Genomic DNA, 72,089 nt, shown 5'->3' on the forward strand with positions numbered 1-72,089 from the left:
TTAATCACAATACGTCTATCATTAATTCTCCAAATTTTAGAAACCCTAGACCTATTCCAATTATCAGACATGTTAGGCAGCTTTCCCTTATCAAAAAGTGGATATGAACTCTTTATACTAGTCCAAATAATCCTTAAACAGAATGTTAGTAACTGAAACCCAAAGCTGGATATGAACCATTAGGTACCCCACATTTCTAACTGACTAGGTAATAATTGGTAGCAGATACTTCATTCTTCCCCTGGTCTATATAAGAAGTATAGAGGGTAGAATCACTAACTTTGAGTTGTAGAAATTACTTCTTCCTCTCCCTATGGGAGAGCGGATAGTGTGCTATCTGTCATTAACAAAGGCCAAATCAGGCCAAGGGACAGCTTTAAGAAAATCAGAGAAACTAGGGGTGCTTGCAAGAAGATGAGATGCCTCTCACTTCCTGGATGAGCCTGCAATCTCATCCTGATAAAGCCACGAGACAGGAGAATGGTGCAAGAGTCCTTGGGAAGCATAAGAAATTACAGAAACATATCCTTTTGTGGTACAGATATTTCTAAATGTAGGAGCCCTGCTGGAGTTGCCTACCACAGCAGGACCAAAAGAGGGTATGTCAAGGTATGCCTTGGAAGACTATGAGAGGCACCCTCTCAGTCATGGACCTGGGAGGACTTAGAAGAGAACCTTAGCACAAAGGGTAAAAGTTGTAGGGCTATCTAGAGGAAATAAGATGTCTTTTTACCTAGAGAACTGAAGAAAGACACAACTGCTCTTTTCTGAGGTAACCTTCAGTGATAGAAGGGGCCAGGATGAAGTTGAACAGTACCTCAAGAAAGCCACACACTTCACATATAAGAAGGCCACACAGCAGCAGAAGCTATCAAACTGGACAAACGGATCACCAGCCACAAAAAGTGAACAATAAATTATGTAAGAAGAGCTCTGTGTCCACTATCCCCCCTTCCCTTTCCCCGACACAAAAATAATTGGTTTGAGAAAAGGATTGAGGTAAAATGTATTTCAGAACCAGTTGACACTGAGCCCCACACCACTCCCTACCACCCAGCCAGGGTCACGGCTCCAGTCTGGCATTTGCAGCAGAAGGTAGGAACAGCTTCTGGACTTTAACACTAAATTGAACAAAATTTGGATAAATGTAAATGGCTGCAAATTAATAAAATCTGCTAAAGATATTGCTATAGGACAGGATGGGGGACCGAGAGAGTATGGTTAAAAGCAGGGATTGAGGGATGTCCGGGTGGCTCAGTCGGTTAAGCGTCTGCCTTCGGCTCAGGTCATGATCCCGGGGTCCTGGGATCGAGCCCCGCATTGGGCTCCCTGCTCAGTGGGGAGTCTGCTTCTCCCTCTGCCTGCCTTTCCCACTGCTTGTGCACTCACTGTCTTTCTCTCTGACAAATAAATAAATAAAATCTTTTTTTTTTTAAAAAAGCAGTGCTTGGAAAAAAAAAAGCTGTTTTGTGTTTATATTTCTTTAGAATCTTCCAACCATTGGCAAGATAGTTATGGTTCTATCTTGAAACCTTTGTCATGGAAAATAAAATGTTTGGTCTTGAATTATTATTTGAGTACTTTTCTTATCCTTTATGAATGGAAGCCCTTGTCAGTATCTATATTTGATCATATTTCTATTTTTTAATGTAATTAAAAGAGCTTTGTGATAACAGCTGTTCTCACATAAGGGTATGGCATACATGTTTTGGAATCATAAAGATCTAGGTTCAAACCCTGTTTTTGCCATTTATTAAACATGCCCAACTTATGTAACACAGCCTATATATATTATCAGTCTCATAGTTGTGTGAGGGTTAAATAAGACACTATGTGTAAAGTCCCTAGCATAATGCCAGTCACACAGTAGGTACTTAGACAATATTAGCTTCCTTTCATCCCTTCTCTTCCCTGTGCAATGAAAAATACTGATTTACCTAACTAATTTATTTGTTCTGGCATTCAGAGGTGGGTTACAGTGAAGTTAATGGAGCTTATGCTTCAGGGCCTCTCACTTACACTGGCTTTATAAAATAATCTTTCTCACCCATCATTTTGTATTTTGATGCCCCAATTGTATTAACTTCGGGCCCATAAAACCTGGATCTGCCTCTGATGGTATTTAAAGCTTTTTTTCTGGAGCACCTGGGTGGCTCAGTTGTTAAGCGTCTGCCTTCGGCTCAGGTCATGATCCCAGGGTCCTGAGATTGCGCCTCACATCGGGTTCCCTGCTCAGCAGGAAGCCTGCTTCTCCCTCTCCCACTTCCCCTGCTTGGGTTCCCTCTCTTGCTGTGTCTCTCTCTGTCAAATAAATAAATAAAATCTTTAAAAAAAAACATTTTTTTTCTTTGGTCAAGCCTTGATAACACAGGAAAACCTAAAAAAGCTTCAGTAGGAACAAACCAAAAGAATATGCAAACTAAATAGAAACTCACTATCCATTAAATTAATAATGTCTATTGCTAAGTTGAACCCAATATTGCTATTGAACCCTAAGTACTAGTGTCATCTAAAATACTATAAATGCAATTTAAAAATATAGAACATGACAGGTTGCAACTTAAGTCCAATCAGATAATGAACAAATGTCAAAACTAGAAGAACCCAAGTGATCAAAATAGGCCAGGAATATGAAATCCTTCTTTATGGCTTTCTGCAAGTAGAGAACAAATGCAGCTTCTAGTCATACTGGTTTCATGTTTCACTTATACATGACTCAGGGAAATGTGACCTTGAAAAAGCTGCTGTCTCTTTGCAAGGCCTCAATTTTCCCATCAGTAAAATGAGATTGTACTAGGTGATCTGTAAGGGACCTTTTGGTTCCAGCATTCCATGTATGAGTCATTTGATCAATATTCTATGATCCTATGAATTTGTTAGCAATGAAATTCCTCATTATTTCATCACATGGCTTGAATCAATTTGGATACCTCCCCTTCCCCCTTGCTATCCACTACTACAAGTGTCAGTGAGCAGTGAAATAGACTGAATAAAGGAGAAAATGAGACAATGGGCATCAATGTCCACCAAGGAAAGAATGAAGTCAACTGTGGTTATTTTTCTAACAGCTTTATTAATTTAAATGTTTAGTTCGCCCACTGTTTCTAGTTTAGACTAAAGATCCAAACCTCCCTTTTGGCCATGGTAAATTTAAGAAGGCTCTCCAAGTGGAGATGGCATGTAGGCAGCTGAGAATATAAGTTGGGAACTTAGGAAGAATTTAAGTTAAAAATATAAATCAGCAAATCATAGCAATACAGACAGAATGCAATCATAAGACTGAAAAATGAGTGTAGTAAAGGCGAGAAAAGGGCCAAGGATAAAGCCTAAGACACTCCAAACTGTAAACCTCGGAACGAGGAAGAAGAGCATCTGAGGGAGACCAAGAAACAGCGGTCAGTGAGAAGAACGGGATGTCACAGAAGGCAAGAGGAGATGAGTCGTATAGTGGGCTTGGCCAGATCTGTGGAATAACTGAGCATTAATCATTGCACTTGGCACCACGGAAGTTGTTGATGATCTGGACCAGAGCACTTTTAGGGGAGTGGAAGGGACACAAGCCTAAATGTGTGGAAGTTAAAAGAGATAATGGTGAATATGGAGGTGAATACAAACATGTAAATTTTGATGTGATGGAAAGACGGAACTTAGAAGCAAGGGATGAAGATAGAGTTGAATTTTAAAATGGGAGATGTTAGAGCATATTTATTTGCTGCTGAGAACAATCCAGCAGAGAATGAGAAACTGATGATGCAGGAGAGAGGAGTTGATTGAGGGTCTACCATTCTTGAACATGCAAAAAGGGATGGGATACAGGGTGTAAGTGGGAAGAATACCTTTAATAGGAATGATGTTCTTTCTATTGTACTTAAAAGGTGGAGACTATGTGTATACAAACGAGCTGTCTGGGTGATTAAGTGGTGAGAAGACACAGGAGTTCCCTTCTGAATGCTTTTATTTATTCAGCTGATACTAAAATAAACTTAATAGTTATGAATGGCCAAAATCCTAATGTTTATTAGGCAAACTAGAAATGGTTATAAGAGTAAATTTCAGGCCTGCTATAGCCAGAGGACACGGAATTGTATTTGTATGAGGTACTATAGTGTGTATGCCTCTTTCCACTGAAGGATACTTTTGTAAATCAGATACCAATCTAGATGTTAGGTTACCCACAAAAATGAAGGGAATATAACCAACCCCCCACTCTCGCATCAACTGTCTCAGGAGGGAAATCACTAGCTGTAGAGGGAAAGGTTCAGAGAAGCAGAAATCTGCAGACCCATACAAATAGAGAAATAAGCCATTTCCTGGGTAATGAGAAGTCATCTTGCAGATCCAATTTAGAGGAAAACAGCCTTCTTTAGAATCAATTGAGGAAGAGTTGTTATTTAAAAATCTGAACTTTAAACAATTCCAGATGCAAAAGAGACATAGACTCCTCTGCAATTAGTAATTAAGATCCTACTACAAGAAAGACATCATTCCAGGATAGCCAGTGAGACCCCGAAGTGTGGATCTAAAAGGATGCAAAGAAGTACCTGGATGAAGAGTATGAGAAAAATTTCAAGAGCAAAGAAGGGAGCCATATCTTCTTCAGGGTTTCACCACTTCGTGTTGAATGGGAATTATAAACTAATACCTGAACACTGCTTTATTCTCAATCATTTTATTATCATTATAAATTGCAAATTAAAGAGCCCCTTCAAAAATTCCTGTTTTATATATAATTGTGTGTGTATGTTTGTATATATATATATACACATACTTGTTAGATATACATATATGTGTGTGTGTGTGTGTATATATATATCTGGACTAGTTATATGTAACTAGCAATAATCCAGGCTTGGGGACTGGATTGTCATAGTCATGTAAGCAGTGACTCTTATGGAATGATGATATAATGATGTTAACTCTTTTATGGGTTTGCTATACATTGAACACATATCAGCAATTTAAAGTTTGTTTCTGGGTCAATTTCCGCATCTGGAAAAGGAGGAAGTTTGAGTAAGTGAACTTTATGGTCTGTACCACATGTAACAAACTATCATTCTAGGCACTAATAAGTATTTTACAATATTTATCAACACTGGTTACCTTATAGCTTAAACCACGTGTTCTTCAAGAATTTACAATCATCATTTATCAATCTTCATTCCTAATTTAATCCATTCTGCTCATATTACCATTGTATGTGATCTTTGGTAATGTGAAGGTTAAAATGAAGGTAGACTCAGTTTGTTTGCTATTTTTTTTAATAAAAAGAACTTCAAGCACTTAACCTCTCAGATGTCCTTAGCACTGCTCCATGAAGTATATATGGCAGGATGTATAATGAATTGATCACAGGATAGTAATAGCCAAACATTAATTCCTTCGTTTTGAGCCAAAAATGCTCTTTACATGTTTTTCTAATATGATGACTCAACTAAGTCTAGCCTGTGCAACCAGATCCCATGTATTGAACACAAGAACTTCTGCTATGAGGCCAGAATTGCTTTAGGAGTTGAGCAAGGTAGCCTTTTAAAATTCACTAGTCTGGGGATGTGATTTTTAGCAAGTGCAGACTAAATATTGAAGTGGTAAAATTGTTCTTCCCAAACAAAAATTGAGAGTCTTTTAAAATAACTGCCGTGGCACTAAAACAGACACACAGAATGGGATCATAAAATCTGTTTCCAAATGGTACTTATTTCTTCTTGCAAAAAATATATGCTAGGGTATAGGCATATAGGTTACCATAATAAAAAGAACATATGTTTTTGAAACCTCATTAGCCATTTGCTAGCTGGCAGTATGTGGGTAAATTACTAGGATTCAATTTCCTTATCTGTAAAAATGAGATTTTGTTATAAGGTTAAATGAGATTTAATATATAAAGGTCCTAGCACAGAGCCTGCCATTAAACACTTAATGAATAGCTTTTGTCACCATTTTAGTATGTTACCTACTTATGTCACCATAATGGTATGCTAACAGCTTCTTATCTCTGGCTGTCTATGTGATATGTGTATGTGGGAACATGCCTATTCATGTGTGCATGTATACGCATAAGGAAAGGTCCATTTGAAATATAGTGAATTTTTAACAAGTCCTTTAGAGGAACCATATTGTCTGTGTTAAAATCATAAAGAGACTGCAGAGGAGAACACTGAAACATGGCAGGAAAGCAGTTAGCCTCCCCATGAGAATTCAAATGGACACTCTGACTCCCACATTTAAAGAGCCATCTCAGAAGGGTATAACTTACACAGTGAAATTCTGGTTGGCTTCATAAAATCCATCATTTCCCTCTGGCTTTGATAATTATGTTAAATACAAACTGTGAGTAGGTAAGGTAAGGCCTTATTATTTCTTATTTTATACTGCCCCCTGGAGTCAAAGTGACTACAACAACAGTGAGTGGACCCTTTTTCTACTGAAATAATTTTATGGGGATTATTTGGGGGTGAGAATGAACATTGAATACTCTGTTTTTTACCTTTTGGTCAGAAATACATATAGATCACATGCATAACTTACATGTGTTGACTACGATAAATACAGGCCAGCCTCAACGGAAGTAACAAAATAAGGAGAAATCCTAAGCTCCAGAATGGTGAGAATTTAAAACTCTTTAGTAAAATGGTTTCTGAAAATTTTGCACAGTCTCCAACTTGTGATCACAGTGATGTAAAATAATGGTGCAGCATTTAACTTAAAATATAATAACAGATACAGGGAAAGAAAAAGTGAAGTATCTTCAAAGAGAAATTACGCTGTGAAAATCATTTAAAAATAGGCAAGATCCACTATGTAATGTTGGCATTAAGTTAAGAAAAATATAAAATTAAGCAAATTGATAATCAACTACATATAAACAAGTCTTCAATGACTTTTTAGGTCAGAAAATAAAATTAACTACGATATAATAAGACATTCATTTGAAAGACATTTCTTCGAAATAATCCCTTCAACAGTCTCTCAATTATGTCCTCAGTGTTAATCACTTCATTTGAAACTCTTCTGAGACTTCTAAATTTTCGTTCACTTTAATGTTTTTTTCTGTATACAAGGGTTCTCAAGTAAATGGATTCAAATTACATTTAAATAAAATGTATGTACAATTAATTACAATCATTGTTACTACACTAAAGGAGAAGTCTTGTCTGTATTAACCTTCTTAAATGGGTCTGTCAGAATACTCACTATAGTAAGAACTCATTCCAGGTCAACTCTTATTAATCAAGTAGTAAGAAAGTAAGAGTCTACAAATATCTTTTCAGCTTCTCTACTGCTCTGTTAGCAGTGTATAATATTGAAAGATAAACTTTTCCATATCAAATATTTTAATTCAATTTGACTGTTTTCTTTATATTCCTCTAAAATTCATAATGAATATGTACCAAGAAATTCAGCAAATATTTTTCTAGTCACTAGGCATCCAGAAATAATATACAGGCCCTGTTCCCAAGAATGAAAAACATACTAGAGAAAATGTGTTTACCTCATTCCCCAACCTTTCTCCCTTGCCAGAAACCCAGAGTACAATATATTCAAAGGCACAATTATGTATAATACAAATAAACAGGCTAAAGGAAAGAACTATCACCTCTTTTGTCAGAGTGAGATTTCATAGAAATCACCTGACTTTGGACTGAAGTGGAGGCCTCTGTGACTGGGTGAAGGCAATTGTTTAAAAAAAAAAAAAAAGCTTCCCCTTAAAGAGAAACCAAAATCTAAAACACATAGAGCTCTATATTACTAAGAACAATCAACAAAATCAATCATGAATAGGAATTGACTCCAGATGAAATTAGTTGTAGAGCACAGTCAGTCGAGTGGTCCTCATGCTAAATGTGGCTCAATGCCTGTTTTTGTAAATCAAGTCTTATTGGAACACAGCCATGCCCATTCATGTATGTATGGTCTCTGGCCGCCTTCACACTACCTAGGCAGAGTTCTGTAGTTGTCACAGAGTCTGGCCCACAAATCCTACAGTATTTAATGTCTGGCCTTTTACAGAAAAGGTCTACTGATCATTGAATTAGAGAAAGATGTTAAAGGAAGTACTTCAGGGACACCTGGCTGGCTCAGTCGGTCTGCCTTCGGCTCAGGTCATGATCCCAGCCAGGGTCTTGGGATCGAGCCCTGCATCAGGCTCCCTGTTTGGCGGGGAGTCTGCTTCTCCCTCTCCCGATCGTGCTCTCTCTCTCTCTCTCTCTCAAATAAATAAATAAGTAAATAAATAAATAAATATTTAAAAAGAAGTACTTTAGGGTGCTCAAAGAGATAAATAAAGCAATTACCTGCATTAAAAAAGAAATTACTGACAATGGGATAAATGGAGAAGAGCAAACATGAAAAAATGAAACATTTAAAATCTTGTAAAATAAATAGAAAAATGGGCAAAGAGAGAACATGCACACAATGAAACCCAAAGAGTCAATAAATATTAAAAATATGTTAAACCTCATTAGTAATCACAGAAATGTAAAGTAAAATGAGATATTATTCAATACCTGTCAGAATGGCAAACAGATGAAATTCTGAAAATAGTAATTGTTAGTGAGGAGGTGAAGAGACAAACAAAACATGGTTCATTAGTTACAATTACTTTGCAGAGAAAACTAGCACTGTGCCTAGGAAAGCTGAAAATGTGCATACTCTACAATGTAGCAATTCAACTTCTAAATATGTACCTCAGAGAAACCGACACATATATTCAAGGAAACCTGCACATTATTTATAGCAGAATTGTTTTTAGTAGTAAAATACTGGAAACAAACATAAAATCTGTCTCAGTTAGCTATACCTACCCCCAAATTCAGGGGCTCAAAACAATTCTCATTTATTCTTTCTCACTTGTATGCAGGCTGCCTAAGGAGTTCCTAATGATCTCAGCAGGGCTGATCTGGTTTTGGTTCCAGGCCACAAATTTGGTACAGATTTGCTCTATGTGCTTCTTTTTTATCCTGGACAAGTGGACTAGCTGGGGCTTTTTTTTTTTTGCCACGATGCTGGCAGAAGTGCAAGAGGGCAGGCTCAAATGTAGAAACACATTTCAAGCCCCGTCTTGTGTCATGCCTGCTAATATTCCTTGGGTCAGTGCAAGTCATATGGCCAAGCCTAACATTAATTGGGCAGGAAAATACATTCTGCCTTTAATGGAAGAAATTTAAACATCACAATGAAAATGTGTGGATATAGGGAGGGGTAAAGAACTGGGAACAAGATTGCCATCTACCACAGGGTCATAAATAAGAGAACAGGTGCAGTATATGTTCACTGGAATACTTTCTAATATAATAAATATGAACAAATTCTAGCTGTACTTATCAACAAGACTACATCTCAAAAATTATTAAGAGTAAAAAACAAAACTATAAAAAGTTAGCAAAAAACTTCTATGTATTATCTATGCATATATATACAAATATATATGTATATATATATATACATATATATATAAATTGTAGAAACATGCATGTAACTGATAAACATTGAATTCAGGATAGTTGTTACCTTTGGGAAGACAGAAGAGGAGAGACTGGGTAGGAGTACCTGACGAGGAGATTTAAACTGTATTCTGTAATTTTTTTAATAAAAAGTTCTGAAGCAAATATGCAAGTGTTAACAATGACGCATGAAAAGCAGTAGAGTGTAAGCGGTTAAGAGGAAGACTGCCTACTATTTGGGTGATCCTGAATAAATTACATAAACTCTTGGAGACTGTTTTTATCTGCAAAATGGATTAAATGAGTTGATAAATGTAAAGGATACAGAACAGCACCTGGTACAAAGGAAACATATAAAGTATCAGCTATAATATTCTCCTCCACACTTTTCTCCATCTTTGATATATTTCATAATTTTTAAAGTATTTATAAGGGGGAGGAAGGAGATGGTAGATAAGGCTAAGAATTTAGGAGTTTAAGTCACATAGTTCAAACCTCACACTGGAGAGAGATTCTTCTACCCTATTTGATCTCATTCTAAGCTGAGAGGACCTTTCAAAAATAGTGGATTTGATGCTTCCTATTCCCCCATTGGACACTGTAGCTCAATCATAAGATTTCTGCAAGAACCCAGGGTTTTCAGGGAAGGATACAAAAGTAAGATATATTTCCTGATAACTCTGGGATCTAGCAGGGTTACCAAGTACATAGAGATTACTCAACACATAGTCTTGGAATTGAAGCACTCCACTTGCACTACTACACTGAAATGGAAGCAACACATGATAGCTCTCAGAAGTTCCTCCCTTGTGGGGTTTACACCCGCAGTGAATCCTTGTGAGGAAAACAACTCTGTGTAAGCACAGAATAACCAGAGAATATATTTTAAGTGGCAATTAATTCAACTTCCTTCATAGTTCCTCACTCTTCATATACATAGGACTTTTCTCTCTGCAGCAAAGTAGAAGGGGGTGGGTAGAAGAACCATCCTAACTTTGCCCATTACTTTCCTACCTCCAACTCCCACTTTACTCTTGCCACTACTGAAAGCCTGGGCTATGGCATCCCAACACCAGGAGAAAAGCCAATGAACCTGACGGACAGCTCTGGCATGCCCACTGATGCCCTATCACCATATTCCAACATATTGGCCTCAGTGTCCCATACTATACCACAGATGTGAACATCTCCAGGTTTCTTTTCTTTTCTTTTAAAGATTTTATGTATTTATTTGACAGAGAGAGACTCAGGGAGAGAGGGAACACAAGCAGGGGGAGTGGGAGAGAGAGGGGCAGACTTCCTGCTGAGCAGGGAGCCCGATGTGGGGCTCCATCCCAGGACCCTGGGATCATGACATGAGCCGAAAGCAGATGCTTAATGACTGAGACAGCCAGGTGCCCCTATCTCCAGGTTTCTAATTACAACGTAAAGTCAGCTAATGCTGCTAGCCCTCATGTCTCTATTATCTTTGGTCATCTCTTTACCGTAATTGATCATCATCATCATAATAACTTTTATTTAGCACTTACTATGTGCTAAGCAGCAAACATGCATTAATTCACTACTCTTTATAATAATCCATGACCTGCATATAACTCCATTTTACAAGCAAGGAACTCGAGTTAATAACTTGTTCACAATTACAGAGCTTTTAACTGCTGGAGCTAGGATTGAAGCCAAGTCAATGTGATACCAGAGTCCACACATGTCCCTATTACTCTTTTCTCCAAACCACTCTGGACTTCTCTCAATAATACAAGAACACATCTCCCCCCATCAAAAACAAAAACAAAAACAAAAACAAAAACAAACAAAACAAAATCTTTTTTTTCTTTTTTTTCTTTTCTACATAGTTTTACACTCATGTTAAAAGAAAAAGTGAAGTTTTCCTTCTTTGAAACTCATGCACCTCACTAAACCATGCTCTAACCCCACTGATTACCATTTTCTATAGGCGCTCAGTAATAATCAGTGGGCATTTGGGAATATTTGTAATCCAATTCCATCCACCATCCTAGGGCAATTCACTGTTTGTGTGGACTTACCATGCTGTCACTGATCCTCTTAATTCCTTCATCTTTTAAACTTCACTGACACTCACTGCTACACAGCCACAGCCATCTGCATCTAGGGCCTCACTGGAGGTGAGAAACACTCTGGAATAGATTCATCTGCCAAAAGAATGCAAATAAATCACTAGTATTCTTCCCAGGTCTCATACCCAACCTGACTCTGACCATCTCTCTTCTTTAGCTTCACTGAGACCATTATTGTCTCCCTTGATTTTACCTTTTTTTTTTTTTTTTTTTTTTACAATGATCACCTTGCATCTGTACCATGCATGTCTCTATACAGTGCCTGGTTCCCATGGTTTATCACCTGGACTCCTAAGCTCCTCTCTCTCTTGCACTGTTTATTCCTATCCACTGTCATGAACCCAGGCAGTTGCACACAAGTGGAAATGATCAAACAATGGTACAGACTGATATTCAGTCTTAACAAGGCCCTCAGTACTGCTTTTGAGTATCCTCCTCCTTTGTCAGCATGTTCTCAATATTCACAACTCTCAAATTCCATGCTCATTTCAAGCTGTTGACTTTGTTTCTAGTTTATCATCAAGAAACCTGAGACCATGGGCGCCTGGGTGGCTCAGTTGGTTAAGCGACTGCCTTCGGCTCAGGTCATGATCCTGGAGTCCCGGGATCGAGTCCCGCATCGGGCTCCCTGCTCAGTGGGGGGTCTGCTTCTCCCTCGGACCCTCTTTCCTCTCGTGCTCTCTCTCTATCTCATGCTTTCTCTCAAATAAAAAAAAAAAAACCAACCTGAGACCATCCAATGTGTTCTCCCTTCCCTTCCTGTACACTATTCCATTATTTGTAGACATCTCTATTCCCACATCGTTCCTCCAGTCTCCCTGCTCTTTCTCATGGCCAATTCCTCCCCTGTGCCTTCAATTTCATGCCCTTCAGCAAGACCAGGACTAGGATAAAGCAAGAAGGTACTCAGGACAGATATTTAGGGAGTGCTTACTTTTGTGGTACCAACCTTGTACTTGCACAACCCTGAGAATGAGTGCCTCCTTAAACTCTGTGCCCTGGACCCTTCACACGCCTCACCCTAGTCCAGTCCCTGCCCACCCACTTCTCCCAGAACCTTCATTCATCATTCATGCCCACTTTTTTCTACATAGTCTTTCCACTCACCCTACACAATGTTCAAATCATGTTCTGTTTCTTCATGTTGTAAATTTCACAAAAGCCTTCTCCCTTCTGTGGAGACTATAAGTAGTCTGTAATCTTTTGTAACTAGGCAGGTAAATATGACTAATTCTGGTATTCAATAACAGGAAGTGAATTTGGCTTTCATGCCCAAGCGACATTCTCCAATAACAACTTTGTCATTAATAAAGATGATACATGAATCACCTTTATGACCATCATGTATCATCTTTATGTCCCCCTGAACTTACTCAAAACCTAAACAGTGAAAAGGGCTGCTATTTATTGGGTGCTTCTTAAAGACCCCAGGGGCTACATTCCCTCTTAAACATGCTATTCCTGCTGCCTAGAATTTTTCTATGGCCCAACCCAAACCAATCAATTCCTATTCATCCTTCAGCTCTTAGTTATGGTCTGAGGGAAGCCTTCTCCCAAACTAACCAGAAACTAGAACAAATATGCCTATTATGAGCTCTCCTAGTACTAGGTACCTCTCCTCTACATCAATTACCATGGTTGTAATTTTGTATTAACTTGAGCAATTATCTGATTGTCTCTTAATAGAATGTAAATGCTAAGAGAGCAAGAATGATCCCCCAATTTTCCATATGTCACATGTACCTAGAACAAAGCCAGGCACATTCATAGTAGGTTATCAATGCATAATTGCTAAATGATTGAATGATGAACTTTAGATATTACCTCATCTAGGAAGCCTTCCCTAACAGGCCTAGGTTGAGTCTTTTTTTATTAAAGATTTTATTTATTTATTTGAGAGAGAGTGAGAAAGAGCATGAGCAGGGGCAGAGGAAGAGGGAGAAGCAGGCTCCCCACTGAGTAGGGAGCCCCATGCGGGACTCGGTCCCAGGACTCTGGGATCATGACCTGAACCGAAGGCAGATGCTTAACCAACTGAGCCACCCAGGCACACCGCCCCCGCACCCCCCGGTTGAGTCTTAGGCCTCTATTTCCCCATAGCAGCAGTGTAGTCCACTTTCATTTCCCTGAACACGATGCACTATGATTGTTTATGACTTCATCTCCATGACTATATTCTGACCTTTCTGAAGTCAATTATGTCATTACATTCACCTTTGAATCTAGCACAGCCCCTTCCCAGGATAGGGGAGCAAGAAATTTTTACTGAATGAATGAAATTATGTAGGCTTTATTCTATAACAAAAGTAGTAATCTTCAAAAGTTAGATAACAGTTAGAGTTGGTGAATATAGGTCAGTAGGTCTGGGTGCATAGCTGTGGAGTTAGCAAAGCTAATCCTGGGAAAAGTCTCTGACGTTTAGAGTTGATGACATGGCAGATAAAAGTATATGATGGGAAAACAAGTCTTCTCTCTTGTTTAAATAACCAGTTTGTGGTGTCCTTTTTTTTTTTTTTTTTTTACCAAGGTAGTTATGCAGCTTTAACACACTTTCCAAGTGCCTAAGTCAACCTTAGGTACCGAAAGAATGAAACCACTGCCAAAAATAATGCAAACAAAATTTAATATATTAGAATTAAATCAAAACAAGTTAAATTAAATCAAGTTAAAAAATGGAACATATCAATATGACCATCATTCCTCCTAAAAAATAAGATTTCCAAATGCCTTCATCAGAAGGATGGGGACAAATACTTCTTTTCCAAGTCTCCAAGTGTTATAAACATATCCAGAGAAAGACTCAATACTAATAACAGAACACTGAAAACTTATAGATGTATATAGCACTTTATAAAACTGTTGCATATTTATCCTATCATTTATGTTACAAAAAACCCAGAGAAGAATCACTATTATTCACATTTTATAACCAAGAAAACTAAGGTAAATAATGCTGAAGTGATTTAAGACAACATGGTTACTAAGTCTGAGATTCAAGATTTGTTATATTATATCATGCTGCTTCCCTAGCAAAGAGAGTAACTCAATGTATCTGTATCTCTGTCCTGAAATTTGAAGGTCACCATGTTAACTCCAATAGCTAAAACATTTTAATACTACATTTCTATTAGTATGATTCAATATTTTAGAGAAAATGGTTAGACTTGGCTTTCGTATGTCTGGTGACACTCTGGAAAAGTTTGTACTATGATGAACAGCAGGGATTTTGTTGAAGGCTTTTTATGGCCAAATAATTTTCTTTCAGTCTTGGATGTCTTGATCCTTGTTATTACAGTTGCCTAAGAAAATCTACTCCGTAATAAAACTTTCTTTTCAACTCCAAACACGAAATTTGCTTATTTTTAAAACCTTAAAAAATCTGATATCTGATCTTTTATTTTAAATGCTTAGGAATCAATAAACTATCCTTGGCAAACAATCCTTAAAAATACCTGCTGGGATACTGTTTCATAGCTTATCATTTTGACTTTTAGATAAAATAAGATGGTGCTAACTGCTCTTTTCTTTATAAGAATGTCTATTTGTGGGGTGTCTGGGTGGCTCAGTCGGTTGAGCGTCTCTTGGTTTGGGCTGGTCATGATTTCAGGGTCCTGAGATCAGCCCTGCGTCTGGCTCCGCACACAGCCAGGAATCTGCTAGAGATTCTCTCCCTCTGCCTCTCCCCGCCCCTTTACACTTGTGTTTTCTCTTTCTCTAAAAATGAATAAAGAAATATTTTTTAAAATGAATGCCTATTTGTTAGTGGTTTTTTTAAATTTTTTATTGTTATGTTAATCACCATATATTACATCATTAGTTTTTGGTGCAGTGTTCCATGATTCATTGTTTGTTCATAACACCCAGTGCTCCATGCAGAACGTGCCCTCCTCAATACCCATCACCAGGATAACCCATCCCCCTCCCCCCTCCCCTCTAGAACCCTCAGTTTGTTTTTCAGAGTCCATCATCTCTCATGGTTCGTCTACCTATTTGTTAGTGTTAAGAAAGACTTTGACATGGCTTATTTCAAAACGCAAACATGTTCTATCAAATCTAGTCATTTGTGAATTAAGGTAGATGGTAGAACAAGTAAGGAGCGAGAAACCCTTGTTCCCATCAGTAAATAAAATAGGCAGCTGCCACGCCATGCAGTTTATTTGAAAGGAAAAACGTCCATCCCAAATATCTCCATTGGGTTTGTTATGCTACTTTTTTATAGTTATGTGTCTTTGTATATATTATATACAATATGTATGCATATTCGAAAACCGTAGCTAGCACATCAAAACTGTGATTTCATGGTATTACTGCCTAGAACAAAATAAAGGTAAATGGAGATGTTAGTCATGAGTTGATTCAAAGGAAAATGTTAAGTAAATGATATTATAGGTGATACAACAGGTATGGGTAAAACCGTGAAGGTGGTAAACAAATGCCTGGCATTAGGGGAAAACCTGGTTTAGAAGCTATGTAGTGTAGTAGTCCCTTTTGTAAACCTAACTACATTCTACAGCAATGAGGGTGATGACTACTATAAAGTTTTTAGCATCTCCTGTCACTTCTAGAGGGAGTTGGCATAGGGCAGGAACTGCTGGGCTGGTAGAAAGGAAAGGGCAGGGGAGGGAAGAGAAAGGGAGGTCTGAAGCACAGGGCTCTGCTCAAGGTTTAGAATGAAGGATGAGGGCACCTGGGAGAAAGAAGTGGGCTGTTAGAAGTGGTAGAGGCTCTACATGACAGGATTTTCCAGCCCCAGTTGGAAAGGATGAGGCTGTGTACAGCGTATTTTTTATCACTCAGATTGTCCACTGACCCAAGGTCCTTGAAATGATTTGTGTATCTGAAATCTATCTTGTCTTGGGATGAATTCTTTCCAAGAAGACTCCACAGCCCCTCGTGAAGAATGGGCCCCGGGAGGTTTTGCCTGATAGGCCCTCCAAATGTGCTCAGATGTGTCTAAATCCTATGCTAAACACAATGTACACTGCCAAACAGAAGTGCTACACAGAATGCACTAATAATACAACTTAATGTAGCAAACACTATGCATACCTGTTTTAAGTAATGGAATTAATGGAGTGGGGAGGGCTTAAAAGAGATAGAAATGAAATAAAAACCAGAGTGCACTGTCTCTTATTTACGTGTAAACTTTCTCTTGGGAGTGTATTTTTGGAACACTTGTGGGGGCCAAAAAGTTAAAGGCAAAAAAAAAGTAAAATGACAATATAGCAGTATATGTACATGGAGATTACAAAAACAGGCATATACAATTGCAGGATTATTTTAATGAGCAATGATTTTCACTGACATTGTGACTGAAACAAAAACAAAAATGTTAAATCTCATTTCCAATACAGGTGCTATACAATGTTTTGATAAATTTCTTGAATATTTTCAGTATTTTACAGGGCTATATGCTTTGATAGGTGATGGGAAAACATCAGTTACCTAGCCTCCTCCTGCAAAATTATTTGCATACAAAGCTACCTTTCCTGTTTTCCTTCTAAGCACAAGGTTTGCTCTTCCTGTGGTCAAAATCCTACCCCCATGACTTCTTCACAGACTTTTCATCATTAATTGCTCAACCTTCTAATATCACTTGAACACCTTTATTTTTACTAATGTCCTCCTATCAATATTTAAGCAGGTTCATTTAAAAATAAACAGCATTAGGGGCAACGGGGTGGTGCAGTAAGTTAAGCAACTGACTCTTGATTTTGGCTCAGGTCATGATCTCAGAGTTATGATACTGAGCCGTGCATCAGGCTCTGAGCTCAGCAAGGAGTCTGCTTCTCTCCCTCCCCCTCTGCTTCCCCACTGTGCTCTCTCTCTCTAGCAAATAAATAAATAAAATCCTTTTTAAAAAGATAAAATAAACAGCATTATTTGGTTCTATGTTGCCCTACACCTACCATTCTCTTATTACTCCCCTTCACAGAAAGTTATTTTGAGAATTGTCTACACTTACATTCTTCAATGTGGAAGGCTTTCTAGGTTCCTAGTTAACAGATGGCCTCGTTTCCCTAGGAGAGTCCCATTTATGCCTGCAACTCAGTGTTATAATCAATAGTGTTCCCTTGCACCCTCAGAAATGAAATGGTTTGGGGGCCACCTGGGTGGCTCAGGCGGTTAAGCATCCGATTTGTGATTTTGGCTCAGGTCATGATCTCATGGGTCCTGGGATCGAGCCCCACAACAGGCTCTGCACTCAGCAGGGAGTCTGCTTGAGATTCTCTCCCTCTGGTCCTCCCCCTACTCATGCTCTCTCTCGAATAAATCTTTAAAAAAATAAATGAAATGGTTTGGATGGTAAAATTATATAGTCATCCTATAAATGCAATAAACTGTTAAAAATAGCTTGGAAAAAAAGAAAATATCAAATTCCCATAGTAGCAGATGCATACATACAGTCCCTAGCAGTAACATAAACCATTTTTTACAGTCATTTTCAAAATTCTACCAGGAGACATAAAGATGACAAAAGTTATACAATTAGAAGACTATCTAAAGATGGCAAAAGAAAAAAATATATAAGTTGAATGAAGCTACAACTATAGTCCAAATGGGATTTTTCAGAAAATTATACATATGTTTACATAGAAGGGAATGTCAAATAAATGTCTGAAGAAAGAATAATCCTGAGAGAAAAACTAGATATAAGGGAAATTAAAGCATGTTACTAAACTAAAATAATAGAAATCATGTGATAAGCAGTGTGCCAAAAAAATTCACCAGGGGTGGGATAAAATATATTAAAAAGTATATTTCCATTTGATCTCAAGATATAAATTAATATAAATGTTAATATATGAATTGACAGTAATACAAGTATGTAATAAAACTAATACACATATATCAATGGAACATGCACAAATACTTTGTACTGGTAGGCAAGTGATCAAAAAAGTTTGGAGGCCTCTCTACTACATAATTCAGAAAAAGATCTTGCCATATAAAAAATGTAATACATGATGAACACTATCATAAAGCACTGGGGAAAAAATAAATGATGCTGGTACTATTTTTTAGTTTAGGGAAATGAATTTATATATTCATCTTATTTCATGCATCAAAATAAATTCCAGCTGGGTTTGAAAAATAAAAGTAAAATTAATCAACAAAATTCTAGAACACAGAGATTAATATTTTTTCAAGTATGGGCAGGGGGACTTCCTTAGCTTCATGATACAAAGAAATCACAAAGCAATGTTGATATAAATGACTGAAATAAATCTCAAAATTTCCAAATTTCAAATTATAAATAGAAAAGTTAAAAGGCCAACAATAAATTGAGAAATGTAATAAAGATGGCAATTTATTCTAAAAACTCAACATAAATGTTTAAGAAAGATGTTAAAACCCTTTATGTACAATTGAGCAATTGACATAACACAGAGAATTCACAAATGATGAAAAACAAATTGTTAATAAGTTTGGAGGAAAAAGGTTCAATATTAGTAGAAATCAAAGAAATAAAAATGTAAAAACTAAAGTCATATTTTTCTCATCAAAGTAACAATATATGGTTCTACTTCATATGTACTAAAACAGTCAATTTTTAAAATGATATATGGAATAATGTACTTCTCATCCAGTATGCGTATAAATCTGGCTCAAGAAAGTAATTGTGAGTTTGGGAAAATCTTGATATGGGTAGATATTTTATTATATCATAATTTACATGGTAGAAAACAGTCACACAATACTTTATTATTCCAACTATAAGACATTCTGGAAAAGGCAAAATTATGGAGGCAATAAAAAGATCAGTGGTTGACAAGGTTGGGAGGGAGGGATGAACAGACTGAACACAGAGTGATAATGATGTGTCAATGTAGGGTCATCAGCTGTAACCAATGTACCACTCAGATGAATGATGTTTAGAATGGGGGAGGCTATGCATGTGTTGGGGCAGGGTATTATGTGAAATCTCTCTACCTTTCCTCTCAACTTTGCTGTGAACATAAAACTGCTCTAAAAAATGAAGACTTTAAAAAACAATTACACAAACCCAAAACTTGAAAAAATAGGGGAATGAGATCTCATTTATCATTGAGGTATCAGGCAATGATTAAAAACATGATTCAAAATTATTTTATAATCAGATGGGGAAAGTAATTTTATAGTGTCAAAGTAAAAACAATCAAGGGGTGCCTGGGTGGCTCAGTTGGTTAAGTGACCTCTCTTAGTTTCGGCTCAAGTTGTGAGATCAAGCCCCACCTCTGGCTCAGAGCTCAGCACGGAGTCTGCTTGAGATTCTTTCTCCCTCTCCCTCCTCCTCTGCCCCTCCCTGCTGCTCCCACAAGCTCCCATGTGCATGTGCACACACACTCCCTCTCTAAAATAAATAAATAAATAAATAAATAAATAAATAAACAAACAAACAAAATCTCTAAAGTAAAAACAATCAAGAGTATAAAATTATGTATTCACTGTGATCTCAACCACATAAATAATTTTCCACATAGGAACAATCCTGGGCTAAGGAAATATTAGGCTTTGAATGTGTCGTGCTGTACCAAAGAAGTGCATATTTCTATCTTCGTTACCCAAATAACTAGTTTGGATGATGCTTTTCTCAGAATATACAAGTATATTTGGTAGTAAGAATATTAAATCAAAATCTCCATTAGCAAAGTAAAGCAGAAAACAGACTGTGGTATGCAGATAATCATGGACAATATCCTACGTTGAACTGATTTTCTTGGTAGCTGAAAAAGTACCTTTGATATTTGCCTCAGATTTCTATCTACTTGTTTCAGTTGGACAACAGCTATTAGTTTGTTACGCTGTTTAATATAATGCCATGCCCACAGTAAATGCTCAAAATATACCTATTAATGAAGGTAAATTGAGGCACTAGAGCTATAAGTGGTAAAAGTTATAAAACCAACCCAAATTTTTTTGGATGCCACTTGGAAAGTATTATACTTTTGAAACAACTTTTAAATTATTCAAAACATTTTTGAAAATGAGAACACTGTTTTACAAAAGTAAAGAACAAGGCAAATGGTAGTCAAATTTATGGACCATTAAAGGGGAAAGAATTAAGCAGTGGGGAAAGGACCCTTCTGAAATATGCCTTATTATTTATAGACTGCAGTGGAGAGGAAACTGTAGGCAAAGAGAAGCATTAGTTTATATCTCTAAGTTTAATGTGGCAATGGTCATGTGCCCAAATTCCATTAGCATTTGGCACAAAAGCCAGATAAGTAAGTGAAAAGTCACCCGGCAGAGACAAAAATGACACAGACTCCTTAGTGAAGGAAGATTCCTTTGTATACCATGTACTTTAACAGGAAGAAAAATACACAGACTGGAAGAAGGGTGACAGTTGCGGATAAAATTGTTATGAGGATGAGCTATAGGAGACAAGGACTTGGTGGTCAGCATTTGGATCACAGAGCATCACACTAGTAAACAGAGTCCTGCAAAGAGCAGTAAGTGTAGCCCCTAATTTATAAATCCCAGGCTTCACTTCTAATTCCTTTTTAAATCTATTTTATTTATTTATTTTTTGTTGGATCTCAACCCGTTAAAGATTAAGAATAGGAAAAGGAGACATCACAGATGCTTTAAATTCCATCCTCAGTCATTGTTTTCTAACCTGCCTGTTTCTGTAAATAAAGATTTATTGGAACACAGCTGCACCTATTCATTTACTTATTGACTATGGCTGCAACAGACTGTAGAGCTCAGAAATCCTAAAATATCTGATATCTGCCCTCTTAGAGAAAAAGCATGCAGAACGCTTATTTAGACAAATATATGATTCTAATAATTACATAGCCACCAGGAAAAATATGAAAATTTTCTCAGGCAAAAATAAACACAGAAGCCAGGAATCTTGCAAGCCAAGCATCTACCTACTCTGATGGCTTAGAGCACATGGAACCAGGTGGGTGTCCCAGGACCTTTCAAAAGGCAGGAGGCAAAAAGGGGTCCTCCCACAAAATGGAAGGACTTCCTTCCATTGGCTGGAATTTTTCACAAATTGCTACTTTTCCAGTTACTTTATAGGAAACGTGATGATAGAAAGGACTCACCAGCAGCCTCAGTATCAAAAATGTCATAAATACATGCTTGGGATCCCAGAATAAGGAAGTATATGCTTTAGGACATCAAACCCTTAAGTTTAAGTGACAATTTACAGAAGTCTGTGATTTACATTGGTATTTACTTAGTTTGCATAAGTGTATTGTGTCTAATGGTGTCAGAGCCAAAATATGGTATTTGAAATGCTTTGTGGAGAACCCACTGCATTATTTCTTAGCATCTATTCTTTTTTGGGAAATAAAACAGTAAAAAAAAAAAGAAAGAAAGAAAACGAGTCCAGGGACTTGTCAGGTTGCATTCTTAAACACATCCTTCAAAGGATTTGTATTATGATGCTGTAACTGCTTGAAGTTGTCACAGCTTTGAAAAACTTTCTCCTTTTCTTTGTAATTAAATCCTTTCTATTTTGAGTAAAAAACATTGAACTGGACTACTTAAAATATTGCATTTTCTCCACAGACCTAAGGAAATTCAATATGTGTAAAGACATTTTTTTAACTTCACTCAAAAAATTACATTCAGATGTTTGTGGCTTTAATATCTAAGCAATAAAAATAATACCTCAATGTTATGGAGAAAAGAATGGACACATTTGCCTTTGGCTAAACTAGTAAATTCTGTATGCATAAGGGTTAAGGAGTCACCTGTCCTAAGATTCAGTTACATGATTACTTATTATTACTCTGATGGTCCTAAGCAAGTTGTTTTTATCATTCCTCACTTCTTTTTTTTTAAAGATTGATTTATTTCTTATTTGAGAAAGAGACAGAAAGAGAGAGAGAGAGAATGCACGCACATGAGTGGGGAAAGGGGCAAAGGGAGAGGGAGAGAATCCCAAGCAGACTCCCCACTGAGCACGGTGCCCCACACAGGGCACTATCCCACAATCCTGAGATCATGACCTTTGCCGAAACCAAGAGTTGGATGCTCAACTGACTGAGCCACCCAGGTGCCCCAATTCCTCACTTCTTCTATCCTAAAATTGGAAGGGTTAATCTTGCTTTCCCTGTACTTCTTACTGGGCACATAATGGTTAAATGCATAGCAAATTTTTTCATTCTGTTTCCTAGAGAAAATCAGAGGATTAGAACCCAGCCTAATTAATGTCTACTGCAAAATGCTTTGCGACATTTGTTTTTCTCATGAAAAATTATTGTTGGATTTTTCCATAACCTAGTCACTGAAAATGATAAAGCTTCTTTCAAATAGGTTGGTATAACCCGGGTATTCTTATTTCACAATTTTTAAGTTTCATAGTATGTTATGATATAATTTAAAAAAGGCATATTTCTTGACTCCCACCCCATCCCCAATTTACCAGTGGGGTATAGATTCTTACAAATTTTTTAAAAAATTAATTTTCATACTTATGAACTCTTTAGAACTTGTAAATTATTCTGATTTTACATTTGGAAAATATTCAAGGTGATAATTTTTGCCTGTTTAAATATGCAAAATAATTTTTCATGTATTTGGAATCTATTCCCTCCAATTAAACTGATTTAACTAATATCGCATTGGTTTACACTTTTTAAAAAGTTAAGGCAATTTCTGAAAAAGATCTATTGCTTTGGGTTTCTATAGACTTAAATCCTCTAAGTTTTGTTGCTCTAAGTCTATCTTAAAAATTATTATTATTTGGGCAGTCTCTCCTTTGCTGTCCTGCTCATTGCTCCCTTGCAGTGTATTCAATAAAATAAACTTCTATTTCCTTTGTTCTGTCTTGGGTGAATTCTTTCACCACCCGCACCGTGGAATTGCATCACCCCACATCTGGTGGCTCTCACGGGCAACCTCTGCCAGATCAAGACCTTCTCCAGATTCTCCAGAAACTTCTCGGACTTTCCCTCAGTGGACCAGCTCTAGTACTCCTTGGGGAACCGACAGAGGTTACTCCTCAGTGAGGATCCAAAGCGCCAGAGGGAGCCAGCCAGACCGCCCTTCCCTGAAAGGTGAAGTATTTCTCCTCTTGCCCTTCAGAGGGATCCTTCCCTCCCTCTCCTTTCTCTTTCCAGCCCTTCGGCAGTCTAACCCTAGTACTCCTCAGACAACTGAAGATCACTGGCCAGGGCCACTCCCTGGTGTGGTCTGAGGGCAATCAGGTTGGAGCCCCCCCTTCTATCCCACTCCATCCCCCCGGGGGAGCTCGCCGTTCCCAACGTGTGGGGCAATTGGCAGTGGATGCTAGTCCAGGGTGAGTCTGCACACGTTAGAGACTAAGTTGGGACCGTTTCTTGACACTAGCTGACTCTCTACCACCTTACTTCTTTCACCCCTCCCCCTTTTTTCTCTGTTCCTGTGGATCCAGCTGCCTTCTTGATCTACAGGCAAAATACATTCCTACACATCTGAGTGGCTTCCTCCCCCTGGGACGTGCAACACAAGGATGGTTTTTCTGGAAACAAACCTGGTCATGGTTATCCTGGCTTCTTCCTTTCTTAGGACCCCTGGCCTCAATATTCATCCTCCTAATTACTGGCCCCCCTCTCTTAAATCTCTTTGTTAAATTTGTCTCTTCTAGAATCCAACAATTCCATGTACGAATGCTGATTCAACAAGGATTCCAGCCCATACCATCAGAGGATCCCCTCTCTCTAAATCTCATAGACCAGGCCACCAAGGAATTTCATTCAAATCGCCTATCAGCATGTTAATCTAATACCATGCACTGGTCTATAACTGCACAGAACCCCTGATAGACCAACAAGTGTAGGTAGGGACAGAGCGCCGCCCCCCACCCTGTCTAGCATGAAGCAGCTACTGAAGATGAGATTTCCACCCAAACGCCAAAGACTTGTCATTGTCAATCTGTCAGTGGGGAATGCAGAGGCTGCTTTTAGGCCACAGGCTTGAGCAACGGAAACCTGAGTAAGGTGAAAGGGCCCACAGTGACCAACTGGCTGAATGCAAACAGGCGATGTGGCAATCCACCTCAAAAATAGCCACAGGCCATAGCTGACCAAGGGCTATTTACAACTGGGCACAGGTACCAGAAAAAGGAAAATTCCACATGTTCCCATACCTTCTCACTCCTCCCCTTAACTATAGCCCCCTACCACTGCCTCCTGGCAGAGAGTCTCTCCTTTGCTGTCCTCCTGCCCACCACTCCCTTGCACTGTATTCAATAAATTTCTATTTCCCCTAAAACAAATTATTGTTGTTTAATTTTATGATGATCTTTACTGGATTACTGGTTATTAGTAGTGAAAGAAGAACATGCAGAATAAGAGGGTGAGGAAGAGAAAACACTTATGAGAACAAAAGGACTCAGAATAGAAAAGAAATAGTAAGAAACATTAAAATTAGCAAGCTTAAAACAAGAAAACTGAAGCAAGACAATACTGCAAATGGGTGAAACCTATCTATTTAAACAAAAATAACTATAGTAAACTAACAAAAAAACTACCTAAAAAAAAACTAAGCTAAAGGATTAAAAATGAGAGAATAGACAAAATAATACTAGATACAATACCATCAGCAAAAGAAAATACTTCCAGTAAATCTTTCAGAGTCTTTCAGGGACTTGTTATGATGATAAAAAGGAAAAATCCATGATGAGTAACTAATCACTTGTTAACACTGTAAGAAAAATGAAAATAAACCAATTTTGTTATCCTAAAGAAAATGAATCACCAATCCGAAGAGATATATGCGCTCTTATGTTTACTGCAGCATTATTTAAAATAGCCAACATATGGAAGCAACCAAGTGTCCACTGATAGATAAATGGTTAAAAAGATGTGGTATATATATATATAATGGAAAATTAGCCATAAAAATGAAATCTGGTCATATGAAACAACATGGATGGATCTAGAGGGTATTATGCTAAGTGAAATAAGTCAGACAGAAAAAGACAAATACCATGATTTCATTTATATGTGGAATCTAAAAAACAAAACAAATAAACAAACAGACTCATAAATACAGAGAACAAACTGGTGGTTGCCTGAGGGGAAGGTGGTGGGGGATGTGCACAGTAGATAAAGGGGATTAAGAAATACAAACTTCCAGTTATAAAATAAGTCATGGGGATGAAAACTACAGCATAGGGAATATATCCAATAATATTGTAATAACTTTCTGTAGTGACAGATGGTAAGTACACTTACCACGGTGAGCATTTTGCAATATATACAGACATCGAATCACTATGTTGTATACCTAAAACTAATACTGCATGTCAACTACACTTCAATAAAAAAAAAAAGAAATGAAAAAAATGCCAATCACATCACCTTTCTCTATATATTACGTATATACAGGTCACGTGCATATGTGTGTATGTATATATAAACACATATAGATGAAAGCAAGTATGGAAATTTAAGTGAGATACATTTTCATCCTTCAATTTAATAAAAACATAAACAATAATATTCAATTTTGGTGAGGGTTCAGTGAGACGGACAACTTTATATCCTACTGGTAGGGATATAAAACAGTACAAACTTTCTGGAAAATATCTTCTGAAGATGTATCATGTGTCATAAAAATATAATGAGATGTGATTAACTACACATTAACTTGAATGAATATTTTAAGAAGTTAAAATGATGTTTACAAAGGACATTTTATTAAAAAATGTATATTCAGCAATTGTTTACTAACTGCCTACAAGTACAATGATAAATGTATTTAGGAAAATAACCTGGAATAAAATAACTGAAAGAGTCAATAGTGGTACTGAAAATATTGGTGTTTTTTCTTCATTGTGCTTTTCTATATTTTTAAATTTTTCTCTAATGAACATGGATTTTAGAATCAAAATGTACTGACTTCCTCAAAAACACGATAGTCAAAAGAGTTTTTCGACTAGTGATCCTTAAATTATACACAGTCTAAATAAGCTTATGTAGGGTGGGAGAGTATAAACATTTTTAAATATATAGTAGCCAATTTTTCAGACTGGATCTCTCAGAAAAAATTTTAGAAATCTCTAAAGAATTCTCAAAGTTGTGCAGAAAAACATTTGTTTTAAAGAGAGTAGTAAAATTAAAAATTATAGCAAAATATTCTGCAAACATACAGAATGGACTTTTGGGACCCAGTGGGGGTGAGGGGGAGAATGAGCTTTGGGCTCTTACAGAGAAAACCTTTTGACCTCTTCAGGACTGAGTGAACCTGTTTTGCAAGGGATTTCTGTAGTACACCAAACATTCCACAAGGGGGCAGAAGAACAATAGTTTTTTTCAAAAATCTCATCCTATTAACTTTTTTTTTTTTTTAGGATTTTATTTATTTATTTGACAGAAAGAGAGAGAGAGAGACAGAGTGCACAAGTAGGCAGAGCGGCAGGCAGAGGGAGAGGGAGAAGCAGACGCCCCACTGAGCAGGGAGCCCGATGTATGTGGGGCTCTATCCCAGGACCCTGGGATCATGCCCTGAGCTGAAGGCAGATGTCTAACCTAAGCCATCCAGGTGCCCTCATCCTAGAAATATTGCTCTGAAGCTTAATTTTAACAATCACAGAATTACTACCATCAGTAGTCTTAAGCTGTAATGTCATGTGTTCATCCAACTTTTTAATATTTCATTCTAAAACGTTATGCTAAGTGAAATAAGTCAAGCAGAGAAAGTCAATTACCATATGGTTTCACTTATTTGTGGAACATAAAGAATAGCATGGAGGACATTAGGAGAAGGAAGGGAAAAATGAGGGGGGTGGAATTGGAGGGAGAGATGAACCATGAGAGACTATGGACTCCGAGAAACAAACTGAGGGTGTTAGAAGGGGAGGGGGGTGGGGGGATGGGCTAGACTGGTGATGGGTATTAAAGAGGGCACGTACTGCATGGAGCACTTGGTGTTATGCACAAACAATGAATCATGGATCACTACATCAAAAACTAATGATGTACTCTATGGTGACTAACATAATAAAATAAAATAAAATTTTTTAAAAATTTAAAAAAAGAAAAACACTAGCATCTAAGGTAAATTGAAAATGAAAAAAAATGTTTATCCTATACTATTGGTAAAAATGAAAAACAATAAATGACACAGTAGAGAGGTAGGATCAGCTATACATCTACAGTACATGCTTTTTCTTTGACTTTTGAAAGCCATGGCTTCGATATGCCTGTGGGGTTTTTTGTTTGTTTTATTTATCCATTAATTTAATATGCTCAGGGATGGGTCCTTAATGACCATCCCTCAGAAAGGTGCCATAAGAGTAGATGAAATCAGCTGGAATCACACAAACCTAACATGTCTGACCTCTGAGGAGCCTTCAGAGATCACCTGATCTAAATCTTCCACGCTACTGATGGAGAAATTGAGGTCCTGAAAATAACATGCCCAAAGGCACATGTTATGTTAAAGTCAGAGACAAGACTAGAAAGCCTATCTCCTGACAACCAGATCAGTGTGGTGACAATCAGAAAACTCTTAAGGTTGGATGGTTTGAAGACGTCCTCTAGAAGGGGTAATAATTCTGACCTCTCTCTGGGCCAGATCTCAGAGGTCCAACTCTGGTTGCAGTGTCAGTGTCATGTCAGGCATGGTCTAGGATGACATACATGTCTTTTTGTCATGTCAGAGCCCAGATTCTCCAGGTGGCCTACAGAAATCAAGTGTATCCTTCCTGAACCTATCTCAGAAGCAACATTTCTCCCAAGCAAGGACTGAGGTAAAGGTGACCATTTCCTATTAAGTGCTGTTAAACACAGTTATGGAGGCTCAGAATGATAAAGGACCTTAGGAATATTCCAGGTCAAGATTTCATTAACCCAGCTATAAAATGGTGAAGAGGCTGTTAAGCAGTTTCTTCTTATTGGATTTGGGGCAGCAAGCTTAGCGTGAATGCTAGCAGTCAGTAACAATATCCATTTAGTCAAAGTTGTTTTACTCCTCAGCTAAAAATAAATAATGCACTGAGAAAGCTGGTCATGGACACACAGTATGATTTACAACATCATAAAAGCATTCTGCCTTAACTCTATGGTCAAGTAATCTTCAACAAAGCAGGAAAGACTATCCAATGGAAAAAAGTTTCTTCAACAAACGATGTTGGGAAAATTAGACAGCCACATGGACCATTTCCTTACACCATACACAAAGACTAACTCAAAATGGATGAAAGACCTCAATGTGAGACAGGAATCCATCAAAATACTAGAAGAGAACACAAGCAGCAAAGTCTTTGACCTCAGCTGCAGCAACTTCTTGTTAGACACGTCTCCAAAGGCAAGGGAAGTAAGGGCAAAAATGAACTTCATTTTTGCCTTCATCGAGATAAAAAGCTTTTGCACAGCAAAGGAAACGGTCCACAAAACCAAAAGACAACTGACAGAATGGGAGAAGATATTTGCAAATGTCTTATCAGATAAAGGGCTACTATCCAAAATCTATAAAGAACTTATCAGACTCAACACCCAAAGAAGAAATAATCCAATCAAGAAATGGGCAGAAGACATGAGCAGACATTTCTGCAAAGAAGACACCCAAATGGCCAACAGACACGTGAAAAAGTGCTCAACATCACTCGGCATCAGGGAAATCTAAATCAAAACCTCAATGAGATACCACCTCACACCCATCAGAATGGCTAAAATTAACAAGTCAGGAAATGACAGATGTTGGCGAGGTTGTGGAGAAAGGGGAACCCTCCTACACTGTTGGTGGGAATGCAAGCTGATGCAACCACTCTGGAAAACAGTACGGAGGTTCCTCAAAAAGTTGAAAATAGAGCTACCGTACGACCCAGCAATTACACTACTGGGTTTTTACCCCAAAGCTACAAATGTAGTGATCCAAAGGGGCACCTACACCCAAATGTTTATAGCAGCAATGTCCACAATAGCCAAACTATGGAAAGAGCTGAGATGTCATCGACAGATGAATGGATAAAGAAGATGTGGTATATATACACAATGGAATATTATGCAGCCATCAAAAAACCCCAAATTTTGCCATTTGCAATGACATGGATAGAACTAGAAGGTGTTATGCTAAGTGAAATAAGTCAATCAGAGAAAAACAATTATAATATGATCTCACTCATATGTGGAATTTAAGAAACAAAATTGAGGATTATAGGGGAAGAGACAAAAAAATAAAACGACAAAATCAGAGAGGGAGACAAACCATAAGAGGCTCTTTTTTTAAAAAAAAATTTATTTATTTATTTGACAGAGAGAGAATGGGAAAGAGCACGAGTAGAGGGAGCAGCACGCAGAGAGAGAGGGAGAAGCAGACTCCCCACTGAGCAGGGAGCCAGATGCAGGGCTCAATCCCAGGACCCTTGGATCATAACCTGAGCTGAAGGCAGACGCTTAACCGACTGAGCCACCCAGGTGCCCCAAGAGACTCTTAACTCCAGGAAACAAACTGAGGGTTGCTGGAGAGGAGGTTTGGGGATGGGGTAACTGGATGATGGACATTGAGGAGGGAACGTCATATAATGAGCACTGGGTGTTATATAAGACTGATGAATCACTGACCTCTACCTCTGAAACTAATAATACATTATATGTTAATTGAATTTAAATAAAAATAAAAAATAAAAAGCATTCTGAAGTATAACAATGAAATAGTCATTTAATATTCCACCTTTGTCCTGGTTCCCCATCCTCACCCCAATATGCCCTTTGCTAACATGGAAATATACTCCATTGACTTTTGTTTGAGGGACAGATTTTGTGCTGTAAAGTGAGCTCATAATTAAAATATTGCTTTTGTAGGTCTTAGGCTCTCGTAGCATTAGCTTGCAGAGCTCACTCCTTATATTCCCCTTCCCCCTGCCAGCCCCTGTCTGCACAACCAAGCCTGGATTTTCTCCGATATGCAGGTCACCAATTCCCCTTACTCTCTGAAGAGTCTAAGAGAAAAATCATCCCATTCTGTCACCCCCTAGTGCTGATGCTGATGTGTACCTTTGAGTGCTATTACATTCTGGTTTGGTGGGGTTTTTTTAGTTTTTGGTTTGTTTGGTTGGGTTTTGTTTGTTGCTTATTTTTCCTAACTAAGGAGTAGAAACAAAGGGATATTTATAAAACAAGTAGAATATGAGACATAATAATCTAATAAATATTAATGTTTCTTGTGATTTCCTAGCTCATCCCCTTCTCACCTCTTCAGCCATCCAAATAATAAGAATTTTCCATTTATCAGCCCCTTTTCTTCATATAGTTTTATTATATGTATTCATATCCTTAAACATTATATTACTTTTGCCTGTTTTTGAATGTTTTATGAGTGGAAACACACTGAATGTGTTCTTTTTTTCCCCTTAACTCAAGAGTTATTTTCTTATAGTTTCTTGTAGTAGAAACCATGTAGTTTCATGACAGTAATTTATTAATTTTCATTATCATTTAACATTTAATTTTGTGACTATAAATATAATTATTCTACTACAGACAGATACTTGGGTTGTTCCAGGTTTCTGAAATCATAAGCAATGAAATTATGAAAATCCTTACATACATTTCCTTGGTCACTGGCACAAGAGATTGGGATAAGAATTTGAAAGAGGACTTGCTGGGTCATGGGGGATGAACACCTTCAATTTTTTGAGATAATGCCAAGTCATCTTTCAAACTTCTTGAACCAAATTACTGTCCTGTGTGCAGTAATGACTAATTTGGGTTACTCCACATCCTAACATTTGATATTATTAGATTTTTATATTGTTGATAAGCTTAAGGGTACGTTCAATTATTGTAATGTGCATTTTCCTAATTACTAATGAGGCTGCACATCTTTTCAGATACTTATTTGCCATTTGTGCCTCTTATGTAAAGCGCCTATGAATTATTTGGCATGTTTTTCTATTGGATTGTTTGTGCATTTTTTGGTGCATTTTTTTTAAAGATTTTATTTACTTATTTGAGAGAGAGAGAGAATGAGAGATAGAAAGCACGAGAGGGAAGAGGGTCAGAGGGAGAAGCAGACTCCCTGCTGAGCAGGAAACCCGATGTGGGACTCGATCCCGGGACTCCAGGATCATGACCTGAGCCAAAGGCAGTCGCCCAACCAACTGAGCCACCCAGGTGCCCTTTTGGTGCATTTTTTAAATGTGTTCTTCACATATTATGGCTACTAATTTGTTGCCAGGTACATGTGTTGCAGTGCTTTTCTCCTAGCTTTATGTCTTGTCTTTTAGTGATATTTATGGGTCTTTCTAAGAACAGGGTTCTTAATCTTAATATGATTGAATCTAAAACATTTTCTTTGTAGTTTGTGCTTTCTATGTATTAAGACTTTCCTACCCCATTGTAATAATCTGTTTTTCTAGTCACATTTAAAACCTTAATTCACCCGGAACTGATTTTTGTTTCTTTATATGAATAAGCATTTATTGAAGAATCTTCCTTTCCCAAGTGACTTGCAATGCCATCTCTGTCATAATTCAAGTTTCGGAATATGTGGATTCCATCTCCAGTCTTTCTTTTCTATACTGCTCACTTGTTTGTTTCTTTCTCAGCCAATATCCCATGATGTTTTAATTGCTATAACTTCATAAAAATTTCTGAAATCTGGTAAGGTAACACCTTCCCACACCTTGGTGGCAACTTCAGGACTATTCTAGGACTATTGATTTCCCAAGTAAATTTTTAGGAATTAGCTTTTCAAGTTCCACAAATGGAACAAATGTGTGGATTTGGGCTGGAATTTTATTGTCTTTATAAGTCAAATTAGGGATGACTTCTCTCTTTATAAGAGAGTCTCTCTATGTTAAGAGCCTTCTAATCCATGAATGTGGTATTTCTCTCCATTTACTTAGATTGCTTTAGTACATTTGCACTGAAATTATACAGTTTTCTTCTCAAAGGTCTTGCATATTTTGGGGTGAGATTTATTCCTTCATAATTTATAATTGTTGAAGCTTCTATAAATGGTACTATTTTTATTATATTTTATAACCCCACATAGCTGGAGGATAGAAACACCTTTTATGTGTGTTTATCAGGCATCCCAACATTAATAATAAATTATTAATTCTAATAATTTATCTGTATATATTTTGGCTTCTGTACATAAATGATTATCATACACAAATAATGAGTAGCATTTTTCTATTCCTTACATCTTCTCTTTTCTTGCATTATTGCACTGACTCAGATATTAAGCACAATGTTGAATAGAAGTAGTGGAGTTGGGAAAACTTTTCTTATTCCAGATTTTAAATGTAAGTTTTCATCACTTCACCATTAAGTATGATGTTTTCTGTGAATTTTTCATAGGTATACTTTATCAGACTAATAAACATTTCTTCTATTCTTGCTTTGCTAAAGTTTCTTTTTTCTTTTATAATAAAGAATTGATATTGAATTTTATCAAACATCTTTTCTGCATATATGAAGATGGTCATATTAGTTTCCCCTTTAATAGGTAAACATGACAGATTAATTGATTTTCAAGTGTAAGACCATCTTTACATTCTTGAGGTAAACCTAACTTTGTCATTTTAAAATACTGCTGGATTTGTTCTGCTACCATTTTATTAATGATGATTACATCTATGTTCATGAGAGTGTTGTCCTATCATTTTCCTATTATACTCCCCTTGCTCACTTTTGGTCTTAAACTTTTGCTAGTTTCATTAAATGAGTATTTTTTCCATAATAGAGGAGTCTGTGTGAGATTGGAACTTATCCCTTGTGTCTTTGGAGAAATGTTGATAAAACAAAAGTTGACACACATGTGAAAATTTCTCTTTGGTATTTTCCCAGAGAGCCATTGAGATTTAGTTGTAACAATTATATTTTTCATTTCCAGAAATTCTGTTGATCCGTTTTTTATAATATCTCATTCTTTTTTTTAAGTTTCTATTTATTTAAGTAATCTCTGTATCCAGTGTGGGGCTTGAACTCACAACCTCGAGATCAAGAGTTGCATTGACTGAGCCAGCCAGGTGCCCCAATAATATCTCATTCTTCTGTCATATTTTAGATTGATATCTTTATTTTTTAAAACATTCCCAGTTTATGGACTTTTATGTGAAGTATTGTCTGAAATTCTTTTTTTTTTTTAAAGATTTTATTTATTTATTTGACAGAGAGACACAGCGAGAGAGGGAACACAAGCAGGGGGAGTGGGAGAGGGAGAAGCAGGCTTCCCGCGGAGCAGGGAGCCCGATGCGGGACACGATCCCAGGACCCTGGGATCATGACCTGAGCCAAAGGCAGACGCTTAACGACTGAGCCACCCAGGCGCCCTGTATTGTCTGATATTCTTGAAAATATAAGCCTGCTGTTTTTCATGTCATTTGATTCTCATGTTAGATTGTTTCTCTATGGTTTTGGAAATTTGGATTGCAAATTCACCCTCAGCTTTATGCTTGACAGTTGTGATATTCAGGAGTTCATAGCATGTCTCTCCAAAGAGATCTTGTGTTTGCTTCTGCACATACTACCTGGTAACAGTTTTATATTAATATCTCATCCTGAGAGTTTCTATGCTTTGCATATGGTGTCAGTTTAACCTGAAAAGCCACTGAGGGTAAGCCCCTGGTTACACATATTCAGGGAAGCTCACTCCTCCCAAAAAGCTCAGGAGACACAAATTTCTTTGTCATCTCCCTGTGCTTTTAGCAGTGGATTTTTGTTGTTCCTCTATTTCACTTACACAGAGGCCAAAATTCCAGGTCCAAGACTCATGTGGGCCCATATGAGACCATTAAAACCTGAGCTTCCTGTTTAAGGATACTAGCAATGGTCCCTTCTTGCCTTTGGCCTCTAGGGATGTCCCTTACTTTTTTCCAAGCACACTGTACCTTTAAAAGGATGTTTTCTCTGTTTCTGTGTATTTTTCAGCATAAGGGTTATTAGAGTCCCTAATGCATATCTTTAGGAGACAATCAGTGAGACCTTCCTCAAAGTTATTCTTCAGAAATGACAAATTCAGTAAGACCAATTTGTGCTATACATCAGGCAAAACAAACATAAAAAAGAAAAAAAGTGCTCCAAACTGCTTTTTACCTTTTACTCTCCTTCCCCACAAAATGATATAGGGTCTGTTATCATCACTAAGAATTCAAGAAAGTGGGTCTGCACAATGTCTAAGGTTTCCAGAAGTTAATTATGACATATAGATATAGATACAGAAACAAAGAAAGCAGAGAGTCCACTTTATTTTTACTCCTGTTGGGATAAGTTCATACCTTCCTCAAAGTCCTTTGTTTCAATCATTTATCTTTTATATATGCCAAGCGGGGAATGGTTGTGGGAAATCACAATGAGACAGAGAAGAGAATAATCTAAGGTAGGCACATTTCTAAAAATGGGATTTAAGCTTCTATAATGAAAAGTACATCAAATTTTTCTAAAAAAAACCTTCTGCATTATGTTTAAAAGATCAGTGGACTATGGTACTTACATGGCCTTATAATGTTTTTTAATTACTTCTAGCTATCTACTCAGTAGAGATTCATGGCTCATTTTCTAATTTTGAAAGCAATCCATTTTTGCCTCAAGCCATACATAGTATTTTTCAGATACCCAGTAAACATGCTAGGTACTGCAAATTAATAATATTAGAATCCATTCTGGGAGGACATTTCCTAAAATATGGTGATTGAGGGTGGGGAACAGCTGTGTTTTATTAAATCTCACTAGCATATACTTGAAATTTAAAATATTTCATAAATGATGGCCCTTTGGATGTTGTACTTATTTTACCGCTTTTTGACAAAACTTAGTTCCCCATAATTGTCACTGAGTGAATTAATAATACATCTCTTAAAAATTCTGTGTTTAGGGGGCACCTGGCTGGCTCAGTTGGTAGAGCATGTGACTCTTGATCTCAGGGTCATGGGTTCAAGCCCCATGTTGGGGATGGAGCCTACTTAAAAGAAACAAATAAGCACTTAAAGATTGCCTGAGACCAACCTACCCCTCTCTGGGCTAACCATTTGGGTAGCTAAACATTTTTATATGCACTAACAAATATATTCTCTTTTTCTAAAACTCTTGCAGTACTACTCATTTGACATTTAACATGCAAAGAGAAGGGAAAAGTATTAAATCCCATTCCAGAATTGTTTTTTCTGTATCTTTATCTCCCCTGTTAGCTGATAAGTTGATTGAGGACATGGGCATATTCTTAAAATTTATACCTTCCACAATATTTAACCTACTTGTCATTTATTCACTAAACATACATTTACTGTGTGACCATTAAAAAAAGTCAGTTTATATGCTTGCTTATTAATTCTATAAGCACGTGTAAACTTTATGTATATCAGAGTAGAATTTGTATTATTCATTAACTCATTCAATTTATTTATTTATATTGGTGAAAAGGAATGGGATTTAATACCTTTCCCTTCTTGTTTTAAGTTTCCTCCACACTTGATGGTCATTAAAATGGATTCCTATAGGAAATGCCTCTGAAAATGAAAAATGATTCTATGAATGATGGATGGAAGCCACAATATGAAATTAAAATGATAATATGGATATGCAAACTAAAACAACTCATAGCCTGCAGTAGATTTTGACCACTTATTTATGAAACCCTGAAATGTGGGGTCTATAATGAAATTGCTGCTGGACCCTTAGCTGTAACATCTATCATGGAGGGTGATGGTACGAGACTAAATGATAAATTGTTAAGGTCAAGCTACAATCAATATGCAAACACTAGATATAGAAATGTGTGACTTATGCACACCAAGAGCGATAGATTAAAATGTTATGGATTCAATCTTTTTTTCCTCCCAATGGAGAACATCTTTAAGATAAATGATGTAAATAACTTTATGATAAGGTCACACTTGATTTTATTTATTTAGCCTTTTGAGTACCTTCGGGTAGCAGAAACAAATTACTTTTTTAAAAAAGGAAAAACCCTTGATTTTTTTTTTTTTGGTCTCAGTCATTATGCATACTTCAATTTAGCATATGGAGAAGTCTGATAACTCAGAATTATACATACTAACATTATAATGCTTTTCACATAGTTTTTATCATGTTTCTCCTGTGAATTCTTTCCCTTCCAAACTGTACCAATTTAGATTGTCATCAGTTCTTTTTCCAGTAGCATTCTAACTTGTCTTCTCTACATTTAATCCCTTTTGATCCATATTATACCCGCAAATGCAAACATTGTATGTATCATCCCTTCAGGTTCAATGTGAACTAGCCAGTCGGATGGTATACTTGGATGATGTGTTTTCCCTGGTAATATTTACATTAGTCAGTGTTCTCCAGAGAAACGGAACCAATAGATTGTAGATGTGTGTATGTATGTATACACACACACACACACACACACACACAAACACATATATCTCCAATCTATATAATTTATTTATGTAGCATATAAATACAGATATAATTATATATCCTACAATGTAATTTATTATATGAATTGGCTCCTGCAGTTATGAAGGCCAAGAGGTCCCACAATATGCCAACTGCAAACTAAAGAACCAGGAAGCCAGTTGTATAATTCAGAACTGTCTAATTCAGTCTAATTCCAAAGGCCTGAAAAGCAGGATTTCTGATGTCTGATGGCAGGAGAAGATGGGCGTCCCAGGTCAAGAACAAAGAGCGAATTCGTCCTTCCTCTGCCTTTTTGTTCTACTTGGGCCCTGGATGGATGGGATGATGCCCATCTGCATTGCTAAGGGTGATGATCTTTACTTAGTCTACTGATTCAGATGCTAATCTCTTCTGGAAACACCTTTATAGACATGCCTAGAAATAATGTTTTACCACCTATCTGGGCATACTTTTAGCCCAGTCAAGTTGATACAAAAATTAAACATTACAGTACTAAAGCATTTAAACTGGGGCATTCTTTAGATAATGCACCCTCATTTGTTCCATAATCAGCTAGAAATTGTGGGAATTTCAGTAAAGGTAGAAGAGATGCCCACTGCTATGGAGACTATTGAAAGAGAATTTGGGGAAAGATTGTGGGCATGTAGGCAATAGCTTAGTTTAAACATAATCTTTATCCTCAGACACATCTGGTTTATATCTCAGCTCTCCCACTTGTTATCTGGGTACTAAGCAAGTTTCTTAATCTCTCTGAGCCTGGTTCCTTCATATATAAAAGGGAAATAATCCCAACCTAATGGAGTTGTAAAATTTAAAACAGATCATTCATTTACAAGCTACTTGACCTTGGGCAAGTGCCTTCATCTCTCTGAAAATCAGTGGGCTGACTGGAGAATGCTGATAGCAATATTTTTATTAATATATTGTTATAATGATCATATCTATGTCCCTTCAGGTGGTAAAAATGCTTAAATATGATACTTCTACAATTCAACAAATATTTCTTGAACTTCACCATTGGTTCATATAAAGCATTTAGCAAAGGACTTCTTGCCCGTGGTCAATGCTCAGTGAATGTTAGCTATGTGACCATGATTATTCCTGGGATACACTGCAGCTCTGCTCCCTTCCACACTGGCATATGGTTAAAATCCCAGACAGTCCCCTTTTACTAGCAGACATCCTGGAGCTCACCTGTTTAACAACACCCTTTGGGGGTTATTGTGCTTCTGGGAAGTTGTTTGCCAAAGGAAAGGACTTATTTTTGGGAGCTATTTCCTGGTAAGTAGCTAATAGGACATTGAGGAAATGTTATTTTCCCTTTCTTTAATCTATTATGGATTTATACAAGTTGTTGAGTGTCCAGAAATGTGTTGTTTGCACCAAATCCATGCCAGAGAGAAGCTGATAGTTTCCTAGTGACTTGAACATTAATACACACGGCCAGCGCCAGCATCTCTTGCCTTTCCAACATTTGTTCCTGTTTTTAATAAGCCCTTAGATTAAAAGACAGCAGCTCTTAAAATAAACCTTGGGGCGCCTGGGTGGCTCAGTCAGTTAAGCGTCTGACTCTTGATTTCAGTTCAGGTCATGAGATCGAGGTCTCAGACAGGCTCAGTGTTGAACATGGAGCCTGCTTAAGATTCTCTCTTCCTCTCCCTTTGCCCCTCTCCCCCTATTTGTGCTCGCTCAGTTACTCTCTCTCAATAAATAATTAATTAATTAAACAAATAAATAAATAAATAAGCTTTCTTCATATGGTCACCTGCCTTTAAACTACAAAGAAATTTAGAGAGAAAGGTAGATAGAATGCTCTTTTTAAATGTATGTTTAAAACACCAAACTGAATAAAAAGAGTTGAACCCTTCATCAACCCATGGCTGTCAGAATAATGCATTTTGTTACAGGCCACAAAAATACTGCTCTGCTCTGGGTTTGGTATCTTAGGTGTGCCGTTTTGCCATTACTCCCATTTTAAAGAAGCACTGTGATACTTTTATTTTTAGAATTCTAGCAATGCAATTCCCACTGCTACTCATTAGGGTCTATGAGTATTTACTTTCATTGAATGAAGTTTGTGGATTGGAGAGTCAACTAGTTCCCTCTGCTACTGATTGGCCACCTATGCTGCTTCTCTCTTGTGCTAAAGAATGCAAACAAATGTAAATATGAGCTGAAGAAGAACAAAATTAGATAAAGGAAATAATTTAAAATCATTCAATGATTCATAAATAAGTAATTCCGGATGAATTGCTCTTTAGGATTATTCATAGCACAAATTTTCAGAACTACCTGCCTGTGTGTCTGTTGGTTGGTCTATCTATCTATCATCTATCATCATCTACCTGTCTATTCATTTTCACTTAAGTGGTCTAAACAAGACATAGGCAGAGGAGAGTACAAGATTGTTGAAACTCAATCAAATGTAATTATTAGGATATCATTTTCCTTTAGCAACTTTAGTCTTTAAATGACCTCTTTTGGGGCACCTGGGTGGCTCAGTCAGTTAAGTGGCTGCCTTGGGCTCAGGTCATGATCTCAGGTCCTGTAATCAAGCCCTGCTCAGTGGGGAGCTTGCTTCTCCCTCTCCCTCTACTTGCTCCTCCTGCTTGTGTGCTCTTGCTCTCTCTGTCAAATACATAAATAAAATCTAAAAAAAAATTAATTAATGACCTCTTTTGAAAAAAATAAAAAAATTAATGACCTTTTTGGATGAGGAATAAGACTTTGTGAAGATGAGAATTCCAGAATAAGAAGGAAAACTTAGTAAACATGCTTATAAGGAAATGAATTTGGAGACAGGAAACTCTCCCCAAGGAAATGTGACGTCTTAGGATTTATGATCCCATGTAAACCTTCCTTTCTCCACACCCCTTATGTTTTGGATGGCAATCTTTTTGCATAAACAAATGATAAACTTTTATCCCAGATCAATTCTGTGCAATAAGCATGTAGTGAACACCTACTATGTGTTAGGTATTAGTAATCTGAAGGTAAAAAATGCAGTTTCTCATTCTCATGGTCTAAGTGTACATATAACATGTTTTAAGAAAAGGGGTGACATGGTCATAGGTTTAGAAAGATTACTAAAATGACAGTATGGAGAAAGGATTTGAGGGAGAAATAATGGAGGTAGGGTTATCTATTAGGCCTTTGTGTTTTCTCCCTTAGAACAGCATTTCCTGATCTATTTTGTCTTAGGATCACTTTGATAATAATATACAGACTCTCAACACAAATTATTTGTTCATCTCCCACACACACACAGTAAAAGACTTGAACAAATATTAACACAGGATCTAACAGCCTAAGGCCACATCCCTAGGATGACACTAGCCCTCCTAAAAGTGCCTGCTTGAGAAAAGGCAAGGTTGCCAAAAGAATGTACTGTTTGTGCCAGCCAACACCTGAAGACAGAGCCTCTGTTTCCCAGGCTCTGTGGGAGGGGAGGAGCTTAACTTTGATAAGCACCAGTTAACAAACCCAGGTATGTTTCACAAAGACCAACCCTAGTTTCCCGCTTTTGGTAATTTCCCCTTCCTTAACTCAAGCCTCTACCATCTACCCTCCCTCCTCCCTCCTTCTCCCTTTAAAACACCCTATCATCTCTGTAACAAAGTGAAGTTGCGTTCTGTTCATGCTGGACTTTCTTTCCTACTGCAAAAATATGTTTCTGGTTAAAATCTGTCATTAACTTTAGTGTCTAGCTTTGTTTTATCTTTGACACTAGTTTGAAATACATTTCCAGTCAAAGCCAACCTTACTGGCACATACATCATTTCATTATCCTCTCTCAGCTACCTTTACACAGATTCCACACAAATTAAAACTTAATTCACCAAAAAAAAACCTTAATACACCAACAGAAAAATGAGACAAGAGCCAGGGGTTGAAGATTTTGTAAAAGATGGTGGCAAGCAAGAGTGTGATAACAATATCAGGAAAGTTCATCTTTATAAAGTAAAATTTAAGTTTATATTATTCCTCAACTTTATAACAAAAGAGACCTGATACATAACTGAAGTCCCACCTTGCCAATTCACATCTGGATTGTTGGCAACAGCCCTCCTTATACAGAATTAGAATATACCACAAAGATAAACTATGCAACTTGTGTCTAGGAAAGCAGATTTGAGAATTCCAGCAAGGGGAAAATAACCCCTATTGCTCAATAACTGTGCCATTGTGGCAATGTGCTATATAGTAACATCAACCCCAACCCTTGAAGTAAGATTCCCATTCCTTATCCATGGAAGTTCATTATACCCACACACACATACACACACATATATATCTCCCCAAGTTCTGCTTTTGCTGTCATCCACACATTTTGACACATAGTGTATTTATCACTCCTATTAAGATCATATCCTGTATGATGCCATTTAAGATCATATCCTGCATGATGCTGATTCTTTAACATTTATTCAGATTTCTTTTGTGTCATGCTCAAACTTTGTGAATGTTCTATTTGTGTTAAAAATAACATATATTCTTGTACACCTAAAATTAATACAATGTTATATGATAATTTCATCTCAATATAAAAATAATGTTTAATCTCTTTTGGGTATAAATCAATACACATTTATTGATGATAATAATTAATGTGTATCTGATACTGTCTAAACATTTTAAATATAATTCATTCATTCCTCACCAAAACCATATGAGGAATGTATTATCATTTCCATTTTAAAAAGAAAAAAAAACTGGGTGCCAGGGTGGCTCATACCCTCCCCAATAAATAAAATGAAGGGGGGGAGAATCGGAGGGGGAGATGAACCATGAAAGACTATGGACTCTGAGAAACTGAGGGTTCTAGAGGGGAGAGGGGCAGGGGGATGGGTTTGTCAGAGAGAGAGAGCACAAGCAGGGGGAGCGGTAGGCAGAGCAGGAAGCCTGATGTGGGGCTCCATCCCCAGATCCTGGGATCATGACCTGAGTCGTGGATGGAACTAGAGGGTATTAAGCTAAGTGAAATAAGTCAATCAGAGAAAGACAAATATCATATGATCTCACTGATATGAGGAATTCTTAATCTCAGTAGCAGAGAGTAGAGATGGTATTTAAAGATTTTATTTCCAAGAGTCATGCAGTAGGGTTGCTGGAGTGGTGGGCGGGGAAGGGATGGGGTGGCTGAGTGATAGATAGTAGGAAGGTTAGCCTGGTGATGGGTATTAAGGAGGGCGCGTATTGAATGGAGCACTGGGTGTTATACTCAAACAGTGAATCATGGAATACTGCATCAAAAACTAATGATGTAATGTACGGTGACTAACATAACGTAATAAAATTTTTAAAAAGGTCATATATTATATGATTTCATTTACATGAAATGTCCATTATAAGCAAATTCATAGAGATACAAAGTAGAATAGTGGTTGTCAGGTGCTGAAGGAGGGAGATACCCAGTGACTGCTAATGGATACAGAGTTCCTTTGTGGGATGATGAAAACATCCTGGAATAAGACAGTGGTGATGATTGCACAACCCTGTGAATAAACTAAAATCTACTGAGTTGTAAACTTTAAGGGGTAGATTTTATGGTAGTTATATCTTAATTTTTAAAAAGTCAGTGCTGGAAAAGGCCATATGTATTCAGTGCATCACAATCTTCATTTCACAGATGGACAAGGGACTTGCACAAGGAAATAGGATGATCTAGGATAGATTAACACTAACAACATAAATGGTGGAAACAGAAGTCAATACAAAATGCTTACAATGTGCCAAGGATTATTCAGTTGTTCATACACATGCATTTATTGAGTTCTTACAAGAACCTATGAGGTAGAAGCTGGGATATATATCTCTTTTTACTGATGATAAAAAATAAGGAAAAAAGTTTAATAACTGTCCTTACATCTCACAGCCAGCAAGCTCATCCCTGCCCAGTGTCTGTGTCTGATCGCCTCACTGCAGGACCTCGGGTCCTCTCATGACTAATCTTGCACTAGCACATATGAAATATTTGAGCAAATCACTGAAAATGTTCAGTTCCTCTTGTGGAGTTTGGCCAATCCCAGATGCCCAAGGGAAGGGTCCTTGAAGGATGGCAAAGCATGGGCACTGTCCTTCCATCCTTGGCTGCTTGACTGGTTCGGGCTGGCCTCGGTTAAGGGATGGGGGAGAAAATGAGATTTCTGTCCTTTCCATATTCATACCCTTGACCCATCTCCACTTTCATTACCAGGGTTCCAGGGCTGTGGTCACTGCTTTTCTGTAATGTGCCCTGTAGGGATTTGTGGGACACAGAGAAGTGTGGTGGGGGATTGTTTTTGTCCTTTTGGAAAAGCAAACCATTTTCAAAGTTCCATTCCTAACAATGTGAACACCAGAGGTTAGAGAAGGTGAAGATACTTACTAATAGAAGAAAACACAGGAAAAAGACTGTTCTCTCTGGGTCCTCATAATCATCCAGGTAAATGTAGAACAGGTGATGAGATCCCCACTGAGGGAGGTTTGCAAGTTGGAGGGCAGTGGGTCAGCATTCTATAGGGTTATGGGAAAATGATGGGTACACTCATGATGATGTGGTGGAGAGATAAATGAAAGCTACATTGAGAGTGTGAGGGAGTGGGTATTCCTCCATATACAGCCCTGCTGTGTGCAGTGCCCTAACCAGAGAGCTTGTCTGGGTAGAGTGACGTTCAACAAGAATAAAGTTAGTGATGGCTTTTGGACCAGTAACGGGGGTGGAGATGTAGGTGCCCTTCGGCTGCCTTCCCTGAACTCAGGAGGGCCATGGCAGCCATCTGGATCTCAGGCATTCTCAAGACATTTAGACTCTAAAGCCAGTGGGCCAATGGAAGTTGTTGTTGTTGTTGTTATTTTTTAGAAATATAGACATTCATTTATTTATTTCAACATACCAATGGAAGTTAATCACAATTTATAGGACAGGGTTCTCAGAATAGATGGAGCTTAACCCCTGATGTAAATACAAAATAAGGCAAGAAATCCAGCTTTGGTTCTCCTGGAAAGATATGCAGCCTTCTTTATATACATCTAGAAAGAGTAAGATAAATTTATGTCTAACAATTTTGTATATATTTGGGGTTTTGGTATGAATGTTTTCTCATTTCTTACATTCATTCTCTTTGCTAATTATTAATTGTGACAAGTAACATTCTAATTTTTGTATGTTTTATTTTTTGCCCCACCACCTTATCTCTCATACAATCTAGCCATGGGGTTTTCTGGAAGCACTAATCTTTAGAGGAATTTGGAATGGAGAAAAGGGAAATTTCAGCTTGCATCAAAAATTCCTGAAATAACTTATTATGGTAGAAAATTCCTGAAATAACTTATTATGGTAGAAAATATCTGTAGTTCTTGTATCTGATAAGAGAGTTATATGCATATTATATAAACAATTTCTACAACCCAATAAGAAGAAGACAAGCTAATGATTTTTGTTGTTTTTTTCTTTTGATTTTTTCTTTTTTGTCTTCAAGTTTTTATTTAAATTACAGTTAGTTAACACACAGTGTAATATTAGTGTAGAATTTAGTGATTCATCTCTTACATAAAACACCCAGTGCTCATCACAAGTGCCCTCCTTAATCCCCATCACCCCTTTAACCCATCCCTCTGCCCACCTCCCCTCTAGTAACCCTCAATTTGTTCTCAATAGTTAAGAGTCCCTTTTCTGGTTTGCCTCTCTCTTTTTCCCCCTATGTTCCTCTGTTTTGTTTCTTAAATTCCACATATGAGTGAAATCATATGGTATTTGTCTTTCCCTAACTGACTTAGTTTGCTTAGCATTATAGTCTCTAGATCCATCCATGTCGTTACAAATGGCAAGATTTCATTTTTTGATGGCTGCATAACATTCCATTGCATATATATACCACATCTTCTTTATCCATTCATCAGTCAAGGGGCATTCGGGCTCTTTCCATAATTTGGCTATTGTTACAAACACCGGGGTGCATGTGTCCCTTCAAATCAGTATTTTTGTATTCTTTGGATAAATACCTAGTAGTGCAATTGCTGGGTCATAGGGTAGTTCTATTTTTAACTGTTTGAGGAACCTCCATACTGTTTTCCAGAGTGGCTGTACCAGCTTGCATTCCCACCAACAGTGTAGGAGGGTTCCCCTTTCTCCACATCCTCACCAACACCTGTTGTTTCCTGTGTTATTAATTTTAGCCATTCTGACAGGTGTGAAATGATATCTCATTGTAGTTTTGATTTCTATTTCCCTGATGTTCAGTGATGCTGAGCATCTTTTCATGTGTCTGTTGCCATCTATATGTCTTCTTTGGAAAAATGGAATTCAAGCTAATTAAAAAGTAGGGGAGGGCTGCGTGGCTGGCTCAGTAAAGTATGCGACTCCTGACCTTGGGGTTGTAAGTTCAAGCCCCACGTTGGGTGTAGAGATTACTTAAAAATAAAACCTTTTTTTACAAAGTAGGTTCCACACCCAATGTGGGGCTTGAATTCACGACAGTGATATCAAGAGTCGGATGCTCTACCAACTGAACCCACCCAGGCACCCCCAAAACAAAATCTTTTTTTTTTAAAGTAGCGGAAATGGATTTGAATATTTAACCAAAGAATATATGCTAATGGTCAATAAGCACATAAAATAATCAGTATGATTAGTCATCAGGGAAATATAAATTAAAAATACAATGAGATACCACTTTATAGTCACTGGGTTATAGTAAAAAAGACTGTAACAAGTATTGGTGAGGATGGGGAGAAACTAGAAAAATCATACATCGCTGTTAAGATTGTAAAATAATTCAGCCATTTTGGAAAACACCGTAGCTATTCCTCAAACATTAAACATAGAGTTTACCTATGATCCAGCACTTCCACACCTAGTTACATACTCAAGGAAAATAAAAATAGGTCCAGACAAGCAGTTGCACATGAATGCTGAAAGAAGCATTATTCATAATAGCTAAAACTGGAAACAACCCGAATGTCCATCAAATGATGAACAGATATGCAAAATGTCGTCTATCTATACAACAGAATAGTATTCAGCCATAAAAAGGAATGAAGTACTGGTACATGCTACAAGATCTATGTCCCTTTAAAACAGTATGATAATTGGAAAAAAAAGGAACAGGCATAAAATACCTCATATTATATGACTCCATTTATATGAAACGTCCAGAAATTCAAAACTAAGCAAAGAACATAGATCAGTGGTTGCCCAGGGCTAGGAGTAGAAGAGGAAGCCAAATAGAAATGAGCACTAAATTTCTTTTAGATTTGAAGACAATGCTGTAAATTTAGTTATAGTAATGGGTGCATACCTCTAGATTTACTAAAACTCATTGAACTGTATAACATGAAACCAATATATTTTATACTCTAATTTTTTTTAAAGAAGAAAAGAAAATAGAGCTGCCATATTCAGCATTCTATTTGGGAAGGTGGCCTTGCATAGATTATAATATGAACTGCACCATTCTGAGTAGAGTAATGCTTACCAAGGCAAAGCTTGTGCTGGGCTTGGGAACAGGGTAAGGATAAGGCAAAGAGGAGCCCTCCTTTGAGTACCTGATAAAAAAAAATAGCAATACAAAATGGGGTGCAACTTATTTTTCTTTGCCTCAGGTTACGATATAACTCCACGAGAGACTGGCTGGTCCCAATTTTTTTCTTTAATTTCACTACTATACTGTATATGTGTTTCCCTCTGTCTGAAACTGTATCACGATTTCTCCCCCAAAACAATCTTGAATCCGTAAAAATGATACAGGATGCTGTGAATTCGATCCTTAAAAACACTCAGTCAATGGATCATATTTCTAGTTAATTCTTGTTAACATTTTATATGAGAAAGTAAAGAATAAAGCATGTGGGAAGATTCTAGAAAAAGAAAGGTTCTATACTCACTATTTAGAAAAAATGTCCGGGAAAACTGCAGTAAAGCCCCGTCCTCAGCCGGTCAGGGCCGTGGGCAGGAAACTTCTTCCTCCCTGAGGACGTGATCCAAGTTGTCCCGAAGCTGCAGGAGCACCTCATTAGTCCTGAGGAAACTTAAATTCTTCTGTCACTGTGAAAAAGGCGCCTACATCCGCGGGCAGACCACGCATGCGCACCACACGAGCCAGAAATGGTGGGTTCGCGCGCCCCCTGCTGGCCCTAAGGGCACAATGCAGGAAACTCAAGCCAGGTTGTTTAAGGGTGGCTGTTCCCTTTGGTGGTGGTCCTCCTCAATTGCTGAAATTCAGTATTCAGATCAATCACTGCCATAACTTGGGAAGTTCAAACAGAAATGGAGCTCACTGTTCTGTGCCCAGATGGGACTTTATAGAGATAACATGAAGCTCAGTTCAAAGTCAATATACAAAGTTCAGTTATTTTCTATATCCCAGTAATAATTAATTGGAATATGAGGCACAATACCATTTACAGTACAACAACAAACAACAGGAAAAGAAATCCTCAAGTATAAATCCAACAAAATATTTACAGACTTTTATGGAAAAAATATGAAACACTCCTGAAAGCAAATGAAAGAAAAATAAATCTGTTGGGATATAGTCCTGTTCATGACTTTTTTCCCTTGGTGAGAACATTTAAGTTATCTCTTCGTGAATTCCCATTACACAATATGGTGTTATCAACTATAGTACTATGTTTTATATTAGATCTTCAGACCTCACTTATCTATTAGCTGGAAATTTGTACCCTTTTACCAACCTTTCTCTATTTCCCCCACCCTTCAGTCCCTGGTGTTTTTCTAAAAGTTCTTATCACAAGAAAAAAACCTGTAAATATGCTGGTGGATGTTAACTAAACTTGTTTTGATAATCATTTTGCAATATATACATATATAAAATCATTATGCTGTACACCTAAAACTAATACAATGTTGTATGTCAGTTGTATTTCAATAAAAAAAATCATCTTCGTCTTATTTGCACAAGTAACTACAGCCAAACAGATACTTCAAAAGACTCAGTTGGGTAAGCTTCTGACTCTTGATTTCAGCCCAAGTCAGGATCTCAGGGTCATGAGATCAAGCCCCAAGTCGGGCTCCATGCTCAGCATGGAGATCCTCTTTCTCCCTCTGCCCCTCCCCCCCACCCAGGTGTGTGTGTGTGTGTGTGTGTGTGTGTGTGTGTGTGTGTGTGTGTGTGTGTATAAACCATATGTGCTGTAGGCTGAATGTTCGTGTCCTCCCCAAATTCACACGTTGAAACCTAATCCCCAATGTGCCGGTATTTGGAGGTGGTGCCTTAGGGAGGTAATCAGATCCTATCTCTTATGCTCTCAAAAAATAAATAAATAAAAGATCTTTTCTTTATTAATGGCAGACCAAAATTAATTACACGAGACTTAATACAAATAAGTGTGAAGATCTCCACATAAGTTAATAAACTAATGTAGACATAGAAAATAGGGAAAACTGTCTTAAGAGTTGAAAAAAAGGCAGGGATATGGAACAGCTGGGCACAGAACAGTTAAAAAATGTAAAATGTCTGCTTCCTGTTAAGTCATTTTATATTTTTATCAATTATTAATTAATTAAATTAATTTAATTTATTTAATTTTACTTTTATTAACTTAGCATTTACTTTCCCCCTTTAGTTTTTTCCTTTTTAAATATTTTACAGATTCATTCCTTAATGGGTGTTGGAGATCATTTAAAAGGGGGTTGCCAGAATTATATAATCCAAGAATTATTTCTGGAAATGTTATTAACATGATCACTTTTTTATATTTCAAATCAACTAAAATGTATTGGGACTAAGTAAATATTTTCACTTCCTAGATAAAATCTATTTCTGTGACATTTATTTAGAAAATTTTAATTAATGGGGCACTTGGACGGCTCAGTCAGTTAAGCCTCCCCCTCTTGATTTCAGCTCAGGTCACAATTTCAGGGTTTTGTTTTTTTTTTAAAGATTTTATTTATTTATTTGAGAGAGAGAGAATGAGAGAGAGAAAGCACATGAGAGGGGGGAGGGTCAGAGGGAGAAGTAGACTCCCCACTGCGCAGGGAGCCCGATGCGGGACTCGATTCCGGGACTCCAGGATCATGACCTGAGCCGAAGGCAGTCGCTTAACCAACTGAGCCACCCAGGCGCCCCGATTTCAGGGTTTTGAGATTGAGCCTGCATTGGGCTCTATGCTGGGCATTGAACCTGCTTTAGATTATCTCTCTGCCCCCTCCCCACTCTCTCTAAAAAAAAAAGACAAAGAAAATTTTAATTAAATATTTTTATGTACCAGGCACTACTTTGGTTGCTTGGGTTACAACAATACTGAAGACAGACCAAATTCCTGTCGTTGTAGAGCCTACATTGGAGAGGAACACACTAGAAAACTAATGATTAAGGAAGTAAAATACATTGTATGTATTGCATGCTATGGTGAAAAATACAACAGGTAAGAATTATGCTTGTGTAGTTTTATAAATGGGATTAGGAATATGCGGAGAGTCTCTAAACAGATGCAAAAAGATTGGTATAGTCTCAAAGGAATGGATTTCTAACTAGAGTTGTAAGACATGAGAAAGAATGGTATGGAAGTGGCAATAGGGAGTGTGAATATCATGAGATCCAGGAGTGAGGAAGAGCAATCACTCCTTGAGAAGGATTCAAGGGAAATAGTATCCTCAGAGGAGAGTCAGGTTTTGTTTTTTTTTTTAAAGATTTTATTTATTTATTTGACAGAGAGAGACACAGCGAGAGAGGGAACACAAGCAGGGGGAGGGTCAGAGGGAGAAGCAGGCTTCCCGCGGAGCAGGGAGCCCGATGCGGGGCTCGATCCCAGGACCCTGGGATCACGACCTGAGCCGAAGGCAGACGCTTAACGACTGAGCCACCCAGGCGCCCCGGAGAGTCAGGTTTTAATTAGAGCAAGAAGCTAAACTCCAGGGAATAACATAAGGATGTTCACTTTGATTGTTCTGGGACATCTTATTATTTTAAAATGCAATGATTTTCATAGGTTTGTCGAATTTCTAGAGTTTGGTCATATTTTTTAAGTGAATTATCCTTGGTTGATGTAGAGAAATGGGTCATAATGAGCTTCTGAGTTTCCTTTTGTAGCATTGAGCGTATATGGCAAATACCATTGTGCACATTTGAAACTACTAAGATTTGAAATAAGGAGAAATTAGTAGGCAGAAATCCTTTCATCATCTTGATAGAAATATGATTATATGTAAATTAAGCAGTAACCAATATACGCTTTTAATATAATAGCAATCATTATGACCATAGAGTATAATAGGAAAATGCAGAATAGGAAAACCTGACCCTGTAGTATATATATATGTATATATATATATACATATATATGGTTTATTTTATTTTATTTTATTATGTTATGTTAATCACCATACATTACATCATTAGTTTTTGATGTAGTGTTCCATGATTCATTGTTTGCGTATAACACCCAGTGCTCCATGCAGAACATGCCCTCTTTAATACCCATCACCAGGCTAACCCATCCCCCCACCCCCCTCCCCTCTAGAACCCTCAGTTTGTTTCTCAGAGCCCATAGTCTCTCATGGTTTATCTCTCCCTCCGATTTCTCCCCCCTTCATTTCTCCCTTCCTACTCTCTTCTTTTTTTTTTTTAACATAAAATGTATTATTTGTTTCAGAGGTACAGGTCTGTGATTCAACAGTCTTACACAATTCACATCGCTCACCATAACACATAACCTCCCCAATGTCTATTACTCAGCCACCTTATCCCTCCCACCCCTGACCAATTTTTAATTTTGGTAGAAATCATATTTTCTATCATCCATTTATGTGTGGAAAAAAGCAGAATTTTTAACGTTTGCCTTTTCATTTTGCTTTTGCTAACCAGCTTTTCAAAATATTTACAGATTTTTGGAAACATAATGGATACACAACAAACTGCACATATCAAAAGTGCACTATGATAATTTCGGATATATATACACACATGAAACGTGTCCATCATCCCCAAAAGTTTCTTCAAGCAGCTTTGTAACATCTCTCTCCTGTTAATCCCTGCTGCCTTTCTCCAACCTCAAACCAAGACAAATACTGATATGCTTTCTGTGACAATAGATCAGTTTGAATTTTCTGGAAATTTACATATATGGAATCATAGAATATGCACTCTTTATTGCGTTCTTTCTTTCACTCAGCATAATTATTTTGCAATTAATCCATGCTGTTGCATGTATCCATAGTTTATTCATCTCTATGGCTGAATAGTATTCCATTATATGAATATACCAAAATTTATTTATCCATACACTTGCTGGTATACATTTGGGTTGTTTATCGGGTTTTTTTTTGCTATTATGAATAAATCTATTGTGAACATATATGTATAATTCTTTGCATCACATGTTTTCATATTTATTGAATAAATACCTAGGATTAGAATGGATCAATTATAGATCATATGGTAGGTGTGTGTTTAACTTTTTATGAATCTGCCAAAATTTTTTTCAAAGCGATTGTGCCATTTACATTCTAACCATCAGTATAGTAGACTTGCAGTGTTCCACAGCCTTGCAAACACTTGGTATCATCAGTATTTTCAATTTTAGAGTACCTTCTAATAGGTACACAGTAGTGTCTTATTGTGATATTGCATTTCCCTAATGACTAATGAATAGTCATCTTTTCATGTGCTTATTTGCCATCCCTGTATCTTCTTTAATTGTGTCTGTTCAAATCTTTTGCCTGTTTTTATTGGGTTGTTTAATTTCTTATTGTTGAGTGTTGAGGATTCTTTGTGTATTCTCTACACAAGTTCTTTATCACATATGTGGTTAGCAAACATTTTCTTACAATCTGAGGTTTTCATTCTCTTTACAGTGTCTTTCAATGATCAGAATTTGAATGAGGGTCAATTTATCTCTTTTTCTCATCAATAGATTGGGGTTATTTTTAACCTTAGAAATGGTTTCAAAGTAGCAAGTATTTCCTCCTGTGTTTTCTCATTGAAGCATTATTGTTTAAGGTTTTTTATTTAGGTCTATGATCCATTCTCAATTAGTTTTTATATGGTGAGATGTATAGATCAATAGTTATTTTTTGCATGTGAATACGCAATTTCTGCAGACTCAGATTTTGAGGAGACTATCCTTTCTCTTCTAATCATCCTTTGAATCTTTGTCGATAACTTTCTATATAGGCATATATGTATGATTCCATTTCTGGACTTTCAGTCACATTTCATTTATATATTTCTATCAGTATACCAATATACTGCCTTGGTCATTGCTATTTTATAAAACATCTTGAAATCAACTAGTATGACCCCTCTGTTCTTTTTAAAAGTTCTCTTGGCTATTCCAGGTCCTTTGCATTTCCACATAAATATTAGAGTCAGTCATCAGTTTCTATTAAAACAAACCTTTGGGTTTGCAAAATGATCACCACAATAAGTCTAGTTAACATCCATCACCATATAGTTACAAAAAATATTTTTTCTCGTAATGGGGACTTACAAGATTTATTCTCTTAGCAGACCTTAAAAGTCCTCATCACTGATGATTAGTGATGTTGAGCATCTTTTCATGTGTCTGTTGGACCCCCAAAATGAAAACATTAATTCAAAAAGATAGATGCACCTCTATGTTTATTGCAGCATTATTTACAATAGCCAAGATATGGAAGCTGCCCAAGTGTCTATCCATAGATAAATGGATAAAAAAGATATGATATATATGTGTATGTATACACAATAGAATATTACTCAGCCATTAAAAAGAATGAAATCTTGCCATTTGCAATAACATGGATGGAGCTAGAGTATAATGCTATGTGAAATGAATTAGTCAGAGAAAGACAAATATCATATGATTTCACTCATATGTAGCATTTAAGAAACAAAACAAACGAACAAAGCAAAAAGAGACAAACCAAAGAATACTCTTTAAAAAATAGATTCTTAAATACAGAGAACAAGCTGATAGTTACCAGAGGGGATGTGGGAGGTGGGTGGAGGAATGGGTGAAATAGGTGAAGAGAATTAAGAATACACTTACCGTGATGATTATCAGTAATGTATAGAATTGTTTAATCAGGGGTGCCTGGGTGACTCATTCAGTTGAGTGGCCAGCTGACTTGATTTCAGCTCAGGTCATGATCTCAGGGTCCTGGGATCGGGCCTTGTTGGGCCCTGTGCTCAGCAGGGAGTTTGCTTTAGGATTCTCTCTCTCCTTCTGCCCTGCCCCAGCTGGCTTGCTCTCTATTTCTCTCAAATAAATAAATACATCTTAAAAAATAATTGTTGAATCATTATATTGTACACCTGAGATTAATATAACATTCTATGTTAATTATACTTAATTAAAAAAAAGTTCTCTTGGTGCCCGGGTGGCTCAGTTGGTTAAGCATCCGACACTTGATCTCAGCTCAGGTCTTGATCTCAGGGTTGTGAGTTCAAACCCTGTGTTGGGCTCTTCATTGGGCGTGGATTCCCCCTACTTAAAAAAAAAAATAAAAAAGTTCTCATCACAGGAAAAAAAAGAAAAAGAATTTCTGTAACTATGTATGGTGACAGATGTTAAGTAGACTTATTGTGGTGATCATGTTGTGATGTATATAAATATAAAATTATGTTGTATACTTGAAACTAATATAATGTTACATGTCAATTATACCTCAACATAAAAATTATTTAAACTTAAATTTTATCAATTAATTAATTTAATTTAAAAATCATTAATTAATTTAAGATTTACTCTCTTAGCAATTTTCAAATATACAATACTGTATTACAGTATACAATATACAGTACATATAGACTCTAATACGGTACAATACAGTATAAAATATACAATACAGTAACTATAGTCGCATGCTGTACATTACATCCTTATGACTTATCTATTTTATAACTGGAAGTTTGTACCTTTTGACCACCTTTACCCATTTGCCTATCCCCCAGCCCCTGTCTCTGGCAAACACCAATCTGTCTTCTGTTATCTATAACCTCTTTTTTTTTAAGATTCTATATGTAAGTGAGGTCTTACAGTATTTGTTTTTCTCTGCCTGCCTTATTTCTCTTCCCATAATGCCCTCAAGGTCCATCCATGTTGTTGCACATGGGCAAGATTGTATTCTTTTTTATGGCTTAATATTCCATTGTATATTTACCACATTTTCTTTATCCATTCACTCATCAATGGACACTAGGTTGTTTCCATATCTTGACTAATTTCAATTATGCTACAATAAACATGGGGGTGCATATATCTTTTTGAATTAGTGTTTTTGTTTTCTTCAGGTAAATACCCAGAAGTGGGATCTCTGAATCATATGGTAGTTTTATTTTTAACAATAAATGTACTTTTATCTCAACATAATTAGGAAGCTTGGACAAATATATGGAAATGTTATTTGTTCTATACCTCTTTATCAATCACTTTTAACTTGCAGTTAAAATTTTGATGAGACCAACAAATTTATATCATGACTAATAAAAGAAGTTCAATAATTTTGAACTTATGTATGATAAGTTTATTCCTAACAATTTTTTAACTTTTTATTTGAAATCATTATGGATTCACAGGAAATAGCAAATATAGTACAGAAAGGTGTCATGCACCCATCACCCAATTTCCCTCAATGGTTATATCTTACATAGTTATAGCACAGTATCAAGATTAAGAATGCAACATTGGCCACTTCTTCCTCCCTTCCTTTCCCAGGGGGAAAAAAGGATTCCACATTGACACAATGTGTGTATATTGTTTTCTGTCATTTAATCACATGTGTTGATTTGTGTACCGGCTACCACAGTCCATACAGAACTGCTTCATAACCCAAAAGATCTCCCTCAGATTATTGCTTTATAGTTACAACCATCCCCTATTCCCCACCATACCTAACCCATGGAAACCACTAATGTGTTTTAACTCCATAGTTTTATCTTTCCAAGAATGGTATATAATAACGTGCAGTTTGGGGAATATAACCAATAATATTGTCATAATTTTGTGTGGTGACAGATGGTAAATAGACTTATTGTGGGGATCATTTTGTAATGTGTAAAAATATTGAGGGGTGCCTGGGTGGTTCAGTGGGTTGAGCAGCCAACTTTTGATTTTGGGTCAGGTCGTGATCTCAGGGTCGTAGGATCAAGCCCCACACTCATCAGGGAGTCTGCTTAAGGATTCTCTCTCTCCTTTTATCTCTGACCCTCCCCCTTTGCTCTCTTTCACTCTCTCTCAAATAAATAAATAAATAAATAAATCTTAAAAAAATATTGAATCGCTGTAATGTACACCCGAAACGAATAGGATATTGTATGTCAATTATACTTCAATTATACTTCAAATTCATTTTCAATTTTAAAATGGTACATGAGTAGAATCATGCAATATGTGACCTTTTGAGATTGGCTTTTTTTCACTCCACATAATGCTCTTGAGAGCCAGCCAAGTTGGTGTGTAATTGCTGAGTATAATTCCACAACTTACCTAGCTTTTTACCTATTGATGGATGTATTGCTTGTTTCCCAGTTTGCACTATTACAATTAGAACTGCTATAGGAAATCATGTACAAAATTTTGTGTAAATGACATATGTTTTTATTTTTCTGGGATTAGTACCCAGGAATGCAAGTGGAAAGTGAGGTATGTTTAATTTTTAAGAAATCACAAAACTTGTCCAGAGCAGCTGTACAATTTTATGTTTCCACCAGCAATGTATAAAAGATAATTTCTCTGCATCATTGTCAGCATTTGGTATTGTCACTATTTTATATTTTGGCTTTTCTTTTTTTAAAGATTTTATTTATTTATTTGACAGAGAGAGAGACAGCGAGAACAGGAACATAAGCAGGGGGAGTGGGAGAGGGAGAAGCAGGCTTCTGGCTCAGCAGGAAGCGCAATGTGGGGCCGATATCATGACCCGAGCCAAAGGCAGATGCCTAATGACTGAGCCACCCAGGCGCCCCATATTTTAGCTTTTCTAATAGGTGTACGGTGATATCTAGTTGTGGCTTGAATTTATATTTCCCTAATGTCCATTGATGTTGGCTATCTTTTCATGAGCTTGTTTGCCACCTGTATCTCCTCTTCAGCGAAATGTCTCACGTCTTTTCCCATTTTCTCAATGGATTTTTTTTTACTGTTGAGTTCTCAGAGTTCTTTATATATTCTCGAGATGAGTCTTTCATCACATACGTGGTTTTCAAATATCTTTTCTAAGTCTGTAGCTTGTTATTTTATCCTCTTAAAAAGGTCATACACACAATAGAAGTTTTTAATTTCGACAAAGTCCAATTTGTCATTTTTTTCTCTTATGGATTGTACTTTTGGTGTCATGTTTAAGAACTTTTCACCAAGCCCTAGGTCCTGAAGTTTTTCTCCTATGTTATTTTTTTAAGTAGGCTCCACACCCAACCTGGGGCTTGACTCATGACCCTGAGAACAAGAGGTGCAAGCTCAACTGACTGAGCCAGCCAGGTGCCCCGTCTATGTTATATTTTGTATTATGCCTATATTCTTTGATCCATTTTGAATATTTTTTTGTGTTTTAACACAGTTTTTACTGGGTAATGATTTTAGATTTACAGAAAAGTTGCAAATATAGTACATTTTCACCCAGTTTCTACTAATGTGAACATCATTGCCATGATACATATTTCAAAACCAAGAAATTAACATGAGTGTATCACTATGAACAAAACTCCAGTTTTATTTGGATTTCAGCATTTCTTCCACTAGTCTTTTTTACTTTCCAAGTTTCCATTCATCCCTGTCCTCTTTTTGAATTAACTATTTATCTCTTGTTAATATAGCTACACAAGCTTTCTTTTGGGTGGTTTTTGCCTAATATGTCTTTTTCCATGCTTTTACTTTCAACTATTTTGTGTTCTTGTGTTTAAGGTATGTTTTTTTATAAACCACATATATCTCAATTCTGGGATATACTGTATTTCAACCTGTCACACTATCATATCATTCATATTCCCCCTTTGCCCCTGCCATCATGTTGATGTTTAATAGACTTTTATTTTAGTGTAATTATAGTTATTTTTACTCTCTCTCTCTCTCTCATTCTCTCCCTTGCTCTCTCTCATCCATTTTACCACAACCAACTTTACCCTGAGAATTTATCACCTTTTCTTCTATATGTCCCTAAGCAACTGCTGGAATTTTTTTTGGGGGGGGTGAGGGCAGAGAGAGAGAGGGAGAAAGACTATTAAGCAGGCTCCATGCCCAGTGTGGAGCCTGATGCAGGTCTCAGTCTCACAACCCTGAGATCATGACCTGAGCCAAAATCAAGAGTCAGACACTTAACTGACTGAGCCAGCCAGGCTCCCCTGGAATTTCCTCTTCTCTTACTTACTTCATCTATAACTGTTCTGACTGTAAATGTAACAAAACTTCTAGGGCTTGCCTGAGAATAATTTCATCTTGCACTTATATTTCAATGACAGTTTGGATAAATATATGCTTGATTTTATATTCTTTTTCTTTGATTTCTTGCATCATGTGCTGCTATTCAATAACATGATATTAGTATGACTTGGGTTTGCTTTATGTCTCTCTGTAAGCTTCTAGAATTTCCTCCTTTTCTCTGACATTTAAAAAAATGCATGCTAGTATGTGTGTGTGTTAATTTATTTCTCCTTTTTCAGTATACTCTGGATCTCTTTTATTTTGTTTACATTTATGTTTCACTAAATCTGAGAAATTTATCTTTATTGGCTTTACAACTACCACCTTCTCTGTGTTTTCATTTTTCTATCTTTCTGGGACTCTTATTGTCCAGATGGTAACATATCAATGCACCTATTTTTGCTTCGTTTTTCTTTTTCCATTTCTTCTTGTTTCTTCTAAAAGATTTCCTTGAACTAAAATTTCTTATCTATGTGATTGCTTTATGCTTCTCAGGACAAAACCACATCTCCAGCATCTGCACACATTTCCCCTTAGTGCACACAGGGATTTACTCGTTTCAACTCAGGCTCCTGTCTTCATTTCAAGAATTGTTCATTGTCAGATACCTCTGATATCTGCTTGTGTGGTGTATCCTCTCTATTTACTACTGTCCTGTCTCCACTGCATTTGGCAGCCCTAACACCTTCACATTATTTGGGGCTTCAGCTGTTCCTGGCTTCATATAAGAGGTGTGAATTTCCATTGCTTTATTCTTGTGAATTCCAAGAGGAGAAGGAAGATAAGTGACTTTAAACTAATGTGCTCATACTAGAAATCCTCTGTTACGGTATTTCATGTCAAGTCCCAAAATGATGAAAGCAAATTTATAATCCTCTTAACTCTGAGCAAGACACAAGGGGAAAGTACAGATTGCCTACTTCTTCTCTAATTCCCTAAGACAAATTGTTTTTCTACACGTAAGTCCCTATGAGAAATGACTCTTTCTATTTGCACTAGTTATGGTCTTTTATTTGTTCTCTTATCTCAATGTAGTTCTTGAGACACTTGACTAATTTTAAAATATTATTTCCTGGGGAATCAAATTGTATTTTTCTGCTTCATACAATCCCCCCAAAACTTGTGCTCGTCTACCTTCTACCTAAGTTGACTAGGTATTTATGATGTTTCTATTTTCTCCATTCCCAATACCTAGTAGTTAACAGCTCTAAATATTAACCAGTATGTTCTGAGCAAAGAGACACAAGTAGAAAACAGTTTCTCCTATCTAACTGCAAGGGAGATTTGGGAATATCAGGTTCATCATAATATTTGTGTAGCTGCTGGCTCACAACAAATGTATGTTTTCCTAAATCTGTATTATTCAACGGTAGTTTTGCCATAGTTAGCAAAAAATAACAACAGATACCCAGTTACATTTGACCTTTAGATAAACAACAGATACTATTTGGTATAACTATCCTATGAAGTATGTGACTGTGCTCTTTAATGGTAATTGTTCTCACCATTTCCACATACATTTTTTTCAAAAGTAGGCATGTTTCCCTAACTAAATAAGTGCAATGTCTTTACTAATTCATTTCAGGCTTTTAATATAAATGAAAACATTAGGAATATGGAGCTTAATTACAACTTTACTAATCCAATTGAAACCTTATTTGTGGAAAAATGAATAATTTATATAGTGACTGGAGGGTTCCCAGTAAAAATGTTTTTATTTTTATTTTATACTTCTTTTATTTTTAAAGATGGACCTGAGCATTATAAAGTCTTTCGGTGATAATTTTCTCATATATTAATTTCTTTAATCACCCTGACAAGTCTGTGTTGTAGAAATAACAACTACACTCTGTTTTTTGTGTGGGAAGATTAAACAAGGTCATCCACATAAAAGCCCTAAGTATATTTCTTGTTAGTTACAGAACGATTGAGCAAAGTTTCCTCTCAGTTTTAACAGCATTGTATTTTCTTTTATTGTTTAACATTTTTTTGTATTTTCTTCTTAAATTGTGTCTTATTGAAAGAGGAATGTCTGCTAATTTTAAATAGTAAACAATGTAAAGATAAAAATGAAAATATGATGATCTCCCATCAGTCCTATATATTTCTCCAGTCCTTTTATAAATAATGTAAATTGTTTAGTGGATCTTCTCCAGACTTTTCTGTATGCTCAGAAGAATCCCAATATATGCATACATACACACACATACAATCTGTAAGGTACTGTTTGGGGGAAACTTTTTTTAAATGGGGATTATTTTATGATTTTTTTTAAATTTTTCATTAGACTACCAAAATGAAGCACATCACAGAAGTCTAAGTCAGATTCTTCTATGGATCAATGTTTGAAATGTTTGCATATTATGAAATTTAAGTTTTAACCCATGTGGACTAAATTGAGGTATATGCTTTAAATTGAGGATTTATGTATGTTTTCTCCCAAATATCAACTTTGTGCTACATCTATCTCTCAAATAACTTGCAATTACCAATGATTGAGCCAGCAGCAGTTTGTCTAAATTATTATAGCATTATAGTAATGAGGATCCTGTTATTCAATTGCTTTTCCTATTCTACTTACGCATTGCTTTTATGTCATATGTCACCAATTTATTTTTGGACATTATCATTATCTCACTTTACTAAATTCACCAAAATTACATTAGCTTATATTAGAACTTTTAATTCTAAAATGACTGTAAGTACTTCATGAAATATTTACAACTTTACAATAGTAAGTCTTTTCTCTCCATGTGTGTTTATTACTATTTTCCAAGTTTCTTTTTTTTTTTATCTTCCTGTGAAAGTTTTTTGGTTTCATCATAAATGCCCTTGAAAATACCTGATAAGTCCAACTCTTACAATTTTAGATTATATCTCTCCATTTTTGTTTTTTGTGGGGTTTTTTTTGTTTTTCCATTTTCATTACGACAGATTAATTTTGGTAACTGGAAAAGCTATTGGTTATTATATAATTTCTGCCTGCCTATTTCCTTCCTGAACAAGCTATAAGTTCTCAATTTTTTTTTTCAGCATGAATTGCTAGATTTCCCAAGTTGAAAAATAGTAGCTCTCTTTCAAGGATCACAATTTTAAAAAATCCTTCATACACATTGCCACAAAAAAATATGTGCCTTCTGTTCTTTCAGCCAATTCAGGTGGTATTTTTTTTGGGATTATGCTTGACATGTGCCTTTTAGACCATTGATAGTCTTCTGTATTTTGGCATCCAGGGCCTCACAAAACAAGTTTGTAGTGACTTTGATGCCAACTCATCCAGGGTTGCCTTGGGGGTTACCTGAAAGCCAAACAATTGCAAGAAATGAGTTTAATAGTGGAACTTAACATTAAGTAGAGAATAGGGGTGCCTTGGTGGCTCAGTCTGTTAAGTGTCTGCCTTCGGCTTGGGTCATGATCCCCTGGTCCTGGGATTGAGTCCCACATCAGGTTCCCTGCCCAGCAGAGAGTCTGCTTCTCCCTCTGTGTGTGCTCTCTCATCTCTCTCTCTCTCAAATGAATAAATAAAATCGTTTTTAAGAATGTTAGCTAGTGATAGACTTAGTCCAGTTACATACTTGCTAATAAGTTTTAGGCACAGATTCAGCATTTCTTAAATGTATTTTGTTAATGAATTGAATAATAAGATAATACAGTTGCTTATGTGTGTATGTTGTTTTAAAGCTCACAAAACTATTTTTACAAGTTTCCTTACTCATGCTCATGACAAATTTGTAGCATAAAATTGTAGTGTCCACGTCTCCAATTGATTGTGAGAGGTCAATAAAGTAATCTATTTGAAAGCACCAGGAACTCTATCTAATAGGTAAGTAAACATTAAGTAACATTTAATGAAAAATGTATATATAGTTATTAATAATATGAGATAGTGTTATCATATTCTTTCAACACTAGGAAGACATGGGATTGTGGGAGATTAGGTGGTCTACATTTATCCTTCTTTTTAAATGTATTATCACTATTTATTTTGAGTCAGTGAAATAGAGCAAGTTTATATAATAAAAACTCTAATAATCTCTTTCCAGAAATCCATTTTACAATTTTAACTGCATTTTAGCAACAAGACTCTGTATTAACAAATGTTCAGATGTATCTCTATTTTGTTATTGCTGTTTTGATGTTAAAAGTACAGGATTACTGGGACGCCTGGGTGGCTGTCAGTTAAGTGTCTGCCTTCGGTTCAGGTCATGATCCCAGGGTCCTGGGATCAAGCCCCACATCGGGCTCCTTGCTCAGTGGGGAGCCTGCTTCTCCCTCTCCCACTCCCCCTGCTTGTGTTCCCTCTCTCACTGTCTCTCTCTCAAATAAATAAATAAAATCTATTAGAAAAAAGTACAGGATTACTCTTACACGTTTCCACTATTATTTGTTTTATCTTAATACCCATAATTTTTCTATTTCAATGTCCCACTTAGTGGATCAAGAAACCAATTAACAATTAACTTGGTTGCTAATAGCTTTTTTTAATAGAAACATGTGATGTGGGTAATTAGTGTTTCATATAACTTTTAAAAATAACTCTGGTATTTGGAAATAACGTATGTTTTTAAAAACAAGTATAAAGCCAAAGTACTGGAATTAACTTCTCTAGAGGTCATTAATATTATTTTATTGTTTTCACATTACACAACTGATACATAATGAATGGGTTGAGTTGCACTGGTGAATATACAGTGATACTTTCACCTAATTATCAAACTTACTCAGTGGAAGCCTTAAGCATTACAGCATGTAAGAATTTCTTCTCATAATTTTCTCCCATAAAGTTATATATACTCATTCATAATACATAAACATAGGAACTTGTTTTTACACTTACTTTTTATTTGTTTCACAAAAAGGGAGTCATATTTTATAAACTCATCTGCTCCTTGTTTTCTTCATTCAACAAATTATTATGAATGTATTTATTGGTTAGTAGATTTTTAGGTTTTGGATATTTTCAAGTACAACCTTTAAAAAATGTGTATAATGCCTCTAATTTAATGGTGAGAAGTGAGTTGCAATTGTTGAATTTTTCCGTATCCATTTTATTTATTTATTTGTAAAAAAAATTTACTTTCTTTGTAACCTCTGCACCCAGCGTGGGGCTCGAACTCACTACCCCCAGATCAAGCAAGAGTCACATGCTCCACTGACTGAGCCAGCCAGGCATCCCTTATTTTCCCATATCCATTTTAGGTATTGATCATCTTTGTTGGTTGTTTTAATTATTGTAGCTTTATAGTACATTTTAATGTGTCATATATTGTCCATTGGCATTCTTTATTAGGTTTCTTATATGTATTCCCACTTGTTTTCTCTTGCATATGGACTATAACAACACTATGTCCTATATCTAAAAAACAAAATCACTTTTTTTTCACTTTTTTTAAAAGATTTTATCTATGTATTTGAGAGAGCACAAGTGGGAGAAGCGGCAGAGGGAGAAGCAGGCTCTGCACTAAGCAGGGAGCCCGACGCAGGGCTCAATCCCAGGACCCCAGGTCATGACCTGAGCTGAAGGCAGATGCTTAACCAACGGAGACACCCAGGCGCCCTCAAAATCACTTTCAAATTATAATTTGATTAACTATTTTTCAGTATATTCTCTTTCCGTCCAAAATCTATTGCATGTGTAAACACACACACAGAGGACAGTATTTATATACAACCAGGACATATATACATTTAAACTTATTCATTGGCATTTTTCACTTTTTTCTTCCTGTTGTAGTTTCTTTTACAAAATGTTTTCAAAAGGTTTTTGCCAATACATAGGGAAGCATTAATTGTATTTACTTCCTTAAATACTACTTCTGTTACCAAATTATATTACTGATTTCTTTCAGTGGATGTTCTTGGGGTTTTGAGTGATTAATAATAACATTTGTTTGGGGCACTGGGGTGTTAAAACCAGACTACACATTACATCATCATAATCACAATATTTAATGAATAATCATATGAACAAGTTCAGCAACACTTTTATTTTAGGGACTCTAACAACCTAGCCCAACTTCATATCTCATAGGTGGAAAAGTGAATTCTAAATAGGAAATCAAATATGATTATTAAATTTGTATTTTTTATGAAATTAAATTTTATGATAATAAAACCATTTATATTTTTGTTGTTACTTCTCAGATTCCAAAAGGGTGCTTACATATGTTGTGTCATTTAATTCTCTTGGCAATTCTGTGATATACAATTCATAATATTTTTAGAGCATAACATTGTTGTAAGGGTCAATCCTGATAATCTACATATGAACACGGCTCTCTGCCAGATATATAAGTAAACATTAAGTGTTAATGATTATCATTATTTTGTTATTTTTCATGTTTGTAATACCATATCAAATAACTGGTCTATGGCACCAATTTTTTTTGTTTTTTCCTATAATAATTTTCTTAATAATACTATAAATTTTTTTTCACCATTACTAATAATACCTGGCAACATGACATAATAAAGAGAAAAGTAATACCTTCTTCACTCACCCTTCATTTCCATATTTCTTCTTTAATCATTGTTGTTTAGTTCATTTTATTCAAAATTTGCCACATTTAGAACAATATGTAGTACTCCAAAATTGCATGTATTTAGGCATGTCTTTGCATAGAATCAAATATTGTTATGATGACATTTATGTTTCTCTTTCTTTTTAAAGCCAGTCCACAGAGTTTGGCCTTGGCAGCTCCTGGAAACATGGGATCATACTGTACACATTCTGCAGTGTGTATTTTTCACTAACTTCAACACTTGTCCTTTAGCTGGCCTGTTCAGCACTGAGCTTTCAGGTAATCAATTTGGAGTGATTTTCCAAGGGAGTTTATAGAGTTTGACTATGTCTACATCCTGATTCTGTGACTCATGGGAGACCTTGAAACAAAATAGCATTTTATCAAGTGGAATTAATCTCACATAATACATCTTTTTCATTAAATAACTCACCATGAACTCCATCTAGGTGAAAGTAATTGATGTCTTTTTTTAAATTCAAATTTTAACATAGGTGGACTGAGTCTGAGTATGTTATAAATCGACAGTATATCTGTGGATGTTTATTTCTGTTAAATACCTACCTTATGTGAGAGCAATTGAACTCTCAATTTAGTTTATTGAATTTTCTCAATAATTAAGCCACTAGCTCAAGGTTTCATTACCGTAGCATTTTATTTTACTTATTTATTTTTTTAAGTAATCTTTGCCTCCAGCATGAGCATTGAATTCACGTCCCCAGAGATCAAGAGTTGCACGCTCTACCAACTGAGCCAGCCAGGCGCCCCAAGGTTTCATTACGATAGCATTAATATACCATTGAGGATCTGGTGTTTTATATGCCTGCTGTACCCTCTTTCTTTAAGGATTTCATTAAATATTCCACCCAGTTACTTTTAGATGTTAACATAAACATCTGCTTCTCATATTTATGAAAATGTCACTTTGGGCTTTTGTCTAAAGTTGAGCTTGGCATCGCAGCCTCAGCGTCCATTTTGTTTGGCCAAGCGGCTTGCAGTGATCTTAAACTGACATACCTGAATGACATACATAGCACATACATACTAGCCCCTCATGCAAGCATCAACAGTCTCCCCTGTCTCCTAGAGCTTTCTCCTTATGTGCCCCTTAGATAAGACAACCATGAGGCTTACCAAAACTTCATTCTTTTAGTTTGAATTGACCAATCCAGCCTTAGCCCAGAAATCCCCAAAGGACCCGGTCCATGGACCCTAATAAAGACATGTGCCCCAGGTCCTGTCTCTCCCTCTGACTACACTCTACCTTGATCTCCCTGTGTGGCCCCTTGAGGTGTGTTGGGTACTTCCTCCAGGACCTGTGAATAATAAACTAATCTATTTCAATTTCTCTTGTGATCTGGTCCCCTGTGCTCCACTTAACAAGTGTTAATTTGATAAATTCATTAACAGTGTTTTATTCTGGGATGACTAAATTAATCAAAGAAAATGCAAGATCTTTCCAACACAGAGCTGTCTCCTTTTCTGATATGTGCAATTGGCCATTTTTATTAAATTTCTTTTCGACTCTTCAGTGAGATTTTCTTCCTCTCAAATATTGTAACAATATTTAAGTCTAATCTTAGGAATTTGGAGCATTTTTTTTGTTGTAATTGTCTTTAATTTTTTATTTTATTGCCTTTTCCTAAGGTGTTTTGTTTGCTTAGAAATCGAGACACTAATGTTAATACAATTATATTCACCAGTTTAGCAGTTTGCATCATTCTTGATATGTACTTTTTATTTTTTATCTTTTTTTAAGATTTTATTTATTTATTGACAGAGAGAGGCACAGCGAGAGAGGGAACACAAGCAGGGAGAGTGGGAGAGGGAGAAGCAGGCTTTCCGCTGAGTGGAAAGCCCGATGTGGGGCTTGATCCCAGCACCCTAAGATCATGACCTTAGCCGAAGGCAGATGCTTAACGACTGAGCCACCCAGGTGCCCCAATATGTACTTTTTAGATATTGGGTGTTGACCCCTACTTGGGGATCAATTTGGAGTGATTTGATTGCCAACATATCCAAGTTTGCTCTGGCAATCACCTTGAAAACAAGTCACAATCTTTTCTACTAAAATCATTATATAATGGTGGGTTTAAATAATAGCTAATTAATTGAATTACTTAAATTAATTGAGCATCAAAATATATCCTCCAGGTAGATAATTCAGTTCTGAATAGAAAATAAATATGTATTAGGAAAACTTTTTGTTAGGGAATCAAATGTTAGAATAATATAATTGCTTCTATTTTAATATTGCTTGGTAGTTTACAAAAATATTTTCTCATATTATCTCATTCAATGTTCACAACAAATTCATGGGGTAGAATTAATAATAATTTCAATGCCTGGGTGCCTGGCTGGCTCAGTCAGTTAAGTGTCCGATTCTTGATTTTGGCTCAGGTCTTTATCTCAGGATTGTGAGTTCGAGCCCCATGCTGGGCATGGAGACCACTTAAAAAAAAGATGAATTTCAATGCTAATGTTTTTGTGGTTTTTTTATGCCAATTTTTTTGAAGGTTCCATGAGATAATCTACATGAAGTTTTGAAGCACTCTACCTGTCACGGATATAAAAACTAAATAAAGATTGTTTTTGTACTATTTAGTAATATAAAAGCATAAATTATGGTCTTATTTTAATGGTAGGGGAAGTTGTATCTTCTGGAGTTTATTTTCATTTCTGATCTATGCTGTATTGATTTTGATTAACATTAATACATTTCAGTCTAAACAGTGAAGTAAGGCAAAGATACATGATGAAAAATTAATAATCTTTTAAACTTTTAAACTAAATTTACTACATTGTTTTTATCATTCAACAGTTTGCATTTTAAAAATAAAGCATCTAGGGGCGCCCGGGTGATTCAGTCGGTTGTATCTGACTTAGGTTCAGGTCATGATCTCAGGGTCCTGGGATCGAGCCCCACATCAGCCTCCCTGCTCAGGGGGGAGCCTGCTTCTCCCTCTCCTCCCTGCTCGTGCTCTCTCTCGCTATCTCTGTCTCTCTCTCTCTCTCAAATAAATAAAAAATAAATCTAAAAATAAATAAATAAATAAAAATAAAGCACCTACCAATGTGTGTGAAAATGTATAGCTCCTTTTTTCTTTTCATTTTTATGGATTTTAAAACTTTTAATTTTAATTTGTTTATTTGAGAGAGAGAAAGAATGATGGGGGGAGGGGCAGAAAGAGGGAGAAGCAGACTCCCCACTGAGCAGGGAGCCTGACATGGGGCTCGATCCCAGGACCCTAAGATCCCAACCTGAGCCTGTGGCAGATGCTTAACCAACTGAGCCACCCAGGCATTCTGGATTTTAAAACTTTCGAAAACTTTTTATTTTGAAATAAATACACAGACAGGAAGTTGCAAAAAATGTATTGGAAGGTCCCATGCACTCTTTCTCCAGCCTCCACCAACCTTGCATAAGTATAATATTATATCAGAACTATGTAAGTAATGATGTATCTATGCAATCGACATAGATACAGTATTACCACTTATTTTTAATTGGTAAAATACAAAACAATATTATACACATTTTTCTGCAAATCATTTTCTATCTTAAACAAGCAGTGTGGACATTTTTCTAGATTAGTGATTTTCAAAGAATAGGTTGTGAGCTATGTATGAATTGTGACATCAATGGACTTAAGTGACCTCATTTTTTAAAGGAATAAAAGAGGATTCAAAGGAATAAAAGAGATTTCATTGCATGTAGTAAGGGTGTTTCTATATATTGTGCTTCAGTTTGTGTATGTGTATGTAAAAGTGTGTGTGCATGTATGCACGCACACTTTTATAGGGAATACGTACCAAAATTTGAGATATATTGTGATAATATAATGGCTTATCTTACTATGTTGCTTTTAGTCTTGCAAGAGAACGTTCTCATTGACACCTCATGGTAATCCTGTGACATGGAATTAATATTTTCTAAATCATAGGATTCTTGTGAGGTTCATGTGAAATTATCCATTTATCAATACTAACAAATAATCATAATTGCTCTAGTTATTTTTGTCATTATTTAATTTTATTTGACTTTATATTTTGAAATAATTTTTGATTCACAGCAAGTTGTAAAAATAGCACAAGGAGTACCCTTGTACTATTTTTCTTATAAAGCTGTGTCAAGGACACAGCTTTTCCTTGTGCTAGTGTCCTACATACCATGGTGCATTATCAAAAGCAGGAAATTGACATTGGTAGAACACTGTTACTTATACTACAGACTTTATTCAGATTTCAATAGTTATCACATGCACTCACTTCTCTCTCTCTCTCTCTGTATGTTAGTTCTATGAAGTAGTATCACACATATGGATTTGTGAATCCACTGCCACAATAAAGATACATAACCATTTCATTACCACAAAGGAACTCCATCTTACTCCCCTTTATAGACACACTCTTTTTATCCACCTCCATCCCCCAAACCTGGGAATCTGTTTTCTATCGCAACTCTTTTTACATTTAGATAATGTTATACAAATGGAGTCATAAATATGTAATCTTTTGAAGTTCTATTTTATCGCTCAGTGTAATAATCTTTTTTTTACTTTTTAAAATTTATTTTCATAAAAATATAATTATATGTAAACACATTTAATCTCCTACAGAATATAGACATCAGTAATGATAATAATGTAAGCTACAGATCTCAGTAGTTGGGTAAATTATAACAATAGAATGTTTTCCTTTTTCCATAATAAAGACATTGTATATTAGCATATATAAGGGATAAAATCAGAACTTCACAAAGTACAGACAACTATGTAACATTAAAAAAGAAAAACACTCCCATCAGTTGAAAAAAAAATCTTGTCTTTTCCATTAATGGAAAAAATTTATGATTAAAACATATAATGCTACATTTTTCCTGTGGTGTACAATAGTAGTGTTTTAGTGTTAATTATTTATTAATAAAAATTAAAGTAATTATTAAGTAGTAATTCTAGAATGTGATTGCAAAAAAATGACACACACCTAGTTAAAGGCTGATAGATATATGGAAATGTAACTCTCTCCCAACTTAGCCTCTTTAGCCTATTCATATTTTCCTATTTTGCTTTGTATTTACATTGTGTTTAAAGCTATAATGTCAAATCTAAAATGATGACAGCAGAAGCTTGAAAACTACAACATATTAACATAAAACCACAGCACGATACCAAGTAAGAGCACAATTGAGAAGCTAAAGGAAAGCAATGACAATGCCTCATTTCATATCCTTCCCCAAAAGTTCTGTGAATCTCTCCTTTGATTCATTCCACTTTAAATTCATTTATCTGAAACTCAAATAAAGGAAAGTATTTATCTCTGATAAATGTGGGAAAAAATTCGGAGCTATCCAAATGTGTCCAGTATCCTTACTTGTTTATATTTTGATTTTTATAATATTATTTTTAATCCCAGCACTTCATTCTAGTATTTATAATATTTCATTGATTTTCAATTGATTTACTGAGTACATAAGACTCACAGTGTTATATGTGAAAGCATCCAAGAAATGTACTGCTGAACTGGCCCCAGCATTGGCTTACGTGAAATCTGGCTAAAAGTCAGTATTTTATTGAATTAGTTTTCAGTTCCCTTTATATTTTATTTTCAAAGGAAGTTGTAAATTCAGAGAGCTCTAGATGCCAAATACTTTCTACTTAATCTGGGAGCAAATAATTGTATGCATTTAGAATTCCGTAATTAAAAGGAATTCAGCCTGAAGCCAAGAGTGTAATAATAAGGCTTCAGGATATGAGGTTAATATACACAAGTCAATTGCTTTCAAATATACCAGCAATGAACAAGTATACTTTGAAAATAAAAACATAATATAATGTACATTAGCACCCAAAAAATGAAATACTATATATAAATCTAACAAAATAAGTATAAGATCTACATTAATACACAAAATTTTGTTAAATCAAAAGTAAATAAATGCAAAGATAACCCATGTTCATACATAGGAAGAGTCAATATTGTTAACTGTGAGTTCTTCCAAACTTGACCTTTTTTTAAATTTTTTATTGTTATGTTAATCACCACACATTACATCATTAGTTTTTGATGTAGTGTTCCATGATTCATTGTTTGTGCATAACACCCAGTGCTCCACGCAGAACGTGCCCTCTTTAATACCCATCACCAGGCTAACCCATCCCCCCCTCCCCTCTAGAACCCTCAGTTTGTTTTTCAGAGTCCATCGTCTCTAATGGTTCGTCTCCCCCTCCGATTTACTCCCCTTCATTCTTCCCCTCCTGCTATCTTCTTCTTTTTTTTTCTTAACATATATTGCATTATTTGTTTCAGAGGTACAGATCTGTGATTCAACAGTCTTACACAATTCACAGCGCTCACCATAGCACATACCCTCCCCAATGTCTATCACCCAGCCACCCCATCCCTCCCACCCCCCACCACTCCAGCAACCCTCAGTTTGTTTCCTGAGATTAAGAATTCCTCATATCAGTGAGGTCATATGATACATGTCTTTCTCTGATTGACTCATTTCACTCAGCATAACACCCTCCAGTTCCATCCACGTCGTTGCAAATGGCAAGATCTCATTCGTTTTGATGGCTGCATAATATTCCATGGTGTATATATACCACATCTTCTTTATCCATTCATCTGTCGATGGACATCTTGGCTCTTTCCACAGTTTGGCTATTGTGGACATTGCTGCTATAAACATTGGGGTGCACGTACCCCTTCGGATCCCTACATTTGACTCAGTGTAATAATCTTAAACTCATCTAACATGTGTATCAGTAGTTCATTCATTTTTAAAACATTTTTTAAAGATTTTATTTATTTATTTGAGAAAAAGAGAACACACGAGTGGGGGAGGGGCAAAGGGAGAGGGAGAAGGCAAGAAGCAGACTCCCCACTGAGCACAGAGCCCAACTCAGGGCTCAATCCCAGGACCCCAGAATCATGACCTGAACCGAAGTCAGACACTTAACCAACTGAGCCACCCAAACTCTCCAGTTCATTCATTTTTAATGCTGAGTAGCACTCCATAGTATGAATGTACCAGTTTGTTTAGCCATTCATGCATTATAGACATCTGTGTTATTTCCACTTTTTGATTATTATAAATATAGCTGCTATGAACATTCATGTATAACCTTTTTGCAGACAAATTCTTATTACTCTGGGATAAACGCTGAGGAGTACAATCGAAGAGTCATGTGGTAAGTGTATATTCAGTTTTAAAATTATCTACCAAACTATTTTCCCAAGCAGCTGTACCATTTTACATTCCCTCCAGCAATATATGAGAGATCCAGTTTCTCTATATCCTCACTAGCACTTGATATCATCACTGTTTTTTTTTAAGTTTTATTTATTTATTTATTTGTCTTTATGTAATCTCTGCACCCAGTGTGGGGTTCGAACTCATGACCCCAAGATCAAGAGTCACATGCTCTTCTGACTGAACCAGCCAGGCGCCCCTCATCATTGTTTTTTAATTTAGCTGTTCTAATAGTGCATAATGATCTCTCATTGTAGTCTTAATTTGCATTTTACTCATGGCTAATGGTGTTGAACATCTTTTCATCTGTTCACTTGTCATCCATTAATTCTCTTTAATGAAGTATCTGCATGCTTCTGTCTGGATATTTTCTTCCAGTTTATTAGTTTCCCTTTCTTATGTTTCTGATCTGTGGTGAAAACCATCTATTAAGTTTGTGTTTTTATTTTTTTTTAAAGATTTTATTTATTTATTTGAGAGAGAGAGAATGAGAGATAGAGAGCACGAGAGGGAAGAGGGTCAGAGGGAGAAGCAGACTCCTTGCTGAGCAGGGAGCCGGATGCGGGACTCGATCCTGGGACTCCAGGATCATGACCTGAGCCGAAGGCAGTCGCTTAACCAACTGAGCCACCCAGGCACCCAAGTTTGTGTTTTTAGGTCTAAAATTTCCATTTGACACTTTTTCTGTGTTTTTAGTTCTCTCTTGAATTGTTTTTCTCTTGTAATATTAGACATAGTAATAAAAATTATTTTACGATTCATGTCTGCTAACTCCAATATTTTGATATCCTGTTTGTGATATATATATATGATATATATGATCATACATAGATACATATACGTAATATATATTATTCAGCCAAGAAAGAAGAAAATCCTGCCATTTGTGACAACATGAATCAATCTTTACAACTTTATGCTAAGTGAAATAAGATTGACACAGAAGGACAAATACTGCATGATCTCACTTATATGTGGAACCTAAATAAGTTGAACTCATAAAAGCAGAGAATAGAATGGTGATTGCCAGGAACTGGAGAGTTGAGGAAATGGGGAGATGTTCATCAAAAAGTAGAAAGTTTCAGTTATAAGATGATTAAATTCTGGAGATCTAATGTACAACACAGTGACTATAGGTTAATAATACTGTA

The 72,089-nt window shown here is 36.4% G+C and overlaps 1 non-coding gene across 1 annotated transcript; it reads left to right on the forward strand.

Moving 5' to 3' along the window:
* The first annotated feature begins 35,298 nt into the window (after positions 1–35,298).
* TRNAK-CUU (transfer RNA lysine (anticodon CUU)) lies at positions 35,299–35,371 on the forward strand. The gene has a single exon. It is a non-coding gene; the product is annotated as a tRNA-Lys (tRNA).
* The last annotated feature ends 36,718 nt before the right edge of the window (positions 35,372–72,089 follow it).

Source organism: Callorhinus ursinus, unplaced genomic scaffold (genome assembly GCF_003265705.2).
Source record: "Callorhinus ursinus isolate GAN/ISIS: 27379988/994484 unplaced genomic scaffold, GSC_fseal_2.0 scaffold64, whole genome shotgun sequence".
Taxonomy (NCBI): Eukaryota; Metazoa; Chordata; class Mammalia; order Carnivora; family Otariidae; genus Callorhinus; species Callorhinus ursinus.